Source organism: Larimichthys crocea, chromosome XXII (assembly GCF_000972845.2).
Source record: "Larimichthys crocea isolate SSNF chromosome XXII, L_crocea_2.0, whole genome shotgun sequence".
NCBI classification, from domain to species: domain Eukaryota; kingdom Metazoa; phylum Chordata; class Actinopteri; family Sciaenidae; genus Larimichthys; species Larimichthys crocea.
The window spans coordinates 17,242,213-17,303,160 of record NC_040032.1 but is presented as its reverse complement, the minus strand read 5'-3'; the positions used below and the strand labels follow the sequence as shown (position 1 = coordinate 17,303,160).

The 60,948-nt window shown below is 40.2% G+C and overlaps 6 protein-coding genes across 8 annotated transcripts in view; 4 read left to right on the top strand and 2 right to left on the bottom strand.

The window, feature by feature from the left end:
* The first annotated feature begins 359 nt into the window (after positions 1–359).
* Positions 360–8,804, top strand: rab6a (RAB6A, member RAS oncogene family). Of its 2 annotated transcripts, none has more exons than XM_010731787.3 (8): positions 360–719; positions 2,732–2,790; positions 4,069–4,122; positions 4,664–4,769; positions 4,916–5,027; positions 5,807–5,900; positions 6,608–6,674; positions 7,256–8,804. In XM_010731787.3, the coding sequence occupies exons 1-8, from the start codon at positions 650–652 to the stop codon at positions 7,318–7,320; spliced, it is 627 nt and encodes a 208-aa protein (XP_010730089.2). In that variant the 5' UTR covers positions 360–649; the 3' UTR covers positions 7,321–8,804. The 2 variants fall into 2 exon arrangements, with proteins under 2 accessions (XP_010730089.2, XP_019132025.1); XM_019276480.2 differs by lacking the exon at positions 5,807–5,900 and adding an exon at positions 5,334–5,427.
* A 1,490-nt stretch (positions 8,805–10,294) lies between these two features.
* dnajb13 (DnaJ heat shock protein family (Hsp40) member B13) lies at positions 10,295–14,450 on the top strand. Its single transcript, XM_010731785.3, has 8 exons — positions 10,295–10,507; positions 10,594–10,694; positions 11,607–11,768; positions 11,849–11,997; positions 12,135–12,248; positions 13,660–13,773; positions 13,867–13,943; positions 14,181–14,450. The coding sequence occupies exons 1-8, from the start codon at positions 10,440–10,442 to the stop codon at positions 14,338–14,340; spliced, it is 945 nt and encodes a 314-aa protein (XP_010730087.2). The 5' UTR covers positions 10,295–10,439; the 3' UTR covers positions 14,341–14,450.
* Positions 14,451–14,459: 9 nt separating this feature from the next.
* LOC104919716 (mitochondrial uncoupling protein 2) lies at positions 14,460–17,191 on the bottom strand. The gene is made up of 8 exons (XM_019276465.2): positions 16,542–17,191; positions 16,306–16,453; positions 15,864–16,075; positions 15,507–15,723; positions 15,221–15,418; positions 15,032–15,133; positions 14,763–14,943; positions 14,460–14,600 (listed from the first exon to the last, which is right to left on the bottom strand). The coding sequence occupies exons 3-8, from the start codon at positions 15,987–15,989 to the stop codon at positions 14,486–14,488; spliced, it is 939 nt and encodes a 312-aa protein (XP_019132010.1). The 5' UTR covers positions 15,990–16,075; positions 16,306–16,453; positions 16,542–17,191; the 3' UTR covers positions 14,460–14,485.
* Positions 17,192–19,002: 1,811 nt separating this feature from the next.
* Positions 19,003–21,851, bottom strand: LOC104919715 (mitochondrial uncoupling protein 2). The gene is made up of 8 exons (XM_010731783.3): positions 21,739–21,851; positions 21,356–21,490; positions 20,994–21,127; positions 20,688–20,895; positions 20,403–20,600; positions 20,204–20,305; positions 19,929–20,109; positions 19,003–19,839 (listed from the first exon to the last, which is right to left on the bottom strand). The coding sequence occupies exons 3-8, from the start codon at positions 21,117–21,119 to the stop codon at positions 19,725–19,727; spliced, it is 930 nt and encodes a 309-aa protein (XP_010730085.1). The 5' UTR covers positions 21,120–21,127; positions 21,356–21,490; positions 21,739–21,851; the 3' UTR covers positions 19,003–19,724.
* A 4,487-nt stretch (positions 21,852–26,338) lies between these two features.
* ppme1 (protein phosphatase methylesterase 1) lies at positions 26,339–31,910 on the top strand. Its single transcript, XM_019276463.2, has 14 exons — positions 26,339–26,681; positions 28,129–28,222; positions 28,457–28,549; positions 28,695–28,752; positions 29,023–29,074; positions 29,154–29,308; positions 29,490–29,580; positions 29,747–29,812; positions 30,331–30,457; positions 30,539–30,668; positions 30,863–30,907; positions 30,999–31,063; positions 31,212–31,279; positions 31,451–31,910. The coding sequence occupies exons 1-14, from the start codon at positions 26,596–26,598 to the stop codon at positions 31,452–31,454; spliced, it is 1,134 nt and encodes a 377-aa protein (XP_019132008.1). The 5' UTR covers positions 26,339–26,595; the 3' UTR covers positions 31,455–31,910.
* A 10,183-nt stretch (positions 31,911–42,093) lies between these two features.
* The window catches only part of nectin3b (nectin cell adhesion molecule 3b), a 30,480-nt gene continuing 11,625 nt past the window's right edge, over positions 42,094–60,948 (top strand). Inside the window, exons 1-6 of one of the 2 annotated variants that reach the window (XM_019276461.2) lie at positions 42,103–42,345; positions 52,073–52,420; positions 53,429–53,728; positions 55,972–56,089; positions 56,246–56,397; positions 58,855–60,754. In XM_019276461.2, the coding sequence (XP_019132006.1) occupies positions 42,270–42,345; positions 52,073–52,420; positions 53,429–53,728; positions 55,972–56,089; positions 56,246–56,397; positions 58,855–59,519 (1,659 nt within the window). In that variant the 5' untranslated portion in view covers positions 42,103–42,269 and the 3' untranslated portion in view covers positions 59,520–60,754. Of the gene's footprint in view, positions 42,346–52,072; positions 52,421–53,428; positions 53,729–55,971; positions 56,090–56,245; positions 56,398–58,854; positions 60,755–60,948 lie in introns of those variants that run through there. The other variant, XM_010731834.3, reaches the window with a different exon arrangement.

The window sequence follows — 60,948 nt, the reverse complement described above, 5'->3', positions numbered from 1 at the left end:
TTTCCCATCTTAGGATAAATAAAGTCTATCTATCTATCTATCTATCTATCTATCTATCTATCTATCTATCTATCTATCTATCTATCTATCTATCTAATGGCGCTGGGTAAGTGCGCCCTCTTGTGGACACACAAACACACACCACGCTTAAGTCACAGTTCAGTCTGTTTGTAAACTACACAACACGTCTGATTCATCTTATAAAGACGGTTTGTAATTAATTTATATTAGTTTTAAAAATCTACATAAAATCTCTTTATAACGCTGTGTTTCCCTCCGCCGCTAGGGGGCAGCGTAACAATACGTCTGACGTGCCAAAAACAGTCAGCTTTACGTGCGGAGAAGAAGAAGAAGTTGTAGTCCACGGTGGGTAGCTGTTGTAGTCATGTCAGGGATCTGACAGTGAGAGCTAACTTGGCCGCATTAGTTAGTGAGTTATCAGAAAAGTGTCCGGGAAGTTCTCAAAAGGGAAAGTGGATTACAACGGCACGAAAACGCCGCCAAAGTGACCCGGTGTGGACGGTTGGCATAAACCGGTCAAACCGTTAACGTGTCCGGGGGGGATCGTTGGTAACCGTCGGTTAGCTGGTTAGCACTTAGCTGGCTTCCCGAAAAGAAGTAACGACAGGGCGGCTTGTTTCACGCAGTCATGTCGGCGGCCGGAGACTTCGGAAACCCTTTAAGAAAATTCAAATTGGTCTTTCTCGGCGAACAGAGCGGTGAGTGTGACGTTGGGATTAAAGTAGCTGTGGGTGTAAAAATCTGAATTATCATCATTTTTTTTGGTGGATTAACCAGTTAGCTGGCTAACATTAGCCGCGCAACGTTAAACTTAGGTGAGAGAGTTAGCATTGCGACACAGTAACTTAACTGGCTCTCTGGTGGGTTAAATACGTGTCATAACGTGTTATTAACGGAGGCAGAGGCAGCTAGTAAAGAGTTAAGTGTCAATTTAAGTTGTAGCAACAATAACAACACTTGTTTACATGCTTGCAGTCACAGCTAAGTTTAAAGGGAATGGTGCAAATCTCAGTTAAAGTTCACTAAAATCAGGGATTACAGACAAATATGTTGGTCCACCCGGGGGGCACTGCTGGAGATGGGGTTGTATCCCAGTTATCAAACCTGCCCAGTCACATTCCTTCACTCTCCCTCTGCTCATTTTACCCATTTTCCAGCCAAGCTAAACACACACAGGGTTGTGCTTGTACTGGGAGAGAAAGAGTAGGCAATGAGCTATATTTAACAATCATGTATGTGTTTTTACAGGTAAAGGTGGTGCTGGTGCTGGTGGTGGTGATGTGTGTTACACAGTAGTGGCTTCATGGTTTCCAGTTTCCACAGCTGTGCCAACACAAAGCACACCGTGTACGCTGGATTTAAGGCTTTCTATGCAATGTTGGATGACTGATTCTGACACCTCAAGCTTTAGGTGTTTATAAATGCTAAGCACTAATACAATACCGGTGTTCGTTTTAACCCATAATCTGCGTTGAAGTCGTCCGATAATGGCCAGGTATGGGCCGCTCTGGTAGCTCACCTGGTGGAGCTTGGAGTCTGGATTCGATTGCAACCCTACAGGCCTTGTCTACATGTCACCCCCCCCTCTCTGTCTTAAGCTGTCGCTATAGAAAAGTAAAGCACAAACTAACTTAAAGAACAAAATATATGGCCAGGCACGGCTGTCAAGTTTTAAATTCTAGCGGACACTTCATGTATTATCTTTTGTTTTTGCAGCTGGTGAGGTGGTGAAGCATATTTTACCAGCTGGTTGTTTGGTGCTATTTTTGTGCCCTGATTGATGCCCCGCTTTCACATTGTAAAATCTTTTTTGACATTAGTAAGAAAAAAAGAAAAGAAAACAAAACTATAGTGTTGATTCGTCACGTCTGACAATATCCAGCCTGCCTAATGAGGTCAGTGTCAGCTCAGACGCTGATCTAAATGGTGCAGAAACACGATACTTTAGTGTAGAAAAAGGTCTTTTTTTTAATCCCTTAGTAATTAATTTCCTACAGGTCGCCACATCCCATCAAGATAGGACAGCCAGACTTTGTTTGTCAAACAGTCTGAGCGATGAGCTGTGGTATCTTGTAAAATTGTAAACAGCAGTGTTGGCTTTGGACCGTGTCGTCACCACTTGATGCTCAGTGTAACTGATAATGTAACCGGAGCTCAGCAAAACAGTTTGAGTCTTGGGAGCTCTGTCCCCGCTGCTTAAAGCAACCACACGAGGGACTCTCTCTGATGTGGTGTGAGTAAATATCAGCCAGGTTAAAAGACATTTGACAGCTGAATGTGGAAGAGCGTGGTGAAGGATGATGTGGTTTTTTTTGGCATAGATAGGGAGACAAAGTTGGTCAGTTCAGGGCTGGACACACAAAGGTAAATAAATGGATCCCAGCTTGACTTGTCTCTCAACATTCCTCAACTTCTCCACAGAGAGCTACCTTAAATGATGGCACCACACCTTTTGATGCATAATAACGTTTTACATGCAGGCTAGCGTTCATAATAAAAGTTCATCATGTGCTCTTTGATTTAATTTGAACTTTGTTGTTGTTGTTGTTCTGTTTCCTTCAGTCTTGTGCGCATGACACTTATATAAGAGCGAAGACCATACATGTTGTTGTCATGTGCACTTTGTCAGAGACTTGTGCTTTGAATGCGACTGCAGATATTTACTAAATTAAACAATTAATCAAGACCATTGTTTCTGTTTGTTTTTCAGTGGGAAAGACTTCGCTGATCACCAGGTTCATGTACGACAGCTTCGACAACACTTACCAAGTGAGATATGATGCTCCACCATTTATTTTCTATCATTTAGTTTGCATCACCAGTGGATGCCGGCTGCCGGCAGGACATTTGCATACACAAGCAAACATGGAGGAGAGTCAACATGACACAGAACAGCAGAAGGATTCAGACAAACAAAATGCAAAAGTATCTAAAAGAGGCTCTACTGTTGCATGGACACGGGTCAGAGAGCCCGACATGGACCAGAAAACCACAATGCCTCTTCTCAAATTATGCCGCAGTCCACACAACACACTCAAACACTACTAACCTGTTTATCCACCTACACGAGAATCATGTCAGACAGTAAAGAGAGAGTGTAGCCACAAACGGTCGAGTCAAATCAAACCCCAGACAAAAGAGGCTTTTCCCTGCGGCGCAGCATTTAAGAAACAAAATATAAACAGCTGGTGTTGCAACTTACATCTGCAAAAAAACATTCTTGTAAATGTAATAAGGAACAGGCCTTTCTGTGTGGTCGATTTTAGATAAACTGTTTAAGATAAGATTTACTTTATTGTCCTCTAGAGGAAGTTGGTCTTGGGCAATAGTGCTTCACGCACGTACGCACACACACATCGACTTAAATACAACACATAGCCAACAAAACAGGGCAGAGGTACACCAACGATAAGTTAAGATTGACTTTATTGATCCCACACTGGGGAAATTCACTTGTTACAGTAGCTCACATTAAACAAGATAGATAACAAAAATACTCATTAGGGGACGCCCTGGTTGCTCAACTTTTCCTCTGCCAAGTGTCGTCCACCTCTCTCCATGCTTTCCTGTCTGTCTTCAACCCTCACTGTTTGAACGGTACAAACCGTGCGTACCGTCAGACAGAAGACAGAAAAAAGTACTAAAAATACTAAAAACTCAGAGACGTGGTGTGAAAAAAGTACTAAAAATACTAAAAACTCAGAGACGTGGTGTCTGTAACTGTAACTGGCCACCAACGACACATTGCCATGGCAGCACAAAACCAAAATACATAAACTACGTACAACATTTAAAAAATATAAATATAAAAATATAAATACATACAAAGTGGAGGAATTAAATCATAACACAACATATTCATTCATAGTATTTACAGAAAATAGTATTATCATTATCATATTTATTATATCATAAATGATCTATATAAAGATATGAGTGTTTGGTCATATCACACAGCCCTACACTGATGATGTTCATATTATTCCAACATCAAATGCTAACAGATTTTGGTGATGCATATTTAACTGCTCGTCCTCCTTTTTTCAGGCCACAATAGGAATAGACTTCCTGTCGAAAACCATGTACCTCGAAGACAGAACTGTAAGTTTGTTTGTTTTTCTATAATCGGTCCTTAATTATTGTTTTTTTTTTTTTTTCTTCTTATCTTTGTCCTGATTGGAGAAACTCTTCGTTGGCTTCAAGCTCTCTGGTGACAGTCAAATCTTTCTAACAAGCGCTCGCAGCATTTGTACTGCCCTTCCTGGACGCTACACCTCCTGTACCGTCCTCCCTTTCTTTATCTGTCGTGTTGTCTCAACACAAGTTTTCTTCCTCTCCTTCCTACCCCTGCATCAATTCTCTTCATCCCTGTTTTTGAAATTAAACACCTTACTTGATCAAGAGAGGAGGGTTGATGACAAGTGAAGGGTATTTATTTATTTATTTCCTCTCTGGCCCGGACAGCGTGCTCTCTCTGTCTTCTTTCTCTCTGTTCCCATTCGTCCGACTTTCTTGAGTTTCCTTTTCGATTTGCTTTCTGTCGCCATAACTTACCTCATTTTTTTTTTTTCATCCCTTTCTGTTTTTTTTTTCTTCTTCTTTTATTTCTCCTCCCATACCCTTCCCTTTCCCGCCCCCACAGATCAGGTTGCAGTTGTGGGACACGGCAGGGCAAGAGCGATTTCGTAGCCTCATCCCGAGTTACATCAGAGACTCTGCTGCTGCTGTTGTAGTGTACGATATCACAAGTAGGTGAAATGCCTATTGAGCAGGCATCTGTTCTGTGTTGTTCAGAAAGAACAGAACTTTCTACTTCCTGACTGTCTTCCTGTCACAAAGTCGCTTGTTTTCACAACCGAGGCCGCTTCCTGTTTCTCCCTCGTCTTTTTTTCAGATGTCAACTCTTTCCAGCAAACCACAAAATGGATCGATGACGTGAGGACGGAGAGAGGAAGTGACGTCATTATCATGTTGGTGGGAAACAAGACAGACCTCGCGGACAAAAGGTAACGTGTTCCTCCCTCCTTACTAATGAAATCATTGATTGCTGCTGTCAATACGGAGTTCCTCGGATCTTTCCCATCAGTTACCTCTGCTCTTCTTTGCCCTCTCTCTCTTTGTTTCAGCCCACATTGTGTAACAATATTGATGAACGGTTTAAGCTCATAAATCAGCTGTGACGTTTGATGTTTAATCTGAAAGCCTCCACCATGTAATCCACTGTTTTATCCACCTGTTTAATGAACTGAGTTGTGCAATGTGTTTTTCGCTGTGTCTCTTCTAACCCCCCCACCCCCCCTTATCTGCCACAGGCAAGTATCTATTGAAGAGGGTGAGCGGAAAGCCAAAGAACTAAATGTAATGTTTATTGAGACTAGTGCGAAAGCGGGCTACAACGTAAAGCAGGTAAGAGTGTGTGTGAGTCGTGCTCCGTAGTCCTGCTGCCGGTGCTGCCGCCTCGGCTCCGCCACCAAACGTCTCCGAGACTCGCCAGCTGTTCCAGCGACTGGATGTTAGCGCCATTGTTCATTTTCTGCCCAAATTTAGCTCAGCTGACACGGTGAACAGCCTGAAGGTCGAAAGGATGACTTACGGTCTCGAGCAAAGGTGGCAGCAGCAGCAAGAAGGGGCACGGCTTGTTAATCCACTTCAGCGTAATCACACTCTGTATTTTTCTCCCCTCCTTTTGTCCTCTTGATGTCTGTGGCGATGTATGTGTGTGTGTTTTATATGTGCGCGTTGTGTGTGTATGTGTGTTGTTGTCGTTCGCGGTGGCTCCTCACAGACAGATAACCACAGAGGAGGGAGAACAGAGAGCGAAAGAGATGAATGTTCTGTTTATTGAAACAAGTGCAAAGACAGGCTACAATGTCAAACAGGTAGAGCGTGTGCTCCTTGTGTATTTGTGTATTTGTGTGTGTGTGTGTGTGTGTGTTAGTAGTGCTCATGCTCTCTTCTGATTAGCTTCTGTTTCACACACGCATGTGTGCAGAAAGGTGTGCTTTATAAATATCAGCTTCCCCTGGTGGAAAGTGAGGTGTGTGCGTTTGTTTTTCAAACTCTCTCCCACCCCGATCAAAGAAACGATTGGCTAATGTTAAATCAAGAAGAGGTGGGCGAGGGTTTGCAAACTTCCCCACGCCACTGATAAGCAGCACAGTGGCAGTGTTTTTGTCACTCTGAAATCTGCATGTGTATCAAGTCTGGTTCTGTGTGCGATGCTGTGTAGTTGGTGGGCATCTTGAGTGTGATTATACGTTCATTTGAATCCATCAATCACTTAAAAATGCTCCAAGCTCCATCAATGGAAGGTCTCAGTAAGACACAATCGCACCCTCTTTTTTTCAAGCCACTTCCGCAGTGCAGAAATACGACCAAACACACGCTGCTAAACTCAAATCAAGTTTGGAAAAGCTCTGTTGGGCGTCTTCCTCTGTGTGAGCTTCAAGTGAACCTGCTAAATCACGTTATGGGAATATATACAGCCCATTGTCTTGATTCCATCTTGAGTTTTTTTTTTTCTGTCATCCTTTTCTGAGTAGATTTCATCGTCTGACAGAAAACATCTGCTTCTCTTTCCCTGCAGCTTTTCCGTCGCGTGGCAGCCGCCCTCCCCGGCATGGATACCACACAGGACAAGAGTGGAGAGGACAGTATCCTTTGTGTTCACATCAGTGTTTGTGTCTGACATGACAGAAGAGAGTCAGGATGCCTGCTTGCTCGCTTATAGTCCCCGCCAGCACTGTGACAGCCAGCTATTGTGGTTTAAACTTGAAGTGTCTCTTTAGATTTATTTTACCAGTGAAAGCGCATATTGTGAGCCAACCCGCCGACTTTCACTTGGTCTAATGTTAAAGAAATACTCCAGCATTGATGAGCATCAAATACTCATCACCTCTAGGCTGCAGTCAGCTGGGACTTGCAGCCCCATTCAGGACTGAAACGGTTCAAAACATCCAAAGAAACTAGAAACTTCTTTGATACATGAACTGTTTAAGATTCATAATGATACAAAAAAACTTCTTGTGGGGTTTAACCTCACATGAAAAGGTACATAAAACATGATCTATCTCCATATAATTCAATTTGTGTGTGGGATTTGCAATAATGTGAGCTCACACAGTGAGCCTTGCCCTAAAAACTTAAACCTTGTTCAGTTCTAACAACCTCTCTCGCACATTTCAGATTTGTTTCTCACGTTCTGTGATGTTTCCTTAACTCTTAAACCCTTCAGTGATTGACATTAAGCTGGAGAAGCCACCAGAGCTACCTGTCAATGACGGAGGCTGTTCCTGCTAATTCCCACTAACGTCACTGCTAAATATTTCTCTTACTGTTTTTTTGTTTTTTGTTTTTTTCTCAAACCTGTTTGGTTTTTTTCTGTACCCTCGACTGCACCCGCCTCTGAGAACACTACATCCGTTATCCTCACCATTGTGGAAACCTGCACTCTCACCTGGACGCTCTGAGGCTCATAAATCACTTTGAATTGAATATTTGCACTGTAACACACACACACATACATGCGTTGAAACAGTATTTACAGCTGGAGCTTAGCCTGCTTTACTGAGCTCCTGTTTGTCATTTCAAAGACGACTTTTTGTACCAAACTGAAATAAGGAAAATGTGTGTTTAAGACATCAGATTAAACAATATGTTTAAGAGTGAGAATATTCTTTTAAAAAAAGTTAAATATCGCTTTAAGCTTAATAAGCACAACGTGGATGTTTTGTGCATTTAACATAATTTGTGCCGTTGTAATTGATTGGCAAGCATTCATTCATGAGTTCCATCAACAGACTGCTCTTTTTGTTCGAATAATATGTGGAAACGGTGGCTGTGTCTTGTTGAAGTAAATCAACTGGGACATCTCAGTGTTGACACGTCTACTGTGTCCACCCACGATGCAGCTGAAGTTGGAAGCGACAGCCATGAGCTTATTTTAAAACCGAGTGTGTGCTTTACGGTTAGCTGCAACCAGCAGAGTCACAGTAACATGTACCAGCATGATAATGATGATGACCAAAACACATGACACCAACTACAAGAGCAACACTGACACACCATCCACATTTACCGTCCTTCCTCTCTCCACACTCTGTCTGTCCCTCGAGATGATTTATTTTTATCTTCCGTTTTCTGTTTCCTCTTTATTTGGGTAGATCTTCTTTTTCTTTTCTAAAGACTACACCTATCATAGATTAAAACTATTACCTTGATGATAGTGTTTGAGGAGGAGTTTCTCATATATTAAGAGTCATAATTATAAAATTCAAACATTAGGTGGAGATATATGCCTTTTTGGAGTTTAATTGTAGAGGGCTTGTTTGGCTTTGGGGTCGTCTAGTTAAGTTTGGGATGATGTTTTATGAACACTTTTGCTTGTTTTTATTTAATTTTTTTTGGCATTGATCTTTTGTTAGTGATTATTCTACATGTGTATTTAATCCACAATGACTTGTAATATTTATTTCTATTGGATTCATGTCTCTTTTTTTTTATTTTTATGGCTGTTAATATCTTCACTTTTGGTATGAGTCTTGAATCGCTAATAAAATATGCATCCATCTGGACCACCATGTTTAACAGATTCGAGAGTGTCTGCTGGTTCCCTCTGCCAACTCGAAACGGCAGTTTGATCACACTTGATAACACCGTGCAATTTATTTGTGTGCGAACTTATGGAGGAGTTTGATTTGTATAGTATAGTAGTCCTTAATGTTTCCGTCTGGAATGGTTCTAAATGAAAACAAATAAAAATACACTTGTCACCAATGCTGGAATTCGTCTGTGTCTCATTGGCAGCCTGTTTGTCACAGAAATATAGCAACACTATCAGTGACTGTACAAGTAAGAGTTAACTGGTGATGCAGCAGAAAGTTGCTCAGTCGTCTGGGCTGAATGACTGACAGTAATCACCCTGCTGGACCTGGACTAATGGGCTGATTTTACAGCAGAGTCAGTGCAGGTGGAACTAATGGGAGGTAAAAGGTAAAAAAAAAAAATGCTATGCCGCCATGCCAGCCATTATTCATGTCTAAACAGTCTGTGGCACAAGTATGGAAGTCATTTTATTTAGGGAGATCTTGGGAAGGAAGTCATGATAGCAAACCATCAGAGGGGGCCTCTGAAGCCCATCTTCACTGTGTGTCATTTAGTTTCACATAACCTGATTCATTTCACATTTTAATTAGAATTACATGAATGTACCGCGTATACTAAGCTGGATCCTGCACCATCGCTTCATCTTTTGGAGGCTCCATGTGTCTAAATAGTAGCTGTAAGGCTGTAATTGATATTGTATTGAGCTCAGAGGGAGCATGTTCCTAAATGAGATTGTGTCTAATCAAATGACCTTAAACTGTAGTGACAGAGTACATAATAACATACTTCAATCCATACACACCTATTTTTCACCCTCTATTTAATTCAGTGCCACTATGTGTACATAAATGAATATACATTTACATTGCTTATGAGATTACCTCAGTGTGACGTCTCTCTTGTGGTACATTGACAAATCTCAGAAAAATATAGTTTTAAATGTAATACATTCATTTAAAACTATTATGCTATCAAAATATTAAGCTTTTTTTTATTAAAATAAACTATTAGAGCTAAAATGCAAAAGTGAGATAGAGAAAGGAGGTCAAATAAACAGTTTAAAAACTATAACTAAAATATTAGGAAGAGAAGTGTGGATCAGGAGTACTGCTGTCTCCTTATTAGGAATAAACCTGCCTCCTGTGAATAGTGCAGAGTTATTATTATATAGATATATATTATAATAGATGTATAGTTATGCACTGCAATATGTTCGTTACTTAATGTTCAGTTGTAATGTCTCCTTACACAACTAAACACAATTTTTAGCTCCAAAAACAGGTCATGATAATCTCTTTGTGTGCAACCAATTAATCAAATAAACTTGGATTTGTATGCCACCTTTCATACAGGTGACTTATTAACTGATAATAGCACGGATATAAACATTAAAATCATTTCAGACTAAAATATTACACTGTGATTTGTGAAATTATAATTGTATTGTTTTTTGTTTTTCTACTGTGTAGACAGGGCCAGCGTCAGCTGCTCAGTCGTTATTGCAAGTCTCGCGAGAGTATCAGAACAGTTGTTACCTTGGCCAAGCTAAACAACCGAGTATTTTTTTATTTTTTTATTTGGTTTTCTATTATTTTCTAAAATACATGACTCAATTTATATGTTTTAAACATTTAAATCTATGTTGGAGAGCAAGTATTGCAAATCTCGCGAGACTCCCCCCAAGCAGCTGTTGCTGTGGTAACCAAGCTAAACAGCCGCATCTCCTGACTTTGAGTTTTTCTATCTTAAAACGCACACAGGGCACGAAAACACAGAGATCTAAGCTTATTTTAAAGTGAAAAGTTAAATCTATAATGGAGCTCGACTACTACGAGGCGCTGGAAGTAAAAAGAAACGCCACGAACGCAGAAATCAAACAGGCGTGAGTTAAAACTTGAAGTCACACGTGTTTCATGTTTTATCTCACGTTTTGTGCTCACTGTGTCACACGGTTTTCATCTCATGCAGATATCGACGTCTTGCACTGAAGTTTCATCCGAGCAACAGAGAAACTGGAAACGATGAAAGGTTCAATGAGCTGGGAGAGGCCTACGATGTACTGAGCGACCGTGAGTTAGTTTGACCCTCCATTCATAAAAGATATCCACAGTGTATATTTACTATAAAACTGGAGTAATACTTACTACAAAACAACATTTATGATATCTACAGTGTGTATTTACTATAAAACTGGAGTAATAGTTACTACAAAACAACATTTATGATATCTACAGTGTGTATTTACTATAATACTGGAGTAATAGTTACTACAAAACAACATTTATGATATCTACAGTGTGTATTTACTATAATACTGGATCAGTCAGGTGTCACAGTGGCAACAATTGATATTTTAAATGTGTTGTTATTCTGATCTGCACCTTGCAACTTATTTTACTCATTATTATTATCATTATTGTTGTTGTTATTGCTATTATTTAGTTCAATTACTTACTTATTAATTACTCACTTATTTACTCACAGAATCATTGGGGTGCTTTGGGTATTGAACAAGTTGTAGGAGTCTACAGAAATACACTGTTTACTATACACGGTATGATTATTTGTGATCATTAAATTGAACTGATTAATGTTTACTATGTTAGAAATGAGAAATTAAGAAGAAAGAGAAAGAAAATTAAGTATGATAGAAGAAATTAAAATAATTTAATATTTGAGTCTATGTGTTTTTTGTTTATTGTTTATCTTCAGTGTCAGTGATCAGTTGATCAAACATATTGATTACTTATCTGCTCTTGGTAGTACATATAAAACATTACAGATAAGTAGAAGAATGAGAGGAAACTGCTAAAAGCTTTGAATAAACAAGTGATCTTTTCTGACAGACGCACACATTTTTATTTAAAAAATAAAAGTCAGTCATCTGACTGGATCTATAAAGTGATCAGAGTTCCAGTATCTTTATGAAATTTACTGCATGTGGTGTTTGTCTATAACATTGTTTATTTCCTGTGCGACAGCTCGAAAAAAGGCAACCTATGACAAGTTTGGTGTCGAGGGTCTGAAAGGTGGGATCCCACCTGAGCATGGCAGCAGTGGGGCTTGGTCTTCTAAATACATCTACCATGGAAACCCGGACAAAACGTTCAAGCAGTTTTTCGGAGGTGACAACCCATTTGCGGGTGAGAAAATCAGACAGTATGGTGTATGTCCTCAGTCATATTTCATACTTTAAACTGTATTTTCTTTTTTTTTCTGTCAGACTTTGATACAAATGATGCACCTCTGCTGTTCGGTGGCCTGACACCAGGAGTGGTGAAGACACAAGACTCTGCCATAGAGAGGGACCTTCCCTTGTCCCTGGATGATCTCTTCCACGGATGCACAAAAAAGATTAAGATATCTCGCAGGGTAAGAGCGACAGACTTTTCCTCATCCCACAGATTAGATGGAGAGCTCTTCATGGACACTTCTGCCTTCAATCTAAGATCCTCACAAACACTATGAATGAAATATATTCACTCTTTTTTACTTGAATTGTTTAACAGGTGATGAATGATGACGGACACACGTCCAGTATCAGAGACAAGATCCTGACTATAGATGTGAAGCCTGGATGGAACGAAGGCACAAGAATAGTTTTCCCCAAAGAAGGAGATCAGGTAAAAGATTTATACGACACCATTTTCTGAGATTTAGGATGGTCAGTAAGAACTGTCTGTGTATCAATGTGTTTAGAGATACTTGTTTTTTTATGCTTTAAACCCTAACTTAACCAAACTTAAAACCTTCCCACTCTCTTGAAGTACCAGGGAAAGGTGAAAATTGTTGAGGGGGATTTTGCTTGTTGTTGCTGTTGTTGTTCTTCTCCTCCTCCTCGTCCACCTCCTCTTCCTCTTGCTCCTCCTCCTCCTCTTCATCCTGCTCCTCCTCCCCCGCTTCCTCTGCTCCTCTTCTTCTTCAACATTTCTCACAGAAATCTGTGTTCAGCCCTGGGTTTTGGCTCGTGGCGCTGTCCCTGGTGCTGATTTACCCAACTCTCTGAGAGCTAATGTCTCAGCTAATATACATAGCTTGTATATACTGCACAATCCCGGCTTTAAGTGTGCTGTATATCAGTCTAGAAAGTGACCACTATAGCTATATGTATGTACAGTTTTGGATGAGGAAAAACATATTACTTAAGCTGGAAAACTCTAAATCCTTTTTTTTAAATAATGTTGTTATTTTTTTGTTTTTTGTTACATTTTCACAGACATTTGCAAAACGTTGTCTGTGAAGATCCATCCATTTTCTGTAACCACTTATGCATATCAGGGTCATGGGTGGGGGACTACAGCCTATCCCAGTTGACATTGGGTGAGAGGCAGGGTACACTCGGGACAAGTTGCCGGTTCATCACAGGGCTGACACACAAGACAAACAACCATCCACACTCACATTTACACCTCTGAGCAATTTAGAGTCACCAATTAACCTGCGTGTCTTTGCACTGTGGGAGGAAGACGGAGAACCGACACAGACACGGGGAGACAGTGCTATCCATCTTGTGCAAATGTATGTTGGATTATCATACAGAATAGTGAGAACTATAACATTTGCAGGCATCTCTGTTAGAGACAAGTAAATGCTTGGGACGTGATGAATTATAAGGGAATTAGTAATTAGCTTGATACTGAATATGTTTTTTAAAATTGATCCGCCAAAAAAAGACAATTTCAGATGATATTGATGAAATATAATCAGACTGTTGGACACTGCTGTGTTAAATAAAGTAAAAATAATTAAAATAATAGTTTAATATGAACAATAATAAATAATATTTTTTGGAACATTGTCAGAGTGCATTTAATTTCAGTCATGACAGGTTATACTCCACTGGGTCTGCTGCGTTGTCACCAGCAGGTGGCCTCAGCAGATTTCTTTGTATGAGTGAAACCACACAATAATGAGGGACTTGGTCTCCATTACCTCTTTTGTTTTTGTGCAGAAAGATTTATAATAACAACTCATTACAAAGCAGTGTTTTAGGAAAAGATCCCATCTAATCATTTTGCTGTATTTTACCTTCAGGGACCAAACCGCATCCCTGCAGATATTGTGTTCATCGTGCGCCACAAGAGTCATCCTCTGTTTGTTCGACAACTCAGTGACCTCATCTACAAAGTCCAGATCTCTCTGGAGATGGTGAGTCATGTTAATGAGAGCCAGAATAATAGATTTAATGATTAGTCATACCTAAAGACCCGGTCTAAGTAGACTAAACACTCTTTCTCACAGGCGTTGACTGGCTTCTCTGTGGAGGTGGAGACACTAGATGGCAGGCTACTCAGAATTCCCATCAATGACATTGTGCAGTAAGTGCTCTCCTATAATGAGGCCAAAGTGGATTACTAAATCATGTATGTTGTATTAATTTCACATTAATCTCAGATTCTCTAGAAGCTGAGTTAAACATTAAGGTCAGAGCAGGAAGAGAGACATAAGAAATTCAATCTCTTTATATAAACGATACATTTAAAAAAGGAACATTTCTAGTGTTAAGTGTTTTGAGTTTTATACTCATCAAAAACTATTTTCCCCTCTCTGAACAGCCCTGCGTACCAAAAAGTGGTGACTGGAGAGGGAATGCCGCTGTCCCAGGATCCTTCCCAGAGAGGAAACCTCATCATTACATTTGACATCCAGTTTCCAGAGAAGCTCTCGGCTGAGAGGAAGAGTCTGATCAAACAAGCCCTCACTTTTAAATGTTGATTACACGTTGCTAACCTATGTCTAATGATTACATTTCTGTCATTAGAAAGAGGGGGTATCAATACAATTTGCATAGATATGCAACAGAAAGTAAAGAAATTTGTAAACAACACCGTTGTGCTACACATCAGCCTCCTAACAGCGTTTATAGTATTGCCGCGCGGTTGTGATGCGCTGCCATCATGGCCCGTTTCAGCTGCTCGTAGGTCACAAACATCACCACGTTCCAGGAGCCCAGGCGCAAGAAAGATGGCATGAACCTCAAGAGGAAACAGAAAAACATGATTGATTTCAATCCGTCCAATATTAATAGCTGTTTTGTACATTTAGTTTACAGCCATTGGTCTTCTCCCTCTGCTCTATAAATGTCGGATTTATATCCTCATTAATCTGTCGGTATTGCTCATGCGGTCGGTGCTTACCCCTTATAAAAGGCAAGTGGTCCCTCTTTGGTCATCATGGCAGCAGCACAATTGAGGACACTGCTGTACTGGCCGAGAGCAGCGTTCATATATCTTGTCTTGACTACATCGACCGGGGAGGCGATCACTGTTGTGCAAAGCCCTGCACCAAAGGCTGATAGGAAGTGGCAGGGTAGATTATCTGTGGAAGAGAGGCTGAAAGTTACTGCTCCAAAGAGAAAAACATGTACAGTATCATGCCTCTGCATCAGGTTGTGCTTTTGTTTTACCTGTCAGGGGAGTGGACTTAAGGAGTGTATCCTTGATGAAATCATAGGTAACCAGCTCGGTGCAGTTAACAATTGCGTTTCGTGCAATGTTAGGAGCTGTACCTGCACGGCAGAGTCATATAAAAGTACATTAAAAGATTTAGAAGAAATTTAACGGCATGCTTCAATGCCTAAAAAATCTCAAACTACCTTTCCACAGCCCACGAATGCCTTCTTCCTTAGCAATGGTCTTGTAAGCATCAATGGTGCCACAGTAGCGTCTTGCATGCCCAAGAGACCTGGCCTGTGCCTGAAAACGGACTTTCACCACATCTGTAGGCTGAGCAAACGCAACCGCCATGGCACCAGTGGTACATCCTGCAAGCAGCCGACTGCTGATGCCAACATCTGAGAAGAGAGAGAGGAGGGAGATGTGAGGCTCGATGGGCGCAAGACTCCCAGTTAAACAATCAGACATTGATTCATTTGTACTCACGGTCAGAGCCTTTTGTGTAGAACTGTTTCACAGAGTCGTAGAGGCCAATGCGGACAGACGCAAAGCTCATCTGCCTCTGGAGTCCTGCCACCAGTCCGCTGTAAAGACTCCTGGGTCCCTCTGTGCGCACCATGGTGGTGATGGTGCCAAACACTCCTCGATACTTCACCGCAGACGGTTTCCCCGGAGCTGCTGAAGCTCTGGCCTCTCCTTGGATCTGTGCAGGATATAAAAGTTCATGATAGGTCAGGATTAGAGAGGACAGGGGACTTCACTGTAGCATCTTCAGGTTTATGGTACACTAAGTAATGCCTAAAAGTTTGATTTGTGTTTCATATTCGCCAAATGCTTGTTTACCTGCAGCCGCACTTTGGCTGTGTCCAGGGGAAAGGTGAGCAGGTCAGCGATGCAGGCTGCAGTTCCTGCTCCTACAAACTTCACCGCTGCCGATGGAGGCACATCTGCAGGTCCAAATCCAACCATTTTTCCAAAATTATTTTGATCAATGTGGATCAATAAGGATTTGAACAGTGGCTCATTTAGGACGGGACAAAAAGCTCCTCCGAAATCTAAAAAAAGAAAAGAGAGAGAACACAAAACGCATTTAAAAACTTAATGTATTTTATGTATAATCACCTGCAGCTGTTGAGTGGCTTATTTAACACATCCATTATGGAAAAAGTTAAATGAAAGACAGCTGGTCAGTACATCCTGTGCAGATGCTGAAAGGCTCATAAAACCAACAGCACAAACAAATAATTTCTCTCTTTTTACACGAGTTCTGGTTGGTATTTCTTACCTTTATCGAGGCAGTTTAGGACAGAAACATTAGAGATCAGGATTCTCTAAAGGCGTCCCTCTGGCTGAATTTTGTCCCAGCTATAAATTGCTTTTCTTGTTTTTCCATAGAAGATTTTCTAGAAACGACGAGCCTTAAAATCATACTCCTGAAACAGACATAAATAAGGTTAAAAAACAACAGCAGTAGAACAATAAAATAAAATAAATGTGCCAAGATAAAATATTTGGTTGTACCGTGACTTGATTGATGGAAGGTAAAAATGCCCGGTGAAATGCCTCTCCACGCCTCAGTGTCCCAATGAATCAGTTAACGGACAGGATGCAGTAGTGTGGGGAAGAGAGCCGCCTCTTTAAATACTGCCATGACGTTGTTACATCATAGCATGTGTGCTGGTGGTGCCCCCACCCCCCCAACCACTCCATCTATATGAGCTCCCTGCAGGTCAGATGGTCACTATAAACCTGTCTGTGTGACAAACAACCTCCGGTCGTGTTTTTGTCTGATCTTATTGTTTTTTTGTGTTCATGTTTTCTCTCATTCATAGTCAAGCTTCTTCTCTTCTACAACAACAACCATTTAAAAACAACAGCAACACAGTTTTGATAGATTGGCTCAGCATATTCAGATTTGATTATTTGGTGAAAATAAGATGCAGCATCGACTAAAACTAGTTTTGTTAAGTCAGTTATCTGTTTACAGGTCTGTACACACTGTGGCATTGTAGCACAGAGAGTACAGACTTGAGGAGGAAATGCTGAGTCATGGTGAAAACACAAGAACACTTAGTACACATCGCCCTCCAAATTAGATCCGTATGTTCAGACTCTTTAAGATCTCAACACAGCTCTTCGTTGAGACGTGTTCCTGTGATGATTAACGCGGCACTACGGTGAAAGATACTCTTAATTCTTTTTGTGTTGTTTGAAATAAAAAACATATTTTTGATAAGTAAATTGACAAACAGTAATTTATTGTACGTCTGGAAATAGATTTTCTTGCTAGAGCTCAGTGCAGCATTGTGTACAGCACAGTATTTCTAAAGCATGTGCCTCCAGAACACACACTAAATACATTTAAACACACAAATATACCTTTACCGAATAAACTGTGCTACTGTCTTTGAATTTAGCACCACCATGGTGCTAAATCAAAGTGTGCTGTATCTGCGACGGGATCGCAGTAGGGTGAAAAATGGGTTGTGGGGGGTGTCCAAGGTCATGTGGTACAATGAGCGCCATGTCTGTGATAGCACTGTTGTTGAGACCTGAGAGGTTGGGGGTTGGGAGACAAACGATTTCCGAGGCAGTTTGTGTGTAACACTGGACAACGTGTTCTCGTTGAAGATAAGCCGTGATATGAAATATATGGAATGCAAATTGCAGTGTTGTGAGTGCATGTTTAGGTACATGTTGTCCTGCACATGTAGCTGCAAATATGGCCACTACATGTGGCATGTGTGAAGCATGACGAACAGACTGAACGGTGAAAACTTTCATTCATTCAGAGTTCCAGTACAAGAGAACAACTTTGCTTGCTTGTCAGCAAGAAACTCTTCTCCAATCTGAAGTAGCCACTGAGTTTTCCTTTTGGACTGATAATTCAAGAAGGAGACATCGTGATAGGAGGACATACATCAGGACAGTACATAAGTCCTAACTCCAACAAACCTACGCTTTATGTGAGGAAGCCAACATGTTTGTGTTATTATGAAAATCAAGTTAGATTTGCTATGTTTTTATGGCTACTATTGATTTGCTTCCAAATCAGGTCAGAAAATGTATTTTTTATCAAATATGAAAACAAGATATGTAACATTTGAGCATTGATATCACAGACACTCAGTGGGTTTTCCTTAATATATACATATATAGTGTATATACACCACTCGGGCATAACATTATGACCATCTGCCTAATATTGTGTCGTTCCCGTTTTGCAGCCCTGACCCATTGAGGCATGGATGCCACTAGACCTCTGAAGGTGTGCTGTGGTATCTGGCACCAAGACGTTAGCAGCAGATCCTTTAAATCCTGTAAGTTGTGAGTTGGGGCCTCCATGGATTGGACTTGTTTGTCCAGAACATCTACAGATGCTTGATTAGATTGAGATCTGGTAAATTTGGAGGCCAAGTCAACACCTTGAACTTGTTGTTCCGTAACCCATGCCATCAGGTAATACCATTTCCATGAAAGGGTGTGTGTCAAAGTCACATCAACATGAATGGCAGGAGCCAAGGTTTTCCAGCAGAGCATTGCCCAAAGCATCACACTGCCTTCCTTTGTGGCCATCGTTGGTGCTTTTGGCAGTGAACAGGGGTCCACATGGGCACCCTGACTGGTCTACGGAGTGTGATGCACTGTGTTTTGACACCTTTCTATGAGAACCAGCATGAACTTTTTCAGCAATTTGAACTACAATAGTTGACTGACGGCAACCATGATAACGAGATACTCAGTGTTATTCACTTCACCTGTCAGTGCTCATAATATTATGGCTGATCAGTGTGAATATATATATACAGTATGTGTGCATGTGTGAATCCCGCTTAATTGTAACATTTGCACAAACACTTTGATATGTTACACGACTGATTTATGCCACAATTTAGTTTAAATACTGAATACTTAAATCCCAAGATGCTCCACTTTCTATTTGATTACATTTTCTTCATTTATTGCTCCACATCAGTCACTCTATTGTCTTTTCTCTGTTTAATCACACTATTTGAACTGTAAGCCAGTGTTAAACAGTCAACACAACTAACAGAAATTGAATAATAATTAAAAAAAAAGATACTTAATGTATTTATTTTGGCATCATTTAACATTGTGCGTAACATATTTATGACTTATCGACCAGCAATAGATCATGCTATTACAATAAGCAGTACATAGAATAACCTACAGTATAAACATGCATAAACAAGCGTAAACATTGTAAACAATACGTGATACAGAAACATAGTAATGGTCACTGTTCAGGTCTGTGTTGCCAGACTCAATCTGTCTGTTGCTCTCCTGGAAAACAAACACTGAATAAGAAATACATTTATGTCATAAAATTATTCATATTACCTCACAGTTCATTCTTGTAAACATGAAACAGCCAGCTGATCAAGGTTTCAGTATATATGTGAATAGGAGAAAATCTGGAATTCACATGTCTTTTTACACCTGAATGAGCATTTTATAAATAATCTAAATAAATATCATAAAATGTCTTTTTATACTTGAATCCTTAAATCACTTCTGGTATTGCATCAATGCCCCCCTGAGTCCGTCTTTATTCAAGAAGTCAAACGGCTGCAGCTTCCTGCCGAAACCTGCTTCATGCAGCCCCGATTACCACTGAATCATGGTGAACGTGATAGCACAGAACCGCAGTATCTGTGCTGTCCAGTCTCACAAACGATGAGGTCAAAACGGCGATTCCCAGTACTGTTGTGCCCTGGTCATGCCTCTTTTGATCTGTTCATATGTCACAAACATCACAATGTTCCAGGACCCCAGTCGCAGGAAAGAAGGCATGAACCTGAAACAGATGGAACGAAAATTAAAGATTTGTCCAAAACAAGTTATTTTAGTGCTGTTTGGTTCATTGTTACGTCAGTGTGTGTTTACCCTTTATAAAAAGCTGTGGGTCCTTCTTGTCTCACCATGGTGAGAGCACAGTTGATAGCGCTGCTGTACTGTCCAGAGCCTGAATTCATGAACCGTGTTTTGACTACATCCACAGGAGAAGCCACTACTGTTGTGCAGAAGCCTGCACCGAAGGCGGCGGTGAAGTGGCACGGCAGGTTGTCTGTAGGGGAGCAGAAGCTAAGTCACATCTTTTATGTCCACTTTATTTGATCTTTGTGTTTTCATGTGGACTAATAACTGCTTTACCACCTCACCTGTCATTAGGTCATACTTCAGGATGAGTTCTTTGATCATGTCGTAGGTCACCAGCTCTGCACAGTTCACGATGGCATTACGGGTGATGTTGGGCATACAACCTAGAAGATATGAGAGGGTGGTTACTTTATGGTTCTTGGTGGTTTTTTAAGTAATATTTTCAATAAAAAAAAAAAAAAACTGAAGTAAAAATGGCACCTCTCCAAAGTCCTCGCACTCCCTCATCTCGGGCAATCGTCTTATAGGCGTCCAGGGTGCTGTTATACCTCCTTCCACCATCAGCCAGTCGTACCTGGGCTTGGAAGCGCACCTTCACCACATCTGTTGGCTGTGCAAAAGCCACCGCCATGGCTCCTGTGGTGCAGCCCGCCATGAGCCGAGTGACAATCCCAGCATCTGTGCAAACATGAATGTGTTAGTCAAAGTGAAGCAGAGAGAGAGAAACCACCTTTAACACAGTGACACACAGGTCGTGAAACTCACTCTCAGTTCCCCGAGTGTAGAATTGCTTCATGGAGTCGTAAAGACCGATTCGGACTGAGGCGAAGCTCATCTGCCTCTGGAGTCCTGCCACCAGTCCATTGTAAAGACTCCTGGGCCCCTCTGTGCGCACCATGGTGGTAATGGTGCCAAACACTCCTCGATATTTAAGAGCATTGCCACCTTCAAGTTTATGAGACTCTCCCTGAATCTGTCCAACAAGATGACATTCAAGGTTAGCAGCAGGTTCAGAGAGTTTACATGTGTCATAATCTGACGTAAGCTCCTCTTAAACATCGTGCCCCTCACCTGTAGTCTAACTTTGGCTGTGTCCAGTGGAAAGGTAACAAGGTCAGCAATGCAGGCTGCCGTGCCTGCTCCGAAGAACTTAACTGCCGCAGAGGGCACCATGTCTTTGGGTTTCGTGCCAACCATTTCTGCGCCTGGGTCGATGACATGAATGGAAAAAGTGTTAATGATATTTTCCAGGACCACACACGGATCATCACAGAACATAATTGTTTATTATATTTTTTGTTGATGACATGATCATTTGCTGATTATAACATCTACACTCCTACAATCACTGTGGTAAACCCTGATTGTACTATTATATATATTACAAAAGTTAGGGTTAGGGTTAGTTAGTCCGTGTAAAACATTGTGCATACCTGTCGTAAGCGAGGGTAAGGAAAGTTTTCAAGTTTTCTCAAGAAGTACACTTGTTTTTGGAAGCGGTTCTGTTGTAGAAATGCCTTGGGCCATAAACTCTGTTCGAAACGAGTCAGCCAGCATACCACCACTCACTGAAAAAACAAGCATTTATCATGTTCTTGTCTTATATTCCCAGTTTTATGCATTTAATGAACACTTGATAACTGAGTGACGCATTGTTATCAATATTATTATCATCTTATAGGTACAAAAGACAAACATACAGAAAATTAAGTCATTTAAATATAACATTTTTAATTTCTTTGATATATTACTTAATTATAAGATAACGTAGGATCTATTAGGAGTTTATGTTTTTTAATCTGCATGTAAAAGTTACCTAAATACTTTTCCAGGGAAGTTATAATCCAGCACTTTGGAAAACATGTAAATCCTTTAGGCAGTTAGTTCCCTTCGTGTCCTCGTCTCATGCTGTGTGCTTTCTGTTCACCGATGAAGAAGCTCCTGAATTTATAGGCACCTTTTTCACATGACCGCAGGGCACACTCACAAGTTGTACACACCTGTCATGTGTAAGCCTTGTTTACCACAGTCTGTGAGACACAGATGATATTTGAGCACTTGTTGATCTGCTCCTAACAGGTGAATTATGGTAACCTGATATGGACAAATGCTCTGTAAACAGAGTATTTTAATCTTGATCACAGATCATTTCTTAGATAGATTTTACTTGTTGGCAGTATCATAAACATGTTTATTTTAAATCACTAGTTTACATAAACTCAGCTCATGTTACACTGGCATCAAGGAGAATACCTCTTCCTATTGGTTAATAAATGCAGCCAATCAGACAGAGAGGCCCGTCTGGATTCCCTAAATGTTTTCATGGGGCATTTCACTGGCTGACAAGGGCTCGTGGTGGATAACATTTGCCCTACATCCCTTTTTTCAGCGTTAGTGCCCCTTAACATGACGCAAAACTAGCTCAGAAGTTTTAGGAATTCCCTCATCCCTCCCTGTAAGCAATAAAGTTAAGTAATGTTCCAGGCAAGGGAAACGCCATGCTTCTCAGCCAATCCATACCATGAACGAGGGTGGGTGGATGCACCAAAGCATCTGTATGCAATCATTCAAGTTATAAGCATCTGTCCACGCAAACTAGCAGCACCTAAAGAAAAGGACTGCATGCTAAACTGAGAGGGTAAAAGAGGGGAGACAGAGTGTTACAGTCCTCTGCACATCAGAGGCATGCACGCACATGCATGTGACTTTCCATAGCAGCTCCAGGGCAAGGCTCCAGCAGGCTTACGTCAAGTCATGCGGTTGACTCTGCAAAAGTGTTTCCTCTACATGCAGTATCTAATGTTTCAGCTGCTGTTACATGTTGTTCTGTTTCCAAATATAAAGTTAAAGATGTGTTGTTTTGGTAAATAGGGCTGAACTTCTGACACATTTTCCATCATTTACAGTTTTTCTGTCTATCAGTGTGACCATAAGTTGCATGTTTTATGTTGACTGAGGATGTGGGCTGCTGGTTGTGATATTAACATGAGAATGAGAATGTTTTTTTGTGCCTCTTTTGTCTTCTTATATTTACTTTTATTCAAGTGAATTTCCCCTTTATCATATTTTTAATTTATTCATTTTTATCATTTTAAATACTAAGCTTTATTACTATTTAGCTAAATGAGAACACAGTATTAAATCTGCATTTTAAAGGTCGAATTTAATTCATTTTCTTTTCTTTGTTTTATCTTAATCTGCAAAGCAAATGTGGGAAATGGTTGAAACTTAAACCCAGCAGACAAGTGGAGCTGCTTTCACCACCTGCTTTCTTGACCCAATGCTAAAAACAGGTTCTTGAGAACACTGCATGAATAACCTTTGAGTCACATCAGTAAACAAGTCGCTGGTCCGGCTTCAACCAGCCTGTAGTGACCTCCCCTACTTCCCCTCAAAATTAAACTTAGCAGGCAGACTCCCGTCAACGCTGTGCTCTCCTGCACTTTAAATACCACGAACCATGAAACAGTGCTGTGAAACAGCTAATCTCCATTACACTATAAATAAAGTCAGCCGCTGCGTCATCTAGTAAAGTAAAGGTTACTGGGGCACACAGTGGCCCATAATATGTTAATTCACAGAACCATTTACATGGGAACTTTCGTCTTAACTTTATTTTAATGAAGGATGAAGAAGAGGACTCTGAACCAGCATCACTGTCAAGTCATTTGTCCAGATTCAGTTGTTCGGATCTGTTTGTATCACATTGAAGCTTTTAGTGTCTTTAATCAACACCATCAAAAGCTTTTGAATTCATTTTGACATGCAGTATTTTCACAGCACAAATGAAGAGATATTTCACTGGAGCTACAAATGGCTCCACATACCAGGAACGATTCAGCTGTTTGCCAGTTATTCAAACTCAAGTTCAAAGTTTTTTGTCCAACTTTTATCAGAGGAAACAGAAAATGTAACAACGCAACATTTCAATCTTCGATGGATGGACTATAGTTGGCTGAGGAAATCTGAGGACGAGGCGACATCAAGAGATAAACAGTCAGATAGTATAAAACACACTAAAATCAGTGAATACCCCAAAATATACTGTAGAGGAACAATGGATCTACATCATTATTATGCTGAAAATTATTTGTCTGAACGAAATAATATTGACAAAGAAAGGATAATGTTAAAATAGAAAAAAATAAATAAGACAAATATGTTTAGACAGAAGCCAGGGAACGTCACACCCTCACTTGGTCCACGTGTTATAACCTCTGAGTGTGGTCCATGAAGTTCAGGACATAATGTTCCATATGAGAATACGTTGTTTGTGCACTCTGTTGGCCACAGCTGGAAAGTCCATCTACTCTCATGTTTGGATAGAAAATGTTCTGAAATACATGAATGGGTTTAAGAGAACGTGTTCATTTGAATACATTTGGTTTGATTGTATATATTTTTCTGCCTACAGGCAGTTTGATTGTTGTTGGTTTAATTGACACCCAGCTGAGAGGGTATAACCTTAAAGTTTCGACCATCTTTCTGTGTCTACATCCTGCCTGTGATAATTAAATAAGATGACTATCATCTCCAAATAATCAATGAAGGCATCTTTATTCCAATGTTTAAGGTAAAACTGTATGTGACCAACTATTCATCTTCACAATCAAATTAGCAGGTCTGCTGTCCAAACAGACTGTTTATGTAACTGAGGTGTTTCAAATGTACAGTACGCAGATTACAGGACTGAGGCTGTGACTTCAGTGTTCATAAAGCTGCAGTTCCCAGTGATCATCAACCACATCCTAACGTAACACCTTTAGATCTTTCTTTCACCCTAATTTTTATTATTATTATTCTCAAGAGGTAACTTCTAAACTTCTACTCTGTATCTATATCTGTTTTCTGCACATGTTGACAAAGTGCAACTCCATAAAACTGCAAAATCTGATCGAACTTATGATTGGCCAAGATATGACTCTGTGTTTGTTTTGTTTTTTCTGAGTTTGAGTTAAATGGATTGCAGCAATAGTCTCCGAATGTGGAGATAACAAGCTGAATGATATCAACCATGATGAATAAACTGAGCTTCATGTGTAAAATAGGTGGAACAGCCCTTTAAGTAAATTATCTCTTTTACTTGGCACTGCTGCCGCCTTGTGTTAGAGAATACTGTGAACTAGAAGATGTGACATTGTCCTAAAATGTGCTGTTGTGCTGTCATTACTTTATATCAATGTAGATTATTATGATGACTATGCAAGTTTTTCCCTTTTTTAAAAACTTATATAGAGAGGTGTTTCTAATATTTTGGCCCCTACCATTTGCATACATGGGAAGGCAATAATATTAGAAACATCTCCTGATATAATGCAGTCCACTTTAACAAACTACAACCTAAATAGTAAACGTAATAGTTATATTAACACCTCTCTGACAGTGAGAATTATAGAAGTCACAAACGAAATATTAGCTCTACATTGCACATTTTGCCTTTTCAACCAGTTTCACGGCCGCTGTAGTTTCTCCTTCATGCTTGAACCGAGAGAGGGAGGTCACAGGTTTTCAGTTGGTTGCAATCTGAAACTTCACCACTAGATGCCACTAAATTCTACACACTGGACCTTTAAATTTACATTTTTGTCTTGCTTTTATTTGGCCTATTTATGCCTGCATGGTGTATTCTGTTTGTCTGCTTGTCTGTCAAAGCACCTTGTGAATTATTTTCTATATCAATAAAGTTATTATTATTAGTAGTAGGATAGATAGATAGATAGATAGATAGATAGATAGATAGATAGATAGATAGATACTTTATTAATCCCTGGGTATTAGTAGTAGTAGTAGTGCTAGTAATAGTAGTGCTAGTAGTAGCAGTAGTAGTAGTAGTAATAGTAGTAGTAGTAGTAATAGTAGCAGTAGTAGTAGTAGTAGTAGTAGTACCAACAGTAGTGGTAGTAGTAGTAGTAGTAGTAATAGTAGAAGTAGCAGTAGTAGTAGTAGTGTCGTAGTAGTCATAGTAGTAGCAATAGTAGTAGGAGTAGCAATAGTAGTAGTAGTCGTAGTAGCAATAGTACTAGTAGTAGTAGCAGTAGTAATAGTAGTAGCAGTAGTACTAGTAGTAGCAATAGTAGTAGTAGTAGTAGTAGTAGTAATAGTAGTAGTAGCAGTAGTAGTAGTAGTAGCAATAGTAGTAGTAATAGTAGTAGTAGTAGTAGTAGCAGTAGTACTCGTAGTAGCAATAGTAGTAGTAATAGTAGTAGTAGTAATAGTAGTAATAGTAGTAGTAGTAGTAGCAGTAGCAGTAGTAATAGTAGTAGCAGTAGTACTAGTAGTAGCAGTAGTAGTAATAGTAGTAATAGTAGTAGTAGTAGTAGTAGTAGTAGTAGTAGTAGCAGTAGTAGTAGCAGTAGCAGTAGTAGTAGTATTAAAGTCAGTAGGTGGCGGTAATGCTTTGAAGATTCCAGCTGAAACCTGCTGTGAAAGAAAACCAAAGAAGAAGAAGAGGCCGACCCAAAATAATCACAGCAGCCGTAGAAGAAGAAGAGAGCTAGCCTGCTAGCCGTTAGCTCGTCAGACAGACGCAGGGAGCTGCTGACGTTTCTCCAGGTGTGTGGCTGTGTAGTGTTGCAGCAAGTGTCGTAGAAAAAAAACAAACAAAATCATATGCTGCGAAAGCGAGGGCAGGCGGTGACACAGAGATCCTGACACAGAGACAGAGACGGACGACATGGAGAAACAGCTCCACCTGAACCTGTTAGCCTCCAGACCGCCCATGGCTGGAGGCTTCCAGTCTGGCTCCAAGATGAAAATGGGGTGAGTCAGCTCGCATCTCAACAGCCTGCTGTGTAACCTTACAGCTTATCATCACCACCATCACATGGACTCGTATATTTACGGTTTATTTAAAGGACGGGACAGCTGACACAGCGTTAGCTACCCGAGCTAGCTGTTGCTATCAGAGTTTATGAAACAGTGTCGTAGTTTTTTAAATATATAAATCAGAATTACAGGTTTTTATTCAGGTTAAACTCATCATCAGCATATATATATGTGAAGGTGAGATGGTGAGCAGTCATGACACATCATCAGCACCATCTGAAGATGCTATTTTAATATAAATATGTAGTTTTTAAAGACAGGTTTTTATTATGAGCTGTAGACTTTCTGCAGCCTGTGTGATGAAGGTCAGAGCTTGTTTCTGTTTGTTTCCACCCACATAATGACATGCCCTGACTGTCCTGTGTATCTGGTGGCAGAGTATCCAAGCTAGGACAGACTAAGTTAAGAAATGTATATAAAACATCCTACAGATCTACCTGAAACTGAAAAAATAAAACAAGTTGTATAACCACCTTTCTACAGGTATGCACGTTACATCATTTGTCTCGTGCACATATGTCTCTAACCATCCATCCATCCACTTTCTGTAACCGATCCCAGCTGACTCAGGGCGAGAGGCGGGGTACGTCTTGACAAGACGCCAGTTCATCACAGCTCTGCACGCAGAGACAACAAACAACCATTCACACCTGATTTAGAGTTACCGATTAACCTATTAAGCGACTGTGAGAGAACCACACAGGAAGGAAATGTCTTGCTGTGAGGCGACAGTGCTAATATATATATATAATAGTAAATATAATTAACATAGGAAGAATCTAACAGTGCTACATGAAGTCATGCTGGTGTTCAAGAGTCAGATGTTGGAATGAAGGAGCTGTGGTACAGTCTGTAGCTGAAGGAGCTGTTTAAGGCCTCCGTAGACTCATGCAGGAGGTGAGAGGAGTTGTTCATGATGAATGGATGTCTGCTTTGGTAACATCCTCCTCTCCCTGACTTCCTCTATGGAGTCTAGGGGGCAGTCCAGGACAGAGCTGGACTATCTTAAGTCCTGCACACTGCAAAGGACGGTGTGTGTGTGTGTGTGTGTGTGTGTGTGTGTGTGTGTGTGTGTGTGTGTGTGTGTGTGTGTGTGAATAAGGAATTTACATCAACATGTAATCCCTAAAATATTACCTCCAGTAAGTCTCTGGTTTCTGGTCAGGAGTGTTAGAAATCCTCAGCGTCTGAGGTGAAGACGTAATGGTGAACTGTGAAGTTGTGGTGTGTGGTTTGGGCTTGTCATACTGCGAGCCAGTTTGTCCTCCTCACAGAAACTCAATCCAAAGACTTCTGTCTTACATGATGTGTTTATAATAATCCTGCTGCACTACAGTTTGTTTTACGCTTTGCTTGTTTTTGTCTTTATTTTTGTATACAGACCTGGACGGAAGAGAGATTTCTCGCCCCTCCCCTGGAGTCAGTACTTTGAAACCATGGAAGACGTTGAGGTGGAAAATGAAAATGGCAAAGATATATCCTTGACAGCTGCTTCTGTTTGCCAGGAAAAATGTCAGCATGAATTATTGAAACTTTGGTGTGGCAGTCATCCAGAACATTCACATCTAACTAGGTCATGTCTACTTTGTCGTCCCAGTGTGCTCTGGCTCTGGTGTCTGAATTCAGTGTGGTATTGAACATTTGAAGCATCTACTTATTTTGTAACTCTCACGCAGATCTTGGTAAAAATTTCCTTGATTCCCTTGAACGTTTTCAGAATTTACTGCAGCGGTGCTCATGGTCCTGTGCTGCTGCTGCTCCATGGAGGAGGCCACTCTGCACTCTCCTGGGCCGTGTTCACTGTGAGCCAAATAACTATTACAGAAAAACGGATAAACTGTTGCACGCCAACCTAATGTGGGATATTTATAGAGCTGGTTGTTTATTCAAACATGTTTTCTGTCCAGTATTTCATTTTAATGGTTTCTCGGTATGTGTATTCTGCAGGCCGTCATATGCAGCCGGATCAACTGCAGGGTGGTGGCTATGGACCTCCGAGCTCATGGTAAGCATAGACAATCACAAGACATAGAATTAGTATTCATATGTACTAATTTAGACATATTTTATTTTTAATTTGAGTAATCAGATCTCACGTAAAATATGGGTCAATTTAAATAAAGCAGGGGTCATTTTGGCCCGTTGTTTTGCTGTAAAAAATATGAAATGATTTAACAAATTTTACTGTTTAAATTATAAAATTATAATCGCACCAAAGTATCACTAGGTCATTCTTTGCTAACGGTGAAATCTGTTTCTGTCTCATCACCTGCAGGCGACACCAAAGTGAAAAATCCTGACGATCTCTCTGCAGACACGATGGCCAAGTAAGTTGCCGTGTGAGCACGTACACACTCGCACGTGTTAAACACTGACAGCTCATCCTCACTTTTTCTTCCTTAATAGGGATATTGGTAAAGTGGTGGAGGCGCTTTATGGCGACAACCCGCCTCCAATCATGATTATTGGACACAGCATGGGTGGAGCCATCGCAGTTCACACAGCTGCTGCTAATCATATACCATCTCTGCTGGGCCTCTGTGTCATTGACGTTGTAGAAGGTAAGAGCTTCGTCCAACAGGAGCATCATAGAGAGATACACAGCAGTTTATGATGCTTGGTTGGTTCTACCAACTTTAAATTAAATGGGAGTTTATATGATGCATAATAATATAATTTAAAGATGAGCTCACTGTAGTATTACTGGGTTATTAATGACATCATTTCCTTACTTGCATTCAGGTACAGCGATGGATGCTTTGAACAGTATGCAGAATTTCCTCAGAAGTCGGCCAAAGACATTTAAATCTCTGGAGAATGCCATTGAGTGGAGGTAAACGGGAGCAACAGGAGGCTTGCTGGAAAGATTTAGCATGTTCAGCTTTGAAATTATGTATTCTGATTGTTCAGTTTTAATGGTCTCCATTTTGAGTGTTTGTTTTTATCTAATTGGTATAATTTTGGTACTTGAAGTGAAACTTTTCTTTTTTTGCTTCTAGTGTCAAGAGTGGCCAAATCCGAAACATGGAGTCAGCACGAGTGTCAATGGGAGGCCAGGTGAAAAAGTACGTCTGCTCTGTTTCTCATCTCATCTGGTGTAATTTTTCTTTTTAAACCCTCCTTCACTCTCATTCACTGTCTGTGTCTTTCGACCACTGCTGTCTCTCACTCTCTCAAACCATCGGACACAAACCAAAGGAAAATTCTTTGTGTCACAATTTTGCAGTGTAAATTGTGAGTCAGATTTAGAAGCTGGGTTCATGAAATAAACAAAGCCAGAATACAACAGGCAGAGTATCAGAGTTTAGTCCATGAATCCACCTGGATAGTCTCAGTTTCAGAGACATTTCAGGCTGACTGTGGAGGGTTTGTCCGATCTGAATGTGTGATTGGCCGCCACAGCTTGATGTCAAAAAATTGGATCCAACTCAACTTCTCCGCCACAGGTCGCTGCATTTTTTTGGCAGACACACCTGCCGCCCACACCACTTCAGCGAAAACACACTATCCCCACTCAAACCCTGCATTTTCTGTCTGAATGCGCCCTTTCTTTGCTGTATGTTCATTTGCTCTGTCCGCACAGATGTGAGGAGTCCACCAGTAGTCCAGGAGTGTCTCGTAGCATTGGTGAAGGTATAATAGAAGAAGAGGAGGAGGAAGAAGCGGAAGAAGAATCAAACAAGAAAAGGATGAAGGAAGATGATCAAGAGGTTTTGTCTCTCTTACACTTCTCTGTTCTAACATTTACGTGTTTGTGAACGGTGAAAACAACCAACATGTCTTCCATACAGATAAAGAAGGAAAGCGTCTTTACCTGGAGAGTGGAGCTGTCAAAGACAGAAAAATACTGGGAGGGCTGGTTCAGAGGCCTGTCTGCGCTCTTTCTCACCTGCCCTGCACCAAAACTGCTTCTGCTTGCAGGTTAGATCTCTCACAGTTTGTCACAATTGTTATTTGGTACACCGAATACATGAAAAGAATCTGGACCGGCAGGTTTTGATTGAATTTCAGGTCATGTTCCACTAGTTTGGATGAATACGTACGATTCAAGTTTTATCCCAAGCTGTTTTGTCATTGACTGCACAATTTCACCCCTGACTTACTCCATTGTATAGGTGTGGACAGGCTTGACAAAGACCTTACTATCGGACAGATGCAAGGTGAGGAGCACAGATCGACACTTTATGCCGAGTTCACGGTGGAGTGCACAAACCTGGAAAAAGATCCATAATCTCTCTTGTTTGTCCACAGGAAAGTTTCAGATGCAGGTCCTCCCACAGTGCGGTCATGCTGTCCATGAGGACGCACCTGAAAAAGTAAGAGCTGTTTACCCTGTGTGCCTTATGTAATCGGGATGCAGTGATTGTGTGAGATGCTTTTTGTCGCCTTTCATGTCTGGTTTGATCCAGATTCAGTTGTTTGTTTTTGTTCTTAATTCTGTCATCTGTTGTCCTGTCTCATCAGGTAGCAGATGCTTTAGCGACATTTATGGTCCGGCACAAATTCACTGAGTTTAAGGAAGGATATCTGTGGTAAGTGAACTTCCTACTAACATTTATCAGATTTTCGAGTAGTAATTGATTATAATTAGCGTAATAATAATTTTATACTGTCTTTGTGCAGAATCACAGGAGAGTACAATGTTTACATTATAAAACTAGGGCACTAACTAACTAATAATTGTGTAACAATCTTTTCCACAGCTAGTTTTCAGTCTATATATAGCCAGCAGCCATAGAAGAAATGTTTCAAGATTCATCCACATCCTCGTACAATTTAACAGCAAATTAAAGGAAATATAAGAAACATTATTATTATTATTATTATTATTATTATTATTATTATTATTATTATTATTATTATTATTTGGATTTTGTTATGTAGATAATTGTTTTTCAGCTTTGCCTTATTTTTATTTGAAAACACTGGGATTTGATTGTACTTTTCCTTTTACAATATATATTTTTTAAATCTCTGAAATGTAATAATGCTCTCCTTGTTTCATGTTTTATTTTTGAGTGATTGCATCATTGTTTATATGTTGTGTTTGTCACGGTTGAATTCAAACGATGATTAAAAGACAGATGCTGTAAAAAAACACAAATGTCACCCACGCTTGTATATTTGGTATGTGAATTAAAAGGACGTCATGATCATTTTAAACCTGGTAGTTTATTTGATGTAGCAAGATAAATGTATAAAGGCTTGTTGAAAGGAGACACAAATAGTTCCCTTACATCTACTTTAGATCATTCTCATTTGCAGCTTCCTGATATTATAGCACACATTGTAACTCTATCACAGAAATGTACATTTACTCATTTAGCTGATGCTTTTATCCAAAGCGACCTACAAAAAGAAATATTCAAAGTAGTGTGACAAGGACATGTTAGTGCCGCAGTACTACTCGCATAGAATCAAGTGACAGTTGTAGAAGGGGGTAAAGGTTTAACATGTCCAGTTGTTGGTGGTGTTGGAGAGGAGGTCCTCTCTGAAGAGCTGGAGGTCTTTAGGAGATTTTTGAAGGTACACAGGGACGCCCCTGATCTGGTAGAAACTGGTAGCGCCTTCCACCAACGTGGAACAACAGACGAGAAAAGTCTGGGTTGTCCTAAGCGTGCAGGTGGCAGGCGCCAGGTGTCCACTGGAGAAGTCCAACAGCTGGGAGGTAACATATGCCTGTATAAGGACATTAAAGCCTTAGTGATTTGAATTTAATGTGGGCTGCTAAAGGTAGCCAGTGGAGGCCAATGAGCAGCCTTTAGGGTTGACTGAAGATCAGGCGTGTCGTCTGAAAGGGCTTCACTGTGCAGGCTGGGAGGCCCAGCAGGAGGGAGTCACAAGATGACCACAGCCTGTATCAGGAGTCGGGTAGCATGTTGAGTCAGGCAAGTCCTGATTTTTCAACCGGCAACCAAGGCAACTTGATCAGAGATGGTCATCAATCATGACTCCTAAGTTTCTTGCTACCTTCGTGGGGGCAAGAAATAGGGAGTCAGTTGAATGTTGAATTGTATTGAAAGTGTTTGTCAAACTTTTTATACCACCTCTTAAAACATCAGGCTCTCCAAGTACAGTGACAAATGTTAAAATACAGTAGTGTAAGCTGGCCCTCTTCAGCTACAGACAGGTGGCAGGGTTATTCCTAATAAGTTGATTTATTCTTGACTGAATCCTGAACAGGACTAGTTTGAGAACCAGAGCTAATTTCGTGGAAAAGGTGTACTCCTGATCTATATTGCCTTCCTAATACCACTATCCTGTCGTCACATGGTAGCTCGCTGATACTGAAACAAAATATTGATGGTACAATACGTTAAATTAATTTAGTTCATTTAAAAAGAAGTATTCCTCCAAGTCAGGGAGCTCACACACCACTAGTGGTACACGTACCTTGGTTTGAGAACCAGTGTTTCTAATGCAAAAGGTGAAGACAACACACATTCACTTACTACTGTTCTGAAGGCACAGCAATTATACATTTAGTTTTGCTTTTGTACAAATAGAATTTATGTGCCAATAAAATATGTATTTGAAAAGGCCCTGAGTGTGTCACAAAGAACAAATCAAAGTTTGATATAATCCATAATCATTTATATTATATCTGAAGCTCAAAATAAATAATAATAATAAAAGTAAAATTAAAAAAAATAATAAAGAAAATTGTCTCTATAAAATTAAGCAAAGCAATGTAGTTATATTAAACATTTAATAACTTCATGTGCTCATATCTTGGTAAACAAAGATACGTCATCCTGCAGCTGGTTAACAAAAAGATCAGTAGAAACAGAAGTGGAAAACAAGTTTGTAGTTTTCTAAACTTAATGACGGAGGTGGCATGTTTTTCTTCATGTGCCTTGTTTACTCCAAGGAATGAAGTGCTGCTCTTAATTGTCCCTCAATGCCCCAGAACACAGACAAATATTTTTGCAGTGTTGTGCAATATAAATATTTGAATTATTAATGACTGTCCTCCGAAGAATTGCGGTCACTGAGATCATTATGAGATGTTAGACTGTAAACAACATTGTTCCATCCTGAACAGATATTATTTGGTTGCATCATTTTGAGATTTTCCACTAAACCAAAGGGCATACAGGGCAACATAACACCGTTAAAGTATACTATTAATTGTACTAATTATTGGTAAACAGACTGTACTCATATAACAACTTTCTAGTCTTCTGACCACTCAAGACACTTTTACACTACATATCTCATACATACTGTACATACATACATACAAAAGAATTACACAATAATAATGACATAATAATGTCAGTAAAATCAAGTTGGAAAGATAAGATGTTATTCAATATTCCCAGAGTGTTTGCACAGTCCATAAAATTGAGATTTGACACTTTAGGAACTTTAAAAATAAAGACGGTGGAGGATTTGAGGGTTTTTGTCGGGACACAAAATTAAAAGCAGTTGCTGATTTTGCATACAGTGAGTCACTTTCACATATGTATATATATATTTATTTGTACATAGTAGTTTAATGTATTCATGCGTATATCTGTGAGTGAATTGAAAATGGAGCCAAATTCCTTGTATGTGCACATATCTGGCCCATAAAACTGTGAGTTTCACCCTTTTATATATATATTAATATTAATAATATTTTTTTGGTGAGATTTGTGTTGATAGAACAGATTTTTTAATTTACTGTAAGAAATCACAATGGCGGGGCGGTCGGTAGTGTAGTGGGTTAAGCGGCCGCCCCGTGTGTGGAGGATACAGTCCTCGCTGCAGCTGGCCCCGGTTTGGATCCTGCATCGGACGGCCATTTACTGTGTGTCAATCCCCCTCTCTCCGCCCCCTGCTTCCTATCTATCTTCAGCTGTCCTATCATTAAACGCATAAAAGGCCAAAAAAAAAAGAAAAAAAAGAAATGACAATGGCAAATTGTTGTGTTAAATATCTGAATTTTTATGTATAATTCTTATAATAGTGTATAAATATATTCATGTTTTAAGTAAATCACAAAAAACAAAAAAAAAACATGTACAGTAGTAATCAAACAAAAACTTTGAATCCGATGAGGTGTATTATTTATTAAAGGAGTGACCGTTTCAAGACACAGAGTCTTATGTTTCTATATTACACACCAAAATACGATACTGATAAATTACATTTACATTTAATTATTGATGTACAAAATGACTTTTAGAAGTGATTTCAAAATAAAACAAGAAATCAAAAATCTGTCATTGTTTGAGTTTTATTAACGTTTCAATCACATTTTCTTTTGCTCAGCTGTCAGGCAGCAATCCCAGTCATCCCAGTTTCAACATGCACGCTTCACTGTTTGCTGCTTCTTATCCTCCCAGCCACACCAGTACTTCAGAAATAAAAAGAGAAAACAAGAGTTCTTTTTTTTTTTGCTCATAAATATGACATTTTTTATTTCTGCTTGCTTCTGCATCAACCAAACCATCGACCAAAATCATGTATTCATTATCTGTGTAGGGAATTCTGCTAAAAACACCAGTATGCTGTGGTTAAATGTCATGTTTGATTTTATGTAGTTCTATGGGCCTACCACCCACATGGAGAGGCATAGGGGTCAAGTGAGGGGCAGGGACCTGGACTTGCTTTTTCCCAGCATTGCAGACTGGTCCTCGGGACGTGGAGGTGGAGCGATACCAGCTAGCTATAGATGGGTTCACCTCTACGCATAGCACTGGCTCCAATCCTCCTCACCTATGGCCACGACCGTGTCACCCAAGTGCTCCTGTGGGGGGCACTAAGGGAGTATGGGGTGCCGGTACGAGCCATCTGGTCCTTGTAAGACCAAGGTGAGAGTTGTGTCCCTATTCTCCACACAAAGTCAAAAACATTCCCCTTGACCCTGACTCTGTTCATGATATTCATGGACCGGATCTCAAGGCGTAGCCAGGGTGAGGAGGGTGTCTGGTTTGGGAACCTCAGGATTGCAGCTCTGTTTTTTGCAGATGATGTGGTTCAGTTGGCGAGCATATGAATCTATAGTCAGGGTTGCAGGAGCTGGACAGGTTCAGCTGGAGACAGACAACCATTCACACTCACATTCACATCTATGAGCAATTTAGAGTCACTTGGAAGATCTAAAATCTAAAACATATTTTGTTTTGTTTAGACTTTTGTTTATCAGATAATTCAATATGTGTTATTTCATAGTTTTGATGTTTTCATTGTTAATCTACAATGTAGAAAGTAATGAAAATAAAGAAAACACGAATGAGACGGTGTGTTCAAACCCTTAACTATACTCTATATAGATGCAATAATTTAGTTTGGTTCATTTTGTGTTTATTTCTGTCCACTGTTAAAATAAGCCTATGCACATTTTATAGGCTGTAATATTCTGTGGTTGAAATACTGCAGTATAAATGCAATTCATGCAATTTATTTATTTTTGATCAAATTTTTATTTTATTTTAATTCAAACACAAAACAAATAATGTTGTACAGCCACTGAACGTACCGTTACATTAAGACTGAAGGACCAGTGGTATGCATTTCAATGTTTTGAATTTCCATTCTAATTTATACATAAGCTCTGCAGGTGGCCTTTTAGAAATGAACGTTTTTATTTTGGCAAACTGTGCCCACGAGTTGAATGTGAAATAACGCATAATAAAGCAGATATACAATATATTGTCATGCTACTGTAAATAAGAAGAAAGGTTTACTAGTGCACAACTTCTCAATCAAAGGAACCACAATTAGTGCAGAGCTGACTGGTTGCTGTGGTGATGATGTCAGGGCACAGATTACTGTGGGACATGATGATATATTAAGGGTGATGGGTTGGAGGTTGATTCATTTCTGGTGTTTGTCTGCCAAAACTTCATTTGAAGTTTGATCTAAATGAAGTCAGATTAAACCAGCAGCATGTACAGTAAGTAATGTGTCTCAGATGTACAAAAAATCTGTTTATCCTGAGTTTAACATCATAGTTTCTGCATAGTTCTGGAATATTTTTAGATATTAGGATAATGTTTCATTGATGTATGGTGCTTATTGTATTTTTAACTTGTGTCAAGCCCACATGCATATTCAAAATATTGATATTATAAGATACAGGGCTGTTGTAATGTTGTGTCCTATGCCTTTAGAAATGCTGCATAAGCTGTGGTCATGAATAACACAACAGATGGCCCTCGTGTGATGATGTTTCAAACTGCATTCAAAGTTGCGATGATGACGCTGCCATGTTTTCTCTTCCTGTACATAAACGGCATCATGTTGTTCGCCTTACTGAGCAGGCCTGTCCTCCTGGAGTCCTCTCGTTACATCCTGTTTGGTCATTTGCTCTTCACTGAGTCTCTGCAGCTCGTGTTGTCCATGATAATGTACCTCTTTGCTGTGACCCTGGTCAAAATGATCAGCTATGCTTGTTTGGCTGCAACTCTGCTTACAACTATCACTACTAAGATTTCACCCCTTAACCTCGCTATGATGTCTTTGGAGAGGTATGTTGCCATTTGTTTTCCATTGAGGCATGCTGAGCTTACCACCACCAGGACGACGCAGGTGTCCATTGTTGTGATGTGGACGATGGTCTCTTTAGAGTCGTTCATCCAGCTTCTCCTGTTTTTTAGCCTCGAGAACGCATCCTTCACCATGCCAAGGATTTGCATGAGAAACAGTGTCTTGCGCCTAGAGATTTATGCAACTGTAAACAAAACTTTTACCATTGTGTATTTTGTATTAGTGAGCATGATTATCGTCTATACATACATTGCTATTGTAATTACTGTGAAGACATCCTCCTCTAAAGAGAGTAAAAGTAACAGTAACACGGCTCAGAAGACAGTGCTGTTGCATCTGGTTCAGTTATGTCTGTGTCTCATGGCCTCTCTGTTTTATATAATCAACAGCAGCAATAAGACGGAGTTGAACTCTGCTGCGGCCCTACACGTCCAGTATGTCCTTTTTGTAGGCCTTATTATTTTCCCTAAGTGTTTGACTCCACTTATATATGGCCTCAGAGATCAGACCTTCAGACAGGCCTTTAAATATTATTTTACCTTTGGCCTCAGAACCACTGTTGAACCATTACCTAAGTCTTGATTTCAAAATGTACTTTATTATTAGTTTGCACAATCATTTTGAGCAGAAATGCCAGCTTATATCTGCAGTAGTTTAGAATATGACATGGTCAATGATCAGCTATATATAAATAAAAAAGGCTTTAAAACGATTTGTGATGTTTTGTTAAGAGGATTAAAGATACTGTACACTGATTTTAAGTTACACTGCACTGAGAAATTACTTTGTCACAAATGACTTATGCATAAATATATTTATGTTTGAGGTAAATGCAGGGAATTCTTCTAAAAAACGTCAGTATGCTGTGGTCAAATGTCATGTTTAATTTTATGTGTCTCGTTTTAGCGAATAATTATATATTATCTCTGCTGCTCTTTTAATATAATGAAGAACTAAAGATTGACACTAATGCACAGAATGTATCAGGAGCATAAGAATATTAACCCAAACCCAAATTATGATGTTCCAAACTGTTCCGAGTAATTCTGAAAGATGATCAAATAAGAAACATCAGTGGTGTACACATTATTTTAGCTTCATCTTGTGAACATGAACATCAAATGTCAAGAAATCTAAGTCAACATTTTTTTTAAAGATTTTTTTTTTAAGTTATAGTTTAAACTTAAACTACCTCATATGGTAAACAAAATGTACCATTTCATATTGATTGGATCAAAAGTCATTAAATTATAACTAGTTAGACACACATTTCATCTGCCCCTCTATCAGAAACTCGATTCTTTTTAATACTATTTATGACATCAATGCAAATATGTGTTTTTATTCAGAAGATACATTCAAGTAAGTAAAGGGAATTAGAGGATAGAGGTTATAGAAAAAGAACTGCGTTTTAGAATTGTATAACTGGGAATCTTTTAACTTTAGGTGGAGGCTTTGAATAAATCCATCCAGATTTTCCACGAATGTTCATCCTTTCGGCCAGCAGATGTCACCTTTGGCTTGTAAATAGTTCAACACTGTGACTGTAAGTGCCACAGTACTCTTAGTCTTTGATATGTGAACATATGGCACCTTTTTAGTCTTTAATATGAACACATGTGGCACCTGAGGAAACTTTTATGAGGTTATGAAACAGTATCACAGTAACTTGTGATATTATTGATGAAATTCCTGTCTCCTCCTCTTTCTCACAGTCCAGATAGACACTTAAGGATAAAGACAGAGCAGAGAGAGACCAATTTATGTGGGTAAACATGGAGGGAGGCGCTGACCCGCAGAATAAAAGAAGCGTCTGAGCGGGAGGTGGACTAATTTAACCGATCTTTACTTCACCACAATCCTGAAGCCCTCTCAATACCTCTCCGGCCTTCGTGAGAGAGCACTTGAAGGGTTGAAAAACATTCCAGAGAGAGAAAACAGGAGCAGAGAGCAGGAGGGAAAAAGTTCTTATCATGATCACACAATACTTCACATCTTCAACCAAGAAAATTGAGTTTGGTTTAATGGTGGCAAGCTTTGTTAACACGGCGGCAGTTTTACTTTAGGTCGCACAGGCTACTGTGTTGCTCTATACTGTGTTGTCCTGATCAAGAGAAGGTACAGAAAGACAGAAAACATATCTTTGCCATTGCTAAGATGAGATGTGATTTGAGGAAAAAGCCCTCAGACAAAATAGTTTAAACAATGTCTGTTGTACATTTTTTTGGGGGGGCACCATGCTTTTGAAAAAACAACTGTTATGTTAGAAAAGTGTTCTACTAAAAACAGCTTTTCTTTTTACTTAGTCTGTGGAAACTGCACAGAAGATGGGGGATCAAATAGCAAAAATGCATACATAATATAATGCAGTGCAGCAGCCTGCATAAAATACTGTTATGAAAGAAGTATTTACTGTGTTTTGAATGTGTCCGAGGGGAATTGTGTGAGTTTCTGTTCTGTTGCTCATGCTACACACACAGGGGATTGACTCGTACACCTTACAATATGATGCATCCCTGTATAACACCACAGTCTAAGACTTAGAAGATATAGCTGAATGAAGACCTCACTGCTCCACCACAAATGCAGTATTTATTACAGTGCTTTGGTAATGGATTGCATGTGTGTTGCTGTTTTGTCCACTACCCTCCTTAAATTCATTAGCTTAAAGCCTTATAGTGGTTGACTGTGTTTGTTGTTTTGGCAGGGTTTGGGAATGTTGGAAAGAAATGGAAATGGAATGAAGAAAGGAAATATGAAACGGCAAGCGAAAGATATAATAATGGGATTCATCATGTCTGCGTCATGTTTAATGGAAAGGTCTACCAGTCCAAGAGGAGGGGCTGTGGAAAAATCAACGGGAAACTTTATAATGTACAAATTCTAATATGGCTGTAATTTCAGAAGAAGGCCTTAAATTGAATTATAGTCTTTTAGTGTGCACTTCTCTCTCCCTCTCATCACAGATTCTTTGTCACACAGAAACATGCAGCTTTTATGTTGTTGCACTCAAGGCGAGATGTTCAGATTGAACTTTAGAACAATGGGAATATTCAATGCGTTCATTTTACCCACTTTCGAGAGAGATTAAAGAAAAGGCACGCTCACGTGCACTCTTACAAACGTTTGCGTTTGCAGATGAATGGGATGGTGGGAGAGTAATTGTATCCCTTGTGGCTCTCCAGAGGACAGCACTGAGACTCAAATTAAAGCACTGACCTGGTTAGCTTTCTGTTAGCAGTAGGGGGTGCACCCCCCTCCCTCACCAAACCCAAACCCCAACCCCCATCCCTTCCCATCCACGTTTACTTTGCAAAGATTAACTTGTTGACTGACTGTGAGCAGCAGCAGCTCATGTCTGCATGTAACAGACCCATGCAACTATGACTAACCGCTAGTTTGGTATTACCAGTTAATATTCACATGCAATCCATGCAAAACTCGACTGCCTATGAGATAATTTAGTGATATCACCATAAACTCTATCTGGATGAACAATGTCGATCTTTTTTACTGCTGTCTTAGCAGGATGAACACAGGTGGAAGTAATAACATTAACCATAGTTCAAGAGGTTGAACTACTGAACCATGAATGTAGCCGACCAAGGTCCTGAAACTGGCTAAACTAAATAGGATTCGTGCTACTGCGTATCAATCAATAACTGTCCTGTAAAAAGGGACTATTGTAAGCCACATGACCATAATCATGCAAATAACGTTTGTTGTTATAGCGCCACCTACAGTCAAAGTTGATGATTTTTTAAAATTAAAATATAGTTGCAGTTGCAAGACGCAGATAAACAGATATCTGATATATATGAGCAGGCTTTGGTTGCAGTTTGCGTGGAGAGCAAAAGAGGTGAAACACTGGCTGAAATGCAATCTAGGAACACATCAGCTATCCTTTTTGACGATGATTAAGCCTAAAAACATTGGCTGTAGTGGATGTATTAAGAGAACCAGATACAGCATTGGATGCATTACTCCATTCATCATTAGAGAAAGTACTAAGTGCCACATGAAGTCAAAAAATTTGAGATTTAGAGGCATAAAATGACCCGAATCTTCTGCATATGTTTCCAGATTGGGTCACCTAATTGAACTAGAGATTTCTGCCAACCAACATAAATGTTAAAATGTCTAAAACGTCTAAATAGTGGCTAATGTGTAGGAGTGGCCTAGGTGACACATGGTTGGATCAACCAGTTTCTACACTTTGAAGGTCCAGTGTGTTGGATTTAGTGCCACATAGTGGCGAAGTTGCAGACTGCAGCCAAATGAACACTCTCTCACACCTCACCCTCTCCTTCCAAGCATGTAAGAAAAACTTAAAATGTATATTTCATTTATTCATTCATGTCTGTAGTGAGTGTTTTGTTTGGTACACAGCTAAAAAAAAAACATGACTGACTCCATAGAAGAGGACCCACTGTTGCTGTAGACACATACTAACATACTAATTAATTATATATTCAATTCCTGTAAATAGATGCTCCTAAATCTCAGATAGTGGACCTATAAAAAGTTTAAAAATGGTAAAAGAAAATGCTATTTTTTGTTTGTTCTTGTTATTAATCAGCTCTTCTTGTCCAAACTTTCCACCTTTTTTTTAGTGAGATATGTGAAACATTTAAGAATATGCTGCTAAACAAATAATGTGCTGCTGATCTAAATAAATTGAATATATTTCCCTGTAAATAAACAACAATTCACAGTGATAATAACCGGCGAGGCCAGCGAAGAATAAAGTGATTTGATTGATTAGTAAATGTCGGGTTATCAACAGAGATGACGTAATGTGTAATACTAATGGATCACTCCTATGGAGGGGGGGTGTTACTGTTGGATCACGACACATGGCCGTTCCCGTGCATCGTCAGGTGAGCACCGGGTCTCCCCGCTCCGTGCGGGCTGGATGGTACGGTCCACATGCAGCTCCGGAGTTGTTGCTGAGGAGGTTCCTCTGTTCGGCACATACCGTTAAATTGGCATGCAGCCTACGGTCTGGTCCTGTAGCAGGAGACCGCACTGCTTTTGAAAAAAATGTTACCAGCTCACCGGAGTTACCTCGGACAGCAGGCCAGGGTCACATTAATCCACCTTTTGTGCAGTATTACAGGTGAGTGTGTTTTTTATTTTTTATTGTACGTAACCGTTAGTTTTTTTTTTTTTTCCGTTTGTTCTACTAACAGAAGTTTTGCGAACGTCTCGCGCATCATTGCACGAGAGCGAGGGAGTCGGTTTAGAAACTAGCTAGCGCCGTTTAAAAATTATATTTTAAATTTTGTAAAGTTGTAGTGTAGCAGGTGTCATTTAAAACACCAAAGGAAACTTGGTTACAAGTTCACTTGAACGCCTCGGAGTGGTTAAGCTAAAGCCCAGCGCCGCCGCCACCACCACCTCGGCTGATGGTGCGACCCGAGGCTGCCATAGAAACAGTCCATAGAAACCGCCGAGCAGCTCGGGCGGTTATATCCAGTGATATACCGTTACCCAACATACACTTAGGTCGTTGCAGATTCACCGGCAGCCATATTAGCTCTTTCTATTAAAGTAACATGGTGCTATGCTTTGTGTTTCTTCTCTCTCTCTCTGTGTGTGTGTGCTGCCTTTTGTAAGAAAGAGAAATTTTCAGGGGAACTTGGAGGGAAGACGATGCTAAATGTCAAGCGGCTGAGTGAGGGTCAGCCAGCATGTGTGTGCAGTTCAGTGCAGCCCGAGCTCATTATGGTTTAATCAAGTGGTGGGTAATTGACTAACTCCACCCTCAAACACGCCAACTTTGTCCCCAAGTGTCCAAACTGTCCTCATATCTGCTCTAAAGTCTGAACATTGTGTGGTTAAAGGGAATGGAGTAAAAAATGTGTTGCTGAACACTGCGATATTACAGGCAGCTTTTCTAAAAAAAAAGATGAAAACAAGTTAGATGTTGATGATTTAAGAAACTTGTTTGATATAAAAATAAAAGTTTATGAATTAAAAAAACATAGCTATAAAGTGCTTAACACATTTAAAGGTCCCGTGTGTCAGATTTAGGGAACTCTAGCAGCCAGTCCTCTTCATAGACAGTATAAATCATAGATGTTGTATCCCTGACGTATAAAATTGCATAACTTTAAGCCTTAATATAATTTGAACAGATGACTTCTATAGAAATTCACCCTTTGTATAGTTCTCATGAACGGGGAAATTGGCTGTAGAGACCAAAACTGTTTTTTGTACCAGGCTGTAAACGTGTTTATTTCTGCTGTGAAGTTGGACATTTGAACATGGGGCCTTTATGGAGACTGACTCATTCTGTAGCCAGCCTCAAGTGGCTGTTTGAGGAACTGCAGTTTTTGGCACTGTCGCATTGGCTTCACTTCACACCCCATGTTTCTATAGTAGCCCAAAGTGGACAAAAGCTGACTCTAGGTAAGATGTTTCACGTTTTTGTTATTGCATGACCATCATAGTTTCTGCTTCATGCTAGGAAGGAGAGGGTGAAACGAGGAGGTTGCAATCAGCAGCTACACAAGCTAGATGCCACTAAATCCTACACACTGGTCCTTTTTAAAACGAAGATAACCATGAATTAAAAGATATAATAACTAAACGCAGTTATAAAACACAAAGAAAGTGAAATGAACTAAAACGCAAATGGATTGAAGTGAGTTTGCGGCCCTGATCTCCTCAGGCAGGTCACACAGTGTATAGATAATGAAAAGCTTGTGTGACGCACAAAACTAGACTCGAGACTTTCTGAACTTGAAAAATCTTGTCTACAGATACAAAAAACACAACAATCGATAGTTTAATGTACCCTCACTGACCAATGAGTGAATCAGACAACACCGATTTTTAAATTACCCCTTATAGGATCACTGAACATCTTAAAGTGTAACAGAATAAATAAAGAGATAATAAAATAAAGATGAAGTTAGTAGACCTATTTGTTGTCATTCGCAGTTTTCTAACTCAGTAATGGTTATATTTTAGCCATAAAACTAATGTGTAATATGTCCCTCTGTGAAAAAAGAAGTGGTTATATTGCACATGTCAGTGTGCAGACAAAAGGAGATACTACACTCAGGCTGAACCCATAAACGGATCCGTAACTCTTCTGTTAAAGACTTGACCTGACCCAGAGGCCCTTTACCACATTATTTATGTACTGCCATGTTCTGTCATGTTATTGCTGGGAACCCGAAGTCCATTCCTTAACGGACTTTTCCTTCAGAGAGTTCAGGTTAAGGAGCAGACAGGTGCCCATTCATCTGGCTTCACTTAAAGTCTGCTGTACATCTCAATGAGGAGTTTGACCTTGTGCCTTTTTTTTTTTTTTTTAAATGCAAAATAGATGAACACGCCCTTACAGCTATGAATGTCCGCGTCTTAAAGGGGAACAAACACCACAGCATGCATGGGGTTTTATTAAAGCGCAATTAGGGTTGACAGAGCACAGAGAAGACTTTATATAAAGATGGACGACTCATCAAAATTTAAAATGACCTGGATACGGCGGCTGCCGTCTTGGACTGGTGGCGTCATTTGGACCCAGAGTATTCGTCGTAGAGATCCAGGTTGGAGTCACGGTGTTGAGGTCCCATCCCTACATCCACCGACTCAGTCAGAGCAGGGCTCAGCTGTCAATCATGGCATGAACCCTCTTAATATAGCATCAAATCACAAAACCAAACTTATCAGAAAAATTAACATCGGTGTGATAAGAATGATCTCATGACTGAAACCATCTTTGGAAAACTTAATTTGACGTGTACTTTTTTTAGTTTGTCTGCTAACATGGAGTGGGTGGGGTTTATGACCTATACTGTAGCCAGCCACCAGGGGTCAGTCCAGATGATTTGGCTTCACTTTTAGGGAGTTATCATGTCATCCATCTTTTATACAGTCGATAGACTCGTTTGGAAAGTGCAAGAGATCAGGCAGCAGTCGCAGGAGGCGGTGACAAAAAGCTGCCATCAAATCTGACATTTTCCAGCAGCTTTCAAATAATATACAGGTAGTATATTACAGAATCCTATATATAAAAACTTTATTGTTATTAACTACACAAGATCTTTATTGCACAACATGAGACTAACAGTGTCCAATCTAATCTTAAGTATAAAGTCTAATGATCTAGAACCACACAATAGCTTGAATTATGTGGGCTTACACATCCAGACACACAGAGCAGAGATTTCTCTCAGGGTTTGACAAGCTGCCAAGATTTAAACATAAATGTGCATCCAAGCACAGGCTAAAAATATGTGCAATCTCTTCACAATTCAGTTATTTAATTAGATGGTAATATAAAAAGTAATGCAGGTCTAATGTCCGCCAAACACGTAAAAAACACATGCAAAGTCAGTTTTATTAGAATAATCTATTTTAAAGTTTTCAGACCTGCCTCCTCCTCCTTTACCGGCCACCTCCTACAGGTTGATTTGTAGATGCTCCTGCTGATCTCGACCTTTTCCTGCAGTAAAAATGATTAGCGTTCCTTCACTTCTCCATCACTGCCCTCTGCAGTCGGACAGAAAAGCGCCTTTGATGTGCAAGGAAAAAAAAAAGTTAATTTGAAGGTCTGATAAGCCACATTGTCAACTGACCATTCAATCCTCCCCCGTCCCGCTGCTCTGCACAGCCGGCTCTGCCACTTCCACCGCCACCGTCACCGTTTATGTTCTGATTTCCACTTTTAACAAGACACGCTGCCCTCTGGCAAGACACACATATTAATACACTTGCTGCCACATAAGTGGTGCATGTGAAGGTAATATTGACTAAAGTGAGAACGAGCAGCAGTGTCCCCAGGGAGCAATGTGTCCTTGATGCCAGGATATCTATAATCTATTTTTCTACTCTGTATGTGTGAATGAGATGTTGTGTTGCGTTTGCGAACCAAACTAAAAGTGTGGACAGCAGCTGCTCTCTTTGAGGATATAACTTAAAGCACTTTCATTCTTCATTCTATAAGATCAGAGACTTTAGCCCTCATTCTCGTCACTTTTTTTTTTTTTACTCTGAGTTGGAGAAAAACGAGGGCACGCTTATGTAAGGTCGTTGTGTCACCAATAAAAATTTAATATGGTCACTATACCTCCTCCATTACATATTCAGTGCTTTCGTTCCTCTTACTCAGCTGTTATTCTTGCCATCTCTAGCCTTATCATGACAAATACAACAAGTCATGAAGTAAGTTCTGCTCGAGGCAGAGGAGTAGCTGTGGATTTAGTTTTGGCATTTCACATATTTAACACTACTTTTGTTGAAGTAGAAGTACAAACACTTTACATTTTTCTTTAACTCAGAAAGTTTAAATCTTTTATGGACTGTTTCCACTTGTGTGCTTTGTTTTAAGTACCGTGCTTTGAGGCAATTGTGTTAAGACGCACAGTGTGTGCAATTAAATACCAATTTATTTAAACGTTTTGTTGGCTCTGTGCTAGGGTTGGGTCTGTTTTTGATTTGTCTGGATCGGAGTACGAGTTAAAAACGATTTTGTGCAAACGGACTGAACTAGCATTTGAATTGAATTTGTTTTGAAAATCGCAGGCTGCTCGCAGCATCCGTTTAAAAAATGGAACAGCTTCGTTTTCTCTGTTTTTTCTGGTGGAGTTTGAAATATTGACTAGACTTGACGGCAACAAATCGCATCCGTACCCAGTGAAATTTGACCTTTGTTTCACTCCAGAAGCAGCTGAGTCACCTGTGATACCCAGTGGCAAAATTCAGTAGTACTTGCTTAATTTGGAACTATTTACTATTTACATCGGCCCAACCCTTCTCTCCTCCATAAGTGCTTGTATGGAGGATCCCCATGGAGCCAACATTAGCTCTGGACCACCCCTTTACATTCAGAACAGCTTCACTCCGCCTTGGGGGAAGTTGTGTTGCCTCTTTTTGTCTTTGGTTCTTCAGCTAGTGGTTCATTCACACAATCCATCCAGTCTGTCTGTGATTTGTATGTTTTGGTTTCTCAGAATTATAAATGGCTGGACACCACTGACCTCATGCGTTAGCGCTTTTATGTCGTGCCATGTGTTTGTGGAGCTCTGTCATCATCTGTTGTTTCCTAAAGTAATCAGAGTCTTTGAAAGACGAAAGGAAACATTTTCTCCACCTAACCTTGTATTTCAGCGCAGTCTCTCCATAATATGAATCATCTGTGTGCCTTCAATTTTGGTGATTAAATTGTATATTCAATATTGTCAGCTAACAGTGTGTTAGGGGAAAAGAATACACATGCAATTACACTTCTGATTAATCATTTAAAGTAGATCCAGATTGGTCCTCCACCACATAGTGTAGCTTTGTCTCAGTTTGCTTTGACAGAGACATTCGCCTCAGTTGGCAGCTAGCTCCATGCAGCTTAACAGCAGCGATGTTGTTTTGTAGTGCAGACAATAACTAATTCATGTGACCAAATACTTTTGAAGAGACATATTAAAGAGATACAAGAGTATGAACATTTTTCCAATAGAATCAGTCTTTGCAGAGGTTTTTTTTTTTTTTTTTAACCAAATAATTCATATGTAATTGTTTCAATCTGTCATAAAAGAGTAATTCTTCATGTGTTTCAGATTCGGATTCGGTAGTAGGAATGAAAGTAATCCTTTGCTAAGCAACATTTTGTCTTAAAACAACAGTTAGGTGCCCACATTGAAACAGTTTTTTTGCTTCCTGTAAGCTGATCATACTGCACATTAAAAGAGCCTTTCTTTACATGTTTCCAATAGAAGTGATGGGGGACAAGCTCCACAGTCCTTGTTCTGTGCAGAAATAAACTCCAAAGTGTGTTTGAAGCTAATATAAGTGGGTATCATCTGGTGTGTTTTTTAGTGCAGAATTCCCTGTTTGTGTTACCACAGTGACACTGTGAGAAACAAAGAGGAAAGTCTGCGCTGAAAACTTTGGATCGCATCCACTTCATTTGGCAAACTCAGAAACCGATCTTTCATGTTAGTATATTTATTTTTACACAGAACAAAGTCTGTGGGTTTGTCATCACTTCTATTCGAAGCACATAAGGAGGGGATCACCGGCCAACGTGAACAGGAGGAATTATAACAGCGAGTGAAAACTAATGTGCAGCCGACACATGAACATGATGCAGAGTGACCATATGGGGAGGTTTAAACTTTGAACTTCATGCTGAGTTTTTGTTATCAGTTAATTATTTTAGCTGATTTACAGCTCTGTGAATAGCATTTCTCTCTCTCTCTTTTGGATGTATTTTAGTGTGAACTGTAGCGTGTAGCCCTAAATGGCACATAAATTTAGATATACTGAACATTTCCCCACTGTTGCACTGATATGTGCTGAGTGCAATGACTCATGACACTCTGCAAAAAAAAAAAAAAGTGCAGTCAAGATTTGATAGTCACGACTGAACATCCATCTATGCATCCAATTTCTGTAACCAGTTATCCTCATCAGGGTTGTGGAGTGCTGGAAAGGATGGGTACAGACACAATTAAACTTCTTCGTGTCACTATTTTGAAGCATAAATTGCGATTTAGAACCTGGGTACATGAAATAAACAAAGCCCGAACATAACAGGTAGAGTATTAGAGTTTAGTCCGTGAATCCACCTGGATAGTCTCCTGGCCTTGGAGGGTTTGACTGGTCTGATTGGCAGCCAGAGTGTGATATCAAGATGCATTTTTCCAAAAGTTGGATCTGGCTCAATTTCTCCACCACAGGTCACTGCATTTTTTATTTTTTTTGCCGGACACCCCTGTAGCCCACACCGCAGCCAAAACACACTTTACCCGAATGAATGGAAAAACCTGAATGTACCTACTCCAGCTGGCGGTACACCCTCGACAAGTCGCCAGTTCACAACTGAACATTTAGCTTATTTATTCAAGCTTCACTTGGGCAAACATATAAAGTGTTTAAGTTTTGCTGTGTCATTCGTTGATTTTCTCAAGCGAATTAATGAAAATGTACAATATTACAAATAATATAATTTATTCCTCAATTTGACAAATTGAGTTACTATAATTGGTTTGTTTTTGTCATTATCTGGAACCACTAATAATTAACCTTGTAATTAACCTTTGAAACTGTAACATGAAAATTAAACATTAACAATGGAAACTGTTGAAATTCAAACTATAAAGTGTAACTGCATCCTCAAATTCTGCTGTGGTGGTCCTCCGACAGCCATCAACAGCACAAGATTGACTCAGTTGACTCTGTCAGCACTGGCCTTGAAATGTTCAGGGTGATTTAAACTGTAGACGCTGCATTGAACTGTTTTCAGTCCATGAAATGCAGATTTTTATTTACTTTTAACACCAGCAGTGACGTGTTTGATCACAGCACAGCCGTATATTAAAGTCACATTTAAAAAAAAAAAATGTTTAAGCTCACAGTAACTCTTTAATCGACTGGCAGAAAAGAAAGATATAAAAAAGACCTTTGTACTTTAGGGGAAGGGAAACTTCTACAGTACTTATGTTTGAGGACATGGCCTTTTCGAGGGAGCTCGGCCAGAGAAAGAGCGGCTTTTGGCAAAACAACAATAGAATATTTTCAGTCAGTTGCCAAGCAGCGCAGCAGATTTTGATTTATGATGATGTCTTCCTGCTGGCAGCTTGTTGCAATTAGTGATGTGGTTGAGGGCTTCGGCAGCCTTGCAGCATTATGTTGTCTTTTCTAAATCACTAACGTAATTCCTCGGGATCCTGGTGATCCGTTTCCACTCACTCTTGTTCAATACGTGACTTTTCTCTCGCCTCTCCTCACCCTCAGCCCTCTTTCTCTTCCCTCAGCGATGATGTCACCCTCATGTTAGCATATCTCTTCCCATTGTCTCGGTATGCTCTCGTCACGTCCCTTTGACTTACCTAAACTCGACATTGAGCTTTCTGATTTTAGAAATGTGTCACATTTCTGACATGTGCAGGTGACAGAGTCCATGGGTTGGTTATATTTGGACAAAGGACTTACAGAGAGCCTGATTTTAATTCCTGAATTCAGGTCAGGACGAGGAAAGCTGTAGAGACAAAACAAATTCATCAATGGATCATTCAGTCAGCTGTGTTTTTATTTGTTGAAAAGCCCAGTGCCGGCTGTGGTGGTATCAAGCTTTGATTCCCATCTGATACTCACAGATGTCAGATGGTACTGAACTTATACAGAGATGATTTTTTTTTTTTTTTTTTTTTTTTTTTTTTTTTTTTAAAGGACTGACGTCAGAGGCAACACCAAAAATACTCTCCACTCACTGACGTAATCATGTTGTTCTTGATTGTCAGGCAGTATTAGATTGATCGAAGCAAATGTTTTTCATCAAAGATTAATCGGGCGATATGTTTTAGGTCAATCAATTGATCATTAAGCCTATTATGAAAAGTTCTGGGAGCCCCAAAGTGACATTTTTTTTATTTATTTGCCAGCCAATCCAAAACACAGCACATCTTAACATTTGAGAAACTTGAACTAAAGCTGCAACATCAATTAATCATTTAGTCAATCAACAGAAAATAATCTGCCAATATTTTGATGATTGATTTATCGTCCTAAGTCATTTTTTTATCAAAAATTCTCCAAAGATTCTCCGATTCCATCTTCACAAATGTGAATATATGCCGATTTTCTGACAGTAATTTTAAGGACACAATTATTCAGTTAACTGGGAAAAGAATTGTAAGTTGCAGCTCAGCTTGAACCAGAGTGTTTAACAATTTTACCATTAATCGATTATCAGATTTATATTCAATCAGTTTTCTACCAACTAAATGTTTTAGTAAATGTCCATATGAGGAGGAACTTGAATTTACTTTTAAAAGTAGTGGTTTTGGTTTCAAGAGACGTATTTAATGCAAGACTCGACATTCAGATCAAGTTCTAAGTTTTTGTTTTTTTAAGGTCTCAGGATGACTGATAATGTTTATTTGGACCAGTTATTTCTAAACTTGGAGCGTTTTCTCTTCATTTGGGTAAAACCAAGCGTGACGAGATGTCCTAGAGCAGGAGGTCTCTGCACCTCACCTCCACTTGAACTCTACAGCGGTTCGTTTGCAGCCAGAATGCCATCAACCCTACCATCCAAAGCTCGTGTGCTGCCGTAATGGGACGCTCTTTTACCTTGGCACAGTTATCTAATCAGCTGATGCACCGCACCGTCTCAAGAACAATTGTCGTGCAAGTATGTGGTGGTATGCACCCATTAGATCTCTGATGGCGAACTCTTGAGGCGGCACAGCTTCTAATAAGATGCGTCAGGACATTGTTTCATAGTGCCAGTCCAGATGTTAGTTAATTTAACACTGGTATATTAACCACATAAATGCAATGAGAACAATTAGCTGCACATACACTGCTGATGCTCAATAATGAAGAAGAAAAAGAAAGAGGAGGAAGTGTTTCGAGGTGAATCTTTACAGTGATTCATAATGTGAACACAAACGAACCCAGGGCAATAATTTTATGAAATTAGTTCCTGAATCTGAGCAAAGCAAACTCATTTTAGGACTGATAACAACCTCTGTAACAATCAACAGTAAGTTTTGTTCTTTGCCTGTAGTGAGTTTCTCACTCTGGGTGTGATCTGGATAATTACACTCAAATAAAATGAAAATAAAGTAAAATATTGAAGACTTTTTTTTTTTTTTTTTTGCACACATGCATGAGCTGCAGGTAAAAAACAGGTGAATTTTATAGATGGAAATTTGAATTCACAAGGACCAAAGTACCATGATGAGTCCCTAAGGCCCGTGATACCTTTCACCAATTCCTGGAAACATCTCAGTGATTGATGTTTAGGGCGCACTGTTTTATTACTGGTGTTATATAATCAAAACCTGTTTGTATGTGGTTAAAGTCTTGTTTTTGTGTCTCTTTGGCAGGTGTGTGGGGAAGTCAGGTGGTGGTACCTCAGAGGGTGAACGCCGTGCTGGGGAAGAATGTGACGTTGGAGTGCAGGGTGGAGGTGGGCGCCAACCTTACTCTTACTCAGAGTTCCTGGGAGCGCCGTCTGCCTTCAGGCTCCGTCACAGTGGCCGTCTACAACCCACAGTTTGGCATCTCTATACCCCCAGAGTTCATCCACCGTTTGTACTTTCGCTCACCCTCCTCTCATGATGCCACCATCGTACTTGAAAATGTGGGCTTTTCTGACGTCGGGATCTACACCTGCAAGGTTGCCACATTTCCTCTGGGAAACACTCAAGCCACAACTACTGTCAATGTGCTCGGTAAGTGTGTGTGTGTACACGAATATTATATGTGCTAACAAGTCCAACAACTGTTCCTGTAGGTAAAGTCAAGTACGGCTGAAACAATTTGTCAATTAATTATTTGATTCTTTGAAAGTAAGTAGGCATTTTTTATCTAATATTTTATAGACCAAATGATTCACTGACAAAAAAATTGTCTGATTTCTTTTTTTTTTTTGATAATTTCACTTCAATAGTAATTCAAAATGTGAATATTGACATAATACAATTTACTAGACTAGAAATGCGGTGATTAACAAATTTCAAATAGTTGATCTGTAGGTGAGGGACCAAAATTTTGGCACCAGAGGTTGTGGTTTCTGTTTCTAGTCTAACTAGTATTGACATGTTCTGACCTGTTGCAGGCTGTGGTCGCAAAAGAGGTGGAACCTGTTGGCTGAAATGCAATCTAGGAACCCATCTTTTCTAATGATAAATTTTACGTTATCTCCCTTCATATGCAGATATCCGTTTATAGGGAATCGCAGAAATGTCCCTTCTTGTCAAACTCATAAGAAATCTTAGCTCTCATATCCATTATCCATTTTCTGGATATCTGCTAGCCATTGCCCCAAAAAGGTAAATTGTCATCAGTGTGCTGAATGGCCAATGTCAGGACCACAATAAAAAAAACAATTTTCTTAATGAATCTTTCAAAGTTCTTTTCAAAGAATCAACAAATTAACTGATTTGTTGCTTTGTTAAAACATTCTAATCATTTTTTTTTATTGAAGTTTAATTTTCCTCTCACTATAATCATACCATCAACGCTTTGTCACAGAACGGTGGTGGTCAGAGCTGATAATAATGGGTTGCAGTGGAATGATATAAAAGTGGAGAGAAGGCAGTTAAAATTAAGTGGTATTGATAAAATTGAAAACCTTTCGAACACTGCAATTAACTCCATAAAACATCCTCAGACAAGTCTTGAATTTCTAATGTATCAACTCTTTTTTTCTTTCTTTCTTTGCTCACTCTGAATCTCAGTGGAGCCGAAGGTCTACGTGTCCGCGGGTTCAACTGCCCTGATCGACGGTGGCAATGACACTGTGGTGGCCACCTGCATTGCCGAGCGGGCCCGGCCCCCGGCTGAGGTGTCCTGGGAGTCCAACCTTTTCGGTCAGTCCGAAGTACAGTTATTCGACGAAGTAAACGGCACGACCAGCACGCAAGTGCGCTACCTCTGGCAGCCCACACGCCACATTCAGGGCCACACGCTCACCTGCGTGGTCCGCCACCCAGCTCTGCTGAGTGACTTCAGGATCCCATACCAGCTCAACGTGCAGTGTAAGACTTTCATTAGGTATTTTTGACACAACCACTGGCAAAAACATGTTTTTAAGTCTGATCAATACAAAATAAATTTGAAGTGAGTAGATCAGAGTGTACGGCAGAGTCTATACTAAATGGATGTAGTTTTTTAGGACCAGCTGTCACCTGACGGGGTCAAATAAAGCAGCCATTACCTTGCTCCCTTCCTTTATTTTGCTTGAACACTTAAATGTGGTATTTAGCAGAAAGTACAGGTACTGAAGGTATTTGATTTCAGCAGCAGTCAGTTGATTATGTTTGGCCTTGTCAGTGTTGATGTTTGATTTATTTGAAGCACTTCAACAACAATTCACTTTTGAAAACTGCTGAACTGACAGAGATGAAATCAAGGACAATCCATGCCGGCTCCTTTTACGGGTGTTAATTATGGCGTAAGAAAGGCTGTCCTTGCTGTTCTGTAGGTTTTTCTGTGTCATTACATGCCCCTGTGTGCTCCTACACTTTAAAAAGTGAAAATGATTTCTGTCAGTAAACCTCCATACATGTACGTGTCTATTCCTTGTGGGGCACGAATGGCTCATTGCGTACCAGCTGCAAATAGACCGCTGAAAGAGGTAAAATTACCTCCTTCAAATGCTCTTTTGTTTGAGAGGTGCATTTAACTTTGGTTTGACTTACAGTTTTGTGACAGACTATAAGGATTTCATGCTTATTTAATGTATGGCACAGTGAAAAAACAAAGTATGGAACAACACTCGGCAGTATAATTCTTTTTCTGTGAAAGGAGGAGCTCGTTTAGTAGAGATGCCTGTCAAAATACCGTCAAACCTCGTGATAAGTGAGCTCACAATCGGGGGTGTGTGTTGATGATTTGGTTCAAACTTGTGAAAACATCATATCATGACTGTTTCTTTCTCTGCTGTACTGTTTTTTTTTTTTTTTACACCTTAGTGCATATTTGGAGGACACTGGCTTATGCCTCCAGGCCATGACTGACCTCAGACTCTTTCTCTCTCTATATATACAGTATATGGATTATACATAATATAATGCTGCACACAAACTAAGCAAACGGTCATCTTGCATGTGTTTGCTGATGTAAAGTACAGAGCAGCTTCCAGAACTATTGATATTTTTAGAATATGAAGTTTTTGCAGTGAATCTGCGATCTTATGTTTTATTCAGCAGATGCGTTTGACCCACTGACAGTATAAAGAATGGACGTCATATCCGTGACGTCACCCGCAGGTTTCTGAAGAGCCACTTTGAAGCTCAAAATCTTTGGCTCTGGCCGCTGCCATGTTGGTATTACAGCTTCTGGGAGGTTGCCACTGTTAAGAGAATTTTTAAGAAGAACCCTTAAATAAAGAGGACTGGATTCAAAATATAAAAGTTTAAGTTGAATTTAATATTCTTGTACAAGAAGGAGCGTTTAACAGTGCAACACACAAGAGGGTTACAGAGAAAAGGCTCCCTGAGGAGCTCTATCAATAGGTTCTTATACATTGTTCAAAAATGGGCTGTCTCTGACACCCCCCCACTGATACAGATAACGTCATAACATTCATTTAGTTGGTTTACTGCTCAGTAATGAGCACTATATTTTACATCCACATGGTACTCCCCTAGCCTGTCTCTCCTGTCCTTGTACCACTAATTTATAATTGTCCCTCCCTACCAGCCTCAGTAAATCAGAGGCCAACTAAGGGAGGTATGCGAGACATACAAAGAACAGGACAGACACACACTATCTGTATGAGTTAAGACATCTGCACCCCAGTATAATCCTAATTTTTATAACAGCCACTTGATTTCCACCCGTCCTGGATCTGGTCGGGCCAATTACAGCCGTTTATCCAATATTTGGCAGGTTTAATACAGTGACTGCACAGAGGAGTTTGATTTTATTTGCTCTTTAGGCATTTTCCCAAACAAGCAACATGGCTGCCACTGATGTGGAACAAAAAAACAAATGTGTGGCTAAGCTACGTCACACATTGTGTTGCTCTGATTGGTTGTAGGTTTATCCAACTGCAGATGCATTTTGGTCTACGCTTGTTGATAATGCCGCTTGGAATAAGTCCTTGTTCATAACAGTGTGTCTGATGCATCTGACTGCCTGCACTCTGAACAAAGCCAGGCTGTGAAAATGTTTTTAACACTATATTCAAAGGTTGTTTGTCAGCTTTCAGGCCAGTTTGTAATACAATATTTGTAATATCTCTTTCTTTGTTTGTTTGTTTTCTTCCTCTCTGTAGTTGCTCCTGATATCTCGGTTGTAGGCTACGATGGAGACTGGCACGTGGGGCGGGAAAATGTTCAAATGACGTGCAAAGCCAACGCAAACCCACCTGCTCATCACTTCAGATGGATCAGGTGTGTGTCCTTTACCTTCTTACAACAGGCCAAAACACTGAGTTGTAGCTTGAGAGGTCAGATTAGTGAATTTAAAAAGCCACATGCATGATTACGTAACAGGATGCTTGTTGCAGGTGTGCCTGTCGTAATGTTTGCGTCTCCTGTGCATCACAGATTGGACAGTGAAATGCCAGAAGGGGTGGAAATCGTGAACAGCACTTTGCTTTTCCTGCGTCCCCTCCAGCGGAATGACTCTGGAGTTTACAGGTGTGAGGTCGCCAATGACATCAACCTCCGCAGTCGGGATGTGCGCATTCTCATACAAGGTGAGCGGAGCAGACACACCGGAACACAGCTGACTCCTATCGCCTGTTCTTCCCAGAGGAAGCGGGCACGTCACAGAGGGTATCACTGCCTGTGACATTGTCCTTCAAGCTGAAATGTGACACTGTATCACTCTCGTACGTTCTGTACATTCTGACAGTCTATCAAGCATTCACCCATGATGCAGTGTGTCGGCACTGGTGGTATTTGACCCTTTTATTTAGACTTAATTGCATTCTGATTAGCGTTGATTAACATTAGGTCTCCAGATGTTCAAAAGGGGAGTTCCTGGGCCAAACAGCTGCAGATATTTAACAGCCTCTTTAGACCACAGTGCTCTGTCCTCTTGGCATCTAAGTGTGTCATGTCTCTTGTGTTTGAGGAGCATGTTCCTCTGGTTTCACAAAATCTGTTTTGTCTGTGGAGGCTCTCTTCCTGAATGAACTTCTGATTATGATGTGATTTTCTTTTACATCTCTTTCTCTCTCGCTCTCTTCCTTTTCTGTGTGTTTTTTTTATTTCTGCATGTGTCATGCAGTAAGGGGCAAAAGCCTGCAGCCTTACTGTGAGATGATGTCCCAGATTCATAAAACATTAACTAGTTCTTTTCAACTTCTATTTATTATTTATCATCCATATTTCATTTTCCTTTGAGAAGACCTGTGTGGATGTGTGCAGGCTTACATGTGTTGATGTGCCGTTTTTGTCCCGTGTGTGTGCTGTGCTCACATGTCAGTTCACTGCCTCTGCATGGAGTTGTACGATTCATATACTCACAATCCTTGGAGGTTTCACGTTTGTCATCTCTCAGATGTGAATCTTTCTCTCACATCTGGCTCGGCACCGAGGTTAAAGTGGCAGTAATTTTGCAGCAGCATTAAAGCTTTTAGGCTTGGATTCTTTCCGTTACTTCAGCCTCCTTCTCATTGTGGCTTTTTGCTTTTCTGTTTTGTGGGCATTACGCCTAATCTGGTTCATTTTAAGGTTCTTGCTCTAATAGTTGTTGTCGTGAAATGGCGACAAAACAACTTTTAGTTTCTTATGCAATTTAAGCAGGTGAAATAATTTAGTTATGCATTTTTTAAACGTTGGTAACACCAACATCTTGATGAAAAGTCTTGTCATGAAAGTACCACATTTGGTCGCTACATGTAATACAATGATGCATTTTCAACATTTGCAAACAGTTTGTACTTTTTATTCAGCCCTTTGGTCATTTTTGAGGCTGATGTGTTCAACCTAAAAAAAATGCCAGAAGTGGTTAAAAGCATCCCGAGCCTTTCCTACAAAACAATCGATGAAACTGAATTGGCAGGCTAACTGGGTTAGGCAAGGTAATTGTAAAATATGGCATCTCAACAAGGGAATACGATCTGCGTGAGTAATCGTGACAAGATGGAGATGAAACGTTGGAGAAACATTGCCATACGTCGCCTAGGTTACAAGTGTTTGTGGATTTAAAGCACTGCCTCCGGGTGCCAGAAGAAATACAACAGAGTTTCAGAGTTTTGTTGTCCATGTTAGCTTCCCCATGTAGCTGAACCCAAATTCATTCACTCAATGTTTTTATTACTTGTGTATAACAAACTCTGTTCAGTAGTTTCTTGATCTCTTCAGCCTTTGGTTTGCACTCGCTTCACCTCAAATCTTCCCATGATATATTTGGCTAAAAAGAAAACTGACAGTAAAATAGTTCTTAAATACTCAAGAACTGCACTTAAAGAATTAGTAAAGATTTATTAAGAACTGATGAGAACAAGGCCTGCTTTGATCAAATAAAGATTTAAAGGTTCAGTGTGTAACTTTTAGGGTGATCTTTTGGCAGAAATGAAATATAATGCATAACTGTTTTCATTAATATACAAAGGCCTTATAAAACAAATTGTTGTGTTTTTGTTACCTTAGAATTCACCTTTCTAGCTACCACCGATCGCCTTACATGGCGTCTGTTATCTTGCACCACATTCTCTATTACAGAGTATCTAGATCAATACAAATATATGCATCTAAAATAACCTCAGTAGCCTCCAGAGGCTGAGGTGTTCTTTAAGTGAACACCATTTCAGATCTGAGACTGTGACTAGCTGGTTTGTGTTGGGAGATATTAAACACTATCTTATTAGTGACAATTTGAAAACATTGAAGCACAGCTGGTAAAAAACTTTCTCTTTTGTCCATCATTCCTACTTTTTACTGACCATTTGCTGCATTTACTAATCATCGTTTAATAACCGAACATCCACAAGCTCTGAAGAACTGGCAGTGCAAACCTGAGGCTGCTGCGAGTGTGTGTGCTCACAGTTTAGTTTGTGTGGTAGTTTAATTGATGTGTTTGTCGACCTTTCCCTACTTAAGTAGTAAAAATGCTGATGTAGTTAGCATTGACATTCTCTGCTTCTGTCTTGTTCATCTCTCCCTTCCACCCTCTACTCCCCTCTCACCCTCCTTCCCTCCATTAGATCCTCCCACCATGCCTTCCACCATTACTGCTCCTCTCCTAACTGGCTCTGCCTCCTCCACCTTAGTGGATGAAAAGGGGCATGTCCTCCTGAGCTCCCCCACACTCGAAGCCCTCCCTGAGAGTAATCTTGGCTCCATAGTGGGTGGAGCTGTGGGTGGGGCATTGTTCCTGCTCCTTCTGCTGTCTCTGGTCGGTGTGTGTTACCTGCGGAAACAGCAGACGTTCCACGGGAACTACTACACCAAGCAGTACCTGGGCCCCAACGACCTCCAGAAAGCGCCCACGCAGCACGAGCTCCACCCTACCAAAGCTGGCAGCAGCTCCCACCATCAGGACCACGACAGAGAGGAGTGGGGCGACCCCCAGCACAAACACGAGCGCGACCGCTGTCACCATAGCAACGGAGAGGGGTATCCCTCTAACGGCTACACCAGGGCAATGAGGGAAAGCAGTCAACACAGCCACCAGCAGAGTCACCACCGTGAACACACACAGTATTCTAGCCCACGGCAGGCCAGAAGTGCCAGATACCCTCACTCACCGAAACCACAGGGAAACGGCTCCCCCTACATGTCAGACGACTGCTACGATAGCGGACCCGAGGGTGACTATGTCTCTCACACAGACGGGTCTGTCATCTCACGTAGGGAGTGGTACGTTTGACGAGATACCCGATCCTGGAGGAGGAGGAGGAAGTTTCATTTATTAAATTAGGAAGAAACACGTTATTTCCCTTCTGCACGCGCACACACACACACACACACACACACACACACACACACACACACACACACACACACACACACCTACTAACCTTAGTCCTGTAGCTCCCTTGTTTTGTCCAAGCGTCCTGGTCGACACTTGAGATTTGATGTTTCTGTTCTTGATGTGGACAGACTGTGGACTGCACAGCCACTTTGACTGCTACATGCCCACAGAAGTGGACATGTCACTAGTTTGTGTGTGTGTAGAGATGAACTAAAGATCATGATGTATGTGCTGTCTCTGCCTTATTACATGGACTGCCAGTTTATTCAGCGTTGCTTATCTTTTTCAGCCGAGCGGAGGCCCTGGGGGCTCACAGATCATGTATGGTCGCCATAGAAGAAAGTTTTTGTTTGTTTCTCTAAAATCAGCCTTCTCAGGCGATGTGTCATGCGCTCATTTTTATGTGTAGATATCATCTGAATATGACTTCAGGTCCAGCAAAGGCATAATTTAAAAAAAAAAGAAAAAGGATTGATCTCACTGAGAAATCAAAATTCCTTCATGATGATTCACGGTTGTAAAACGTGCCGCACTGCCTTTTGCAAAACTTTCTAACTGACGACCACACCTTTTCTCTTGTTTTCTACTAAAATGTCCACCCTTTATGTAACTCGCTGTGACAGGAGACTTGTGAGCTTGAGGACTTGACCACTGATGTCGCAGCAATGTCCTCTTTAAAAGTGATGGCCTAGAGTGGAAACCTTAAGAGCATTTCTACTGTATGTCCCCGGCTCATCTTTTTATTCCCAGAAGGGGGAGGGCTGGTGAGTGGAAAAGCAGGGCGGCGCAGTTCACCGTAACAGAGTCCATCAAAACAGTCGAGCCTTCGTATGCAAATTCTGCGAGTTTATTCATTTTAACCGCTTTGTGTGACTTGTTTTCAGGTTAGTCGTCCTCTTCAGTTCACCACAAACACATCCTCCTGTCATCTAACAGTTTATAAAGGATGCGTTTGAGAATTTGCACTCTGGCACCGAACCAGGGCTCTTTTGGAAGTTCAAGAGAGCCGTCAGCAGGGGCATTGTTTAAAGTAGGCTACGGTATGGCAGCCACCATATGCTGGCCTCCTACTCACAAAGTATTTTGTTACACAAAGAAATCATTGAGGCAGTACCACAAAAAAAAAAAAACTGATGGACTCATTTCACAATCTAGAAACAGGACATGATTGGGTCACAGTTGCAATCTGAGGCATTAACAGGCTTAATGGCGCTTATCTGCGCGAAACTGCAGGCTCTAATCATGTTCAAGTCTTTTTTTTTTTTTTTTTTTAACATAGTTTATTATTACCACCACAGTAAAATATGCATGAAGTGACTGATGT

Bases quoted from the DNA above. Each gene is read 5' to 3' on its own strand.
- rab6a (XM_010731787.3), top strand. From the start codon at position 650: ATGTCGGCGGCCGGAGACTTCGGAAACCCTTTAAGAAAATTCAAATTG. The intron at 4,123-4,663 runs GTAAGTTTGTTT...CCGCCCCCACAG, and splicing joins TGTACCTCGAAGACAGAACT to ATCAGGTTGCAGTTGTGGGA. The intron at 5,028-5,806 runs GTAACGTGTTCC...GGCTCCTCACAG, and splicing joins ACAGACCTCGCGGACAAAAG to ACAGATAACCACAGAGGAGG.
- dnajb13 (XM_010731785.3), top strand. From the start codon at position 10,440: ATGGAGCTCGACTACTACGAGGCGCTGGAAGTAAAAAGAAACGCCACG. The intron at 10,508-10,593 runs GTGAGTTAAAAC...CATCTCATGCAG, and splicing joins AACGCAGAAATCAAACAGGC to ATATCGACGTCTTGCACTGA. The intron at 11,769-11,848 runs GTGAGAAAATCA...TTTTTCTGTCAG, and splicing joins AGGTGACAACCCATTTGCGG to ACTTTGATACAAATGATGCA.
- LOC104919716 (XM_019276465.2), bottom strand. From the start codon at position 15,989: ATGGTTGGATTTGGACCTGCAGATGTGCCTCCATCGGCAGCGGTGAAG. The intron at 15,724-15,863 runs GTAAACAAGCAT...TATCCTGCACAG, and splicing joins CAGCCAAAGTGCGGCTGCAG to ATCCAAGGAGAGGCCAGAGC. The intron at 14,601-14,762 runs GTAAGCACCGAC...TTTCCTCTTGAG, and splicing joins CCACTTGCCTTTTATAAGGG to GTTCATGCCATCTTTCTTGC.
- LOC104919715 (XM_010731783.3), bottom strand. From the start codon at position 21,119: ATGGTTGGCACGAAACCCAAAGACATGGTGCCCTCTGCGGCAGTTAAG. The intron at 20,306-20,402 runs GTGCCATTTTTA...CATATCTTCTAG, and splicing joins AGTGCGAGGACTTTGGAGAG to GTTGTATGCCCAACATCACC. The intron at 20,110-20,203 runs GTGAGGTGGTAA...GCTCCCCTACAG, and splicing joins GAAGTATGACCTAATGACAG to ACAACCTGCCGTGCCACTTC.
- ppme1 (XM_019276463.2), top strand. From the start codon at position 26,596: ATGGAGAAACAGCTCCACCTGAACCTGTTAGCCTCCAGACCGCCCATG. The intron at 28,753-29,022 runs GTAAGCATAGAC...CATCACCTGCAG, and splicing joins TATGGACCTCCGAGCTCATG to GCGACACCAAAGTGAAAAAT. The intron at 29,813-30,330 runs GTACGTCTGCTC...CTGTCCGCACAG, and splicing joins ATGGGAGGCCAGGTGAAAAA to ATGTGAGGAGTCCACCAGTA.